The following is a 72,089-nucleotide window of genomic DNA, read 5'->3' on the forward strand; positions in this document are numbered from 1 at the left end:
AACCTAGGAACAATTTTAGTAGGTCAGCTCTGAAAGATATTACAATAAAATAATTATGAGTAAATCAATAATCAATGCAATATCTGGTTCAACATGTCGGCTTAATGAATTTACAATAACAACAAAATCATCTCCAAAGCATTTCATGCTGATTTGGAATAGATAAGCCCGTCGGTGCTTATTCTGGACCTATTTGCCGGTAACAACAAATATGCAAACATGAATAATCCAATGAACAAATATCCAAGACAAAGTGTCCAAATGACGTCTTTGACATAACCAAGTATTTTCCATGTCATTCCAAGTGCCGGTGAACAATATATCCTGTCAGTGTACCAGATACCGATGACTGTGCATAAAGTCACTTGCTTGTCAGTGAACATTGCCAATCCTCCAAAGTGCTAGAGTTGATAAGTGTTAAAGGTGTTGACATCAATGACAAAACCATATCAACATAACCAAAATACCAACAATCTCCCCCTTTGACATTGATGGCAACACAAGATGGAAAAACCATCAAAGTGCCAAAATAGAAATGTCAAATACCAAAAACCAACAATCTCCCAAAAAAATATCATAACCAGAAATCAAAATTCAGATACAGAGAGTAATCAATCTCTCCCAAAGTAACAATCTCTCCCCCTGAGAGTAAAATTCAGATACAGAGAGTAAAATGTGTTTTCCTTATGTTTTTCCATATCAATCTCTCCCCCTGAGAGTAACATGTGTTTTCCTTATGTTTTTCCATATCAAACTCTCCCCCTTTGACATCAAATTCCAAAGACAATACAAAAGCCAGGTTCAAATACAAAATACCAACCAATTCAGTATGCCAACTACTCCCCCTAAGAAGTAGCTCTCCTCATCAAAGCCGGAGTAAAAAATTTCTCTATTAATTTTGTCGGTTGATGAAAACATAAACTGTCCAAGTCTCTACCAGTGGGGGTATGACCCCAATCTGATCTCTGAGATATTCAAAAGTCTCCTTAGGCAAAGGCTTAGTGAAAATATCTACAATTTGCTCTTTAGTATTCACATAAACCAGTTTTACTTCTTTTGCTTCAACATTCTCTTTCAGAAAATTCAGTTTGATAGAAACATGTTTAGTTTTGGAATGGAGTACCAGATTCTTAGATATATCAATTGCTGTAGTGTTATCACAATAGATAGTTATAGGTTCCTTGCATTTTATCTTTATGTCCTTCAACATTTTCTTAAGCCATAATACCTATGTATAGTTAGTTGCTGCTACAACATATTCTGATTCTGATGTTGATAAAGATATACAACTTTGTTTCTTACTCAACCAAGAAATTAATCTGCTTCCAAGAAAAAATGCTCCACCGGTGGTGCTTTTTCTATCATCCACATCTCCTGCCCAATTTGCATCTATGTATGCACATAATTTAAAGTTTTCATCTCTAGGATACCATAAACCAAGATTTGTAGTGCCTTATAAGTACCGAAAAATCTTTTATACTGTTGATTCATGATTTTCTCTAGGATTACTCTGAAATCTTGAAACAATACATACTGCATTCATAATAATAGGTCTTGTTTGTGTCAAATACAGTAGGCCTCCTATCATAGATTTGTACCTAGTTGGATTAATAGGTGTAGATTCATCCCTTAGTGATAATTTGTCATTTGTAGTCATAGGTATGCTTACCAGTTTAGAGTTCTCCATCCCAAATCTCTTTAGTAACTCCTTTAAGTACTTGGATTAACTCAAGAATATACCTTTATCGGTATGTGAAATCTACAATCCTAAAAATAATTTTATCTCTCCAATCATAGACATTTCAAATTCTTGCTGTATTTCAATAGAAAAGTCTTTACATAATCCATCTTCTCCTCCAAAGATTATATCATCAACAAAAACTTCTATAACCAAGATGTCATCATTAGTCACTTTATAGTATAAGTTGCTGCCAAGATTACCTTTAGAAAATCCAATCTTCAAAAGATATTTATCCAATTTAGCATACCAAGCTCTTGGAGCTTGCTTCAACCCATACAAAGATTTCCTTAACCTGTAAACCATATCTTTGTTATCTGTCAAATAAAATCCATCAGGTTGCTCAATGTAAACTTCTTCTTCAAGATCTCCATTCAAAAATGCACATTTAATATCCATTTGATATACTTTATAGTTCTTGTGTGCTGCAAAAGCCAAGAATAATCTGATTGCCTCAATTCTAGGTACCGGTGCAAAGGTTTCATTATAATCAATTCCTTCTTTCTGAGAATATCCCTTACACACTAGTCTTGCTTTATTTCTAATTACTTTGCCATCTTCATTAAGTTTGTTTCTGAATACCCATTTTGTTCCAATTACATTTTTGTCTTTAGGCTGGGGTACTAATGTCCATGTGTTATGCTTCTCAATTTGTTCTAGTTCCTCTTCCATATCTTTAATCCAGTGCTTATCTTCACATGCCTCATTAATTGATGATGGTTCAATTTGAGAAATAAGACATACCTCTTCATTTTCCAGTCTTCCTCTTGTCATAACTCCTTGATACTTGTTCTTGATTATCTAATTTTCTGAGTGATTCAATCTTACATACCGAGGTGTCTTCATTTGCTGTTGTTCCTCAGTTACAGTGGAATTTTCAGATGATACCGGTGTAACTGGATCTTCATTCTATACTAGTAGATTCAATGTAGGCTCATTTGTTAGTATCTTTGTTGCCGATTCAGAGTCTATATACCTTGAAGTTCCTCTAAATTGTTCATCAATCTTTACATTTGTACTCTCAATAATTTTCTACAATCTCTTGTTAAAACATCTATATGCTTTGCTCTTAGATGAATAACCAAGAAATATTCCTTCATTACTTCTAGGATCAAATTTGCCAATATACTCATCTCTTCTAATATAGCATTTACTTCCAAATATTTTGATATATTTAAGAGTAGGAGTAATACCAAACCATAGTTCAAGAGGGGCCTTACCGGTTTCACCTTTGATGTGAACTTTGTTGAATGTATAGACTGTTGTGCTTACTACCTCTCTCCAATATACATGTGGTAGATTTGCTTCTGATAACATACTTCTAGCTGCATCCAAGATAGTTCTATTTTTCTTTTCTACAACTCCATTTTGTTGTGATGTCCGGGGTGCTAATAACTAACTTCTGATTCCATTCACTTCACAGAATGTATTAAATTCCTTAGATGTGAATTCACCTCCTTGATCTGATCTCAGACATTTGATTTTCTTACTGGTTTCATTTCTACCATTGTCTTGAATAGTTTGAATTTCCCAAGTGCTTCTGATTTTTCTCTGAGAAAAGTAACCCAACACATTCTAGAATAGTCATCAATGATTAGCATGAAATATCTATCACCTTGTAAGCTTTAAGTTCTAGATGGACCACATAAATCAGTGTGAATTAAGTCAAGAGCATTATTGTATTTTTCTGGAATACTTTTAAAAGATTCTCTAACTTGTTTTCCAAATTGACATTCCTTACATACCGGATTGTGAGGTTTAACAATCTTAGGTAAGTCTCTAACTGCCTTAGTAGTACTGATTTTTACCATGCAATTAAAATTTACATGACAGAGTCTCTTATGCCATAGCCAAATTTCATCAATATGTGCAATCAAACATGTCTTTTCACTGTTATTCAAATGAAAGATATTACCTCTAGTTTGATTACCGGATGCAATTTCCAAACTAGTTTTGTTCATAATTTTGCATTTTCCATTCTTGAATTGTAACTGAAATCCTTTTTCAACTAATTGACCGACACTCAAAAGATTATGCTTTAAACCTTCTACATAGTAAACATTTGTTAGTATTATGCTTACCATCTAGAGATATAGTACCTTTTCCTTTGATCAAACAAGCTTTATCATCTCCAAATCTTACCAGACCTCCATTATATTCCTAAAAGTTCAAGAATTTACCTTTATCACCAGTCATATGATGTGAACATCCTGATTCAATGATCCATTCATCCTTAACTTCAACTTTAGTTGTCAGGGCCTGCTCTGCCGGTTGAACAGTAGGTGCCAGTTGATCTTTTGTTATAGCAACAAAAACCCATCCATTGTCTGTCGGATCCTCATCAGAATCATTAGTGACTCCTTCATCAGCAAGATAACAAGATTTATTTTTATTCTTCTTAAATCTGTATCTTTGATATTTAGGGTTAGGCTTGTATGTTCTTCTAGCTTCTTCTCTTAGTCTAGCATGTCTATCAGGGCATCTTGAAGCCATGTGACCAATCTTATTATAGTTAAAACATTTAAAGGGTGTTTTACCTTCATACTTACTTCCAACTGTACCTTTAGGCATTTTCCTTTCAAATAGTGCTTCAAGTTCTTCAAGTTCTTCATTTTCTCTCCTGCTTTCCTCAAGTTCTCTTGCATAAAAGGCTTTCCAATCAGATTTGTCAAAAGATGGTGCAAATGATGTTGATGCCTTAAAAGCTAAATCTGTCTTTATAGTAGCAACAAGACCAAATTCCTCAATTTCAAAAGCTCAAATTTTTCCAATCAATGTATCCCTAGTTATTGATGTATTAGGCATTGTTCTCAACTCATTTATTGTAGTAACTTTCATTTTATATGCCGATGGCAATCCTCTTAAAACTTTTGAAACAATTTCATCTTCACTTAAGGTTCCTCCACAACATTTAATACCCAAAACAATTTCATTTACTCTTTCCATAAAACCAGAAATACTTTCATCTTCTTCCATTTTCATATTTTCATACCTAACCTGGAAGCTTTCAATTTTTTCAATTTTGACTGTGGAATCTCCTTCATTCAATGTTTCCAAATGATCCCAAATAGCTTTAGCAATAGACCTATCTGATAATCCCATGATTTGCTGATCTGATAATGTGCTCAAATGTGCTTCCCTTGCTTTGCAATCATTTTCTTCATCTTTTCCTAAGGTAGGTGGATTAGGTTGACTTTGAGTAGGAGCAATATAGCCATTCTTTGTAACATCCCAGATGTCCTTTCCAATGCAATTTATATGTGTCTCCATTCTGATCTTCCATATGCCATAGTTGGTTCTATCAAGTTTAGGATTGTCCTTCCTGAAATAGTTAGTAGACATTGGATCTCCTCAAGCTGTTAAACTTCTGTGAAAAGAGGTTTAAGCTCTGATACCAATTGTTAGGTCCCAGAGACAACTGAGAGGGGGGGGTCAATCAGTTGTCAAATAAATTCAAACCAAAAACAACTTAACCAACCTTAATGCTTAATACCGGTAAACCAAACTTTATGTCGGTAGACAGTTTATCAATTAATTATAGTACCAGTAAAGATTAATGCATGAAATAGAAAGACAATAACATCCACAACACATAACACCAATATTTGTACCTGGAAACCCTGTAAGGGGAAAAACCACGGTGGGAAACCTTACCCACAATCAGATGACACTACTGCAGATGGTATGTTTATACAAATGGGGTCTGCACATGCAGAAAGGCCAAGCGCCTAGAGCCCACTGCTCAAACACAAATAGGAGTCACACTGACTACAATTGGATGGTTAAATCCAATAATGATGTGCTGCTCAAAATAGCATCTTCATATGTTGGATTCAATACCGATGTAGTTCTGATTGTCTTCACAAAAACCTTGCTTCACCTTCAAATGATGTTTGTGTGTATAGCTCTGCTTATTCTCACATATACCTTCTTACAATTCCTTTTCCCAATCACATATCGATCTTACAAATAAGATCTTACATATATACCACAACCTAGGACCAATTTTAGTAGGCCGGCTCTAAAAGATATTACAATAAAATAATTACAAGTAAATCAATAACCGATACAATATCCGATTCAACATGTTGGCTTAATGCATTTACAATAACAACAAAAACATCTCCAAAGCGTGTCGTGCTGATTTGGAATAGATAAGCCCGTCGGTGCTTATTCTGGACCTATTTTTCAATAACAACAAATATGCAAACATGAATAATCCAATGAACAAATCTGCAAGACAAAGTGTCCAAACAATGTCTTCAACATAACCAAGTGTTTTCCATGTCATTCCAAGTGTCGGTGAATAATATATCCTACCGGTGTACCTAATACTGGTGACTGTGCATAAAGTCGCTTGCTGGTGAACATTCCCAATCCTCCAAAGTGCCAGAGTTGATAAGTGTTAAAGGTGTTGACATCAATGAAAAAACCATATCAACATAACCAAAATACCAATACTTTCCATCTGCATATTGGTAACTCCATGTGTGCAACTATAGAGCCTCATCTTCATTTGACTGGTTCTCTTCTCAACCGGTTTTCCAAGGAGGCAAACTCACCATCTTAACTCTTCCTTCTCTACCTTGGCATCACATCATGTCATCACATGCTAATCCGGTGTACATCTCTGATCTCAAACTTTGGAGGCTTCTTCATCTTCCACTTTGGTCATTCGATCTATGCATCCAATCACTTGTCTTTTCTTACTCAGATTGTCTTATCTTGGAGAGTCATGATGTATGCCAAGTAAACTATGGGATAAGAAAGGTATTACCACTTACCGGGGGGAGGAATAGACAACTACACTTAAACTGCTAAACATCGGTGGAGGAAGATCTATGTTACCTGTTGGTAATGATGTGACTTCACTAAAGGGAGGATACAACTCCAACTTGACATATGTCCCAATACCTTTTTCATATGTCATCTTTTCTCGCTAAAGCAACACACACTTTGTTAACACTTTCTCTTTCTCGGTGGGAGTCCTGCTAGTTGACCTCATACTAGGATATCGGTTGCACTGCTAACCCTTCATTAGATCATACTATAGTGATTTCTATTGGTCACTTATATATCATGCTTCCTCAGCATCAGCATGCATACTCACAAACTGGTTCCTTCTTCTCAATATTGATATGTAAACTAGTTACTCCAACATGCTTACCTAGTGGCTTCACTGTCCACACTACCGGTTGATAGCACTAACAAAATATCAACTATTCTCTCATACTGGTTGTTTTTCTTTATGCTATACTAGTTGACATCAATGACAACACAATGCCAACAATTTGTATGGTAGCCTGTGAAGCTTGGGCTCCTGTGGTAATCGATGCATCATTACCCATGGTCTTTTTCTTAGATCTAGTATTGTTGGCCACAAAGTCACTGTTTATCTGATTAATCCCACAAAAGTCAGATTCTTGCCAATTCATGAAAGAAGAATCTTCCTATGGTTTATTTCAGTCATTAAATTGTTGGTGTCCAGATGTAGTTGGTTCATTTGGTGCCACTAAAGCTTGAGAAAACTCACCATTTTGACAAGAAATTTGATTATGAGGTTGATTGCATAAATTGCACCATTCTTTCTCTTGAGCAAGATTGTTCTATGTTGGCACTAATGCTCTTGAAGTACTTGTAGCTGTAGGATTCAAACTATTCATGGGCCTAGCATTACTCCATTATTTTTTCCCTTGAAAGTTAGATCTTTGTTGATAATTTTGATTTGATTATTGGTAGGGCTTGCTGGCCTGCAACATCTGTCTTTTGATTAAAACTAGTTCATTCCCAAATCCTTGCATCATTGTCTTGATTTCTGATCTAAGCTCTTAAATCTCTAAAGATTGAGGTATTGATGTTAGTATGAGCACTTGACTTGTTGATGTTATTGGTACAGGTGCCAAAATAGGTTTTTGTGTAGGAGCCTCCCGGAACAAGGCATTGGAGGTCTAGGAGACAACTTCCCTGCCCGAATTAAGCAATTTTCTACCCTTATGGTAGTGTCATAAGCTCTTGGAAGATTATCTCCTCCCTTCAACTGAATTAGTGTAGCAATATCATTATTTAAAGCACTAAGAAAATACAAGAAAGTGTGATTTGATGAAGGCTTCACCAATGATGGGATTATGTCCCATGTCTTTTGAAATCTATAATTGAAATCATCCATGAACTCATGGGGTGCTCTCTTGATGGTAGTTATCTGCTCCACAAGTGATAGATGGTCACTTTTGTCCTCAAAGTGTTTGCACAACTTTTCTCCTAGTTCATCCTAGTTATGAATGGAGCAAGAGGGAAGACCCTTGTACCATTGTAGGGCCTTTTCCTTGAATGAAGAAGCAAGAAGCCTCAATACAATACTATCCTCTATGACATCAAACATTGTGCATATGCTTGCCACATCTTGAATGTGTTCATCCAGGGTGACAAAGGTTTCTCTAGTAAAGAAAGGTATAGCCTTTAGGGCTTCAACTAATATATCATTATTTTGGACTAGAACTAAGGGGCTACCACCATTAAAGGTGACAAACATATGTGCTCTTGGTATTGCCATAGAAAATAGGGGTCTATTGGTATGGATGGTAGGGCCTTTAGGCTATGTTAATATTGTAATAGGAGGGGTAGAATGGGATCTTAGGGGTCTAGATGCTTATGTTTGGGCTCCCCTAATAGGTGAAAAGGAATGTCTACCCTCTCTTCTCCTATAATTTTAATAAGGAAGCTGAGTGAATTGAAAGTTACCTCTAGATGATGATCTAGTGTGTTTTCTTGGCATGAAAGAAATAAACAGTCACCATCAAGAGTCTGAATTATGTCCTCAGAGTCACGAAATTCCTTGATTCATTATCTCCAAAGTTTGGATTGCTAAGAGCAACACCAAATTCTTAGCATGAGTGTTGAAATGTGTGTCCTACCGGGCATGCCAAAAAAAATTGTCACAAAAGTCTACCCACTTGATGAACCACTGTGATCATCAACCTTGTGACACATTGAAACAACCTCCAAGTGTGGGACCTTGTATTGGTGAGAGTGAGTCTCTGGAGAAGGCTAGCTTCCTTTTCAATTTAAATGTGGGTGTTGGACTAACCCAACACATATAAATCCTAATCTATTGATTTTAGGGGGAAAAGGGGAAGAAGGAATGCATGAAAGGGAAAAAAGTTTGCACCTAGATTGAAATTTGATCTTCCCTACCTATAATTGTACAAAACACCAATAGGAACTACCCAAATGATGCACAAGTTTCTACCTAAATCAGCTCCCTATTGTATGAGTGAAGGTTGGAATTCTTATAAGATAGCAAGAGGAACTAAAAATAGTTCATAGATGATATCAAAAGATGGTTCAACAAAATCACTTACACTAAGAAAACAAATGAAGATGTATTCAAAAAAGAAGGTAAAGACATTACACAAATTGTTTGAACTAAAACAAGGTAAGACAAGTAAATTCTATTAACACAAGGCAAATCAATTTTTACAAATGCATAAGAAAACAAACATGAATTTCTATAGGAGAAAAGAGGAGAAGATCCTTGTAATAGGGTTACAAAATTTCCTTTATAGTTCAAGCATAACTAAGATGAGTTACAGTCAAGAAACCCTAACACTACCTAGGGTTAGGTTACAAAATATCAAAGAAAGAAGATCAAATAAAAAGATTGATCTAATGGCATGTATAACAACTCTGAGAAGGTCCTTCATCCCTCAAAAGAAGCAAAAGATCACTACAAGTAAGATATCTCTATGTTGATGGTGTGTCTGAATATACTTGCAGGACCAGAAAGTCTTCCTAATGCATTAAAGGGCCACAGGTGGCATCCAAAATCATCTCTCAGAGTCACTTCTAGAGTAATTGCATAAAATTTCAACATTTGGGAAGAAATCAAATTAGATTTAGGGCATCGACCGAGGCAAAACTTGGATCCGACCGCTTGGTTGACAACTACCCTACACAAGTAGTTTAGATTTTCACTTGCCCTACAAAATTTCAATCTTGACCTTTCGATCATGGAGGACGTGTGAAGATGGACATGCATGATAACACCACATAGCCCTCCATAGGGCTCAATGAAATTTTAAAATGCCACCATTTGATTGGGCCCTATAAAAATCTAGCGGTTGTGATTGAGCCACGTATCAAGTGAGGGCTAATTTCTAAATCACTGCTTCACAGTGCATGAAACTTTAGCACTTCATGTTTCTGTGAAATGGAAAAGTTGGTAATCACCATTTCGTGGCTTTGAAACCTCCTTTATATCGCATTGTCGGGAAATAGTGAAATCCTTATGTAGCTAGGCCCCATGGTGTCATGCCACGTAGGTCCCAGCTTGTCTTTCTTTTCACGATCTTGTGGGGATGGATGGAATATTCCTTGATGCTCTTGTGAAATAGTAAAACACTTAGCCTTTTTACCATTTCGCGGGGGGGACAAAATAATAAGTCCTCAACTCCATGAAATGGCAAAATCCATGAAGCCTTGCTTGCTAGTAAAAGGGGGAAGGGGAAACTGGTTCCGCTATGAACTAAGGCCCCTTTGGCTAGTGGATGTTAAGTGATTTGACCACCTTGGCTAGTCAACATAAAATTAAAATTTTAGAGCTCGAATAGGATAAAATAGATATTGAACCTTAGGGTTAAGGGTTTTAGGGCTCTTTTAGGAGGTTTATGGAAATGTTTTAGCTAGTGAAGATTGATCTCAGATCAGTAATTTTTCAGAGATAAGGTTGACATTAATTTAGTCCACATAATGTTGCCATTCTACACTCTTATGAGAATGGTTTATGAGAATAGTTATGCTATCATTGATGGCAAATTGACTGACAAACTGATAGGCAACCGACTGGCATTCACCGGTATTAATATTTTTACATACATCGGCAAGCACCGGCATCGACAGACACTTACACCGGCATTCAAATTACATCGACAATAGTATACCGGCACTCAAGCCGACATGGAAATATCTTTTATTGTAATATAATTATGTTTTTGTAAGACGACTTGGTATATTGTAAAAGACATATATTTATGAAGTCTTGTAGGTCATTTTGGTAAGTGATGTGTATGATGATAGAGGAATGATATGATGTGAAATTGATAGAAGAATTTTGTATAAGGAAAGCAAGGTTTTGGTTATAGACTAAGCTTAAACCGGTACTGAACCTGGCATAGTTGATGCTGATTTGAGAAGTACATTGTATTGGATTTAATCATCCATTTTGTTAGTCAGTGAGACTTCTATTTTGTAGTTGAGCAGTGAGCTCTAGGTTGTTAGCCTTCCTACATGTGCAGGCCCCTCATGTAAATAATATTTATTCATTAGATAGTGAGTGAATATTGTGGGTCACAAATCCCACCAAGGTTTTTGCCACACCGGGTTTCCTCATTAAATATTTTGTGTAATGGTGTGTTCTCTATGTTTTCTCTGTTATTCTTATTTGTTGCATTAATTCTTATTTACCAATACACTGTTTTGAGATGCAAAGTTTTAAATAAATATAAATATTGTTAACCGGTTAGACATTGATTCACCCCCCCCCCCTCTCAGTGTCTTTGGGACTATCATTGATTCTAACAATTGGTATCAGAGAGTGGTTCTCTATTTGAAAAATCCTAATAGCTTGAGGAAGATTCTGACACCAGTACAAATGGAAAACTTAAGAAAACAATTGGAAGGAGGTCTTGAAGATTTTCATGCAGATAATTGAAGAATATCAAACTTGAAGATGATCTAAGGACTGTACAAGAATTCATTAAAGGACTTCAGGAGAACTTTGCTATAGCACAAAATAAAAGAAAATAACTTCATGAAAATATGCAGAAAGATGATGATGAAAAAGAAACTCTTAGAGAACTTGCAAACAAGTTGAGACAAGAAAACAATAATATGAAGAATGAAATGCAAGATATGACTATGAGGCTATGTAAAGATATTGAAGACAGGAAGAATAATGAAGAAGACTTGACTAGGAGACTTAATGATGCTAGAAATGAAAATCCGAGACTTAGTCATGAAAATGATATGCTGAAGACAGATCTGATTCACATGCAACATGATAAAACTGAGCTTATGAGACAAATGGGAATTCTGGAAAATGAGTTGGCTACTACAAACAAACACAAAGACAAATTCAAGAAAAGTTTAGAGGAGCTTGATGACATGCTGAAGAGTCAGAAGCCTAATGGAGATACTAATGGACTTGGATTTGAGATTGGAGAAAGTTTTGGTACTGCAAATAATCATGATCAGAGTAAACCGGTAAGACAACCTAATACTTATAAGTTTAATGGGAAATGCTTTAACTATAACAAGTATGGTCATAGAGAAAATTAGTGTAGACTTAGAAATAATTAGAATATTAATGCACCCACCGGTCAATGTTTCAAATGCAACAAAATTGGTCATAATTCAGAAAATTGTAGAATGAATGTGAAATGCTATGTTTGTGGGAGATTTGGGCACTTATATAATCAATGCAGAACACAAACCAGCATAGGATATCGAAAGGCTATTCAGAGGAATAATGTAACTTGTTATGCTTGTAACAAGACTGGACATATTGCAAAATTTTGTAGAAGCAAGACTTCATCGGCCAACAATAAAGGAACCAGTTTGAAAGGAAAAGAAAAGGTAGATGAAGTAAAGCAAGAATTTTTCAAAACAATGTTTTAAGAAGAGAGATCAGAAAGTTGATGAAACTGTCTCTCCACTGGTCAGAGATTCTTCATCCAACTAAGAAGTAACCCTTTGGGGGTATTGTAACAAGTTGAAAATCATGCAAATTACCCTTGGTTGATGATGAGAAGATAGATTTCTTCTTTATCGATAGATGTGTTAAGTTTTCACTTAATCGACGAGCATTTAATATGGTTGGTGGAAGATATGTCATTATAAATCATCGGATTTCCCTCATTTTTGACTGACCAAACATTCAGATTATCAGAGAGCGCAAAAGCTGAGAGAAGGCACTCAAGGGGAAGGTGCGAAGTGATTTCTTCAGATATTCAGAATATTTTTCAGGCAATAAAAGGTATTTTTCAATGGCCTCTTCTTCTGTTCCCGAGTTTATTGCAAACCCTACCATTTTTTAGAACATTAAGAGACCTAGGCCCTTGTTTAATATAATTCCCAAAATTGCTAAACAAGATGACTCTATCAGGGCATTTTCAAAAATTCCTAAAGGTGTAGCATTTGCTAAAGACCCTAGGATTTACATATGTTGCAATATAGATGATCTAGGATCTAAGGATGTGAAGAAAATGTACGATGAGGTTATAACTGATGAGCAAGGAGTTATTAAACTAGATCACAAGATTGTGGAAACCTTAGGTTTTGTTGATATTTTGAACTTCCCTGTATTCCCTAAGGAGGTCATTAGACTTGTGTTAAAAAGAGTTCATGGAGAGTTCATATGGTTGGAATCAATTTGCAAAATTACCAAAGAAGCAATTAGGGCAGTTACAGATTTACCCTCATCTGGTAGTAGACCTGATAAGACAAAGAAGATTCCCAACAAAATGGTGACAAGCCTAACCGGAGCAACATCTGACAATAGATCACTTAGAGTAAATGATATTAAGGATGCAAATGTGAGATTTGTAAGTATGGTGCTAGGATACAAGACCACTCATGCAAATAGGCTAAATTATGTTTCTAGTCTCTGTATACACAGTGCTTATGAGATGGTAAACAACAATGCAATGATTGATGTTTGTGAATGGTTGAAATATGAGCTTATTGATAACTTGAAAAATATTAAAGGAGACAAAAAGACACATTTCATTTTGGAAATTTGTTGGTATGTTTGATGTTGTACTTTGTTAAGGAAATACCTGGTATTGGTCACAAGGACTTTGCATATGACATCCTGGTAGGTAAGCAAATTCTAGAAGCTTTCGCCGGTATGGGATTAGACTATGAGAATAACATTTCTAAGTATTTTAAGACTTTCAAAGCTAAGATGAGAGCTAGAGAAAGGTTACCACATAGTATAGTAGATAAATATGACAAAGAAATTTGTTTTGTTATCAAAAGAGATGAGAAATGGATGGAGGCAGTACTCCCTAAGACTATTTGGGTCATCAAGATGGGATATGAAGTAGATCTTACTATTCTAGAGACATGTGCTAAAGCTTTACTAGATGCACTAAGAGAACCATTAGAAAAATTCTTTGGTAGTGATGAGACCATTAAGAGTGGCGTAAATTTGTTGAAGAAAAGAAAGAAGAAAGAAAAATACATAAGAGATGTTTCTAAGAAGGCAAGTGAGTTAAAATAAAATGTCATGAACTTAAGCGGTATAACAACCAGTGAGCTTGAAGGATTACAACTGGAAGCACATGTGTCACCGGTTAGGACATCTTCTGGAACTGATAGTGATAAGGCAGCAGAATTTAAAAGAGTTGAAAGGACGAAGAGAAAACCTTCACCGGTACCCTCTGCTTTACCTAAGAGAACAAGGACCTTGAGAAAGAAACAGTATGCAGTAAGGGGACCACCTAAGAAACTAACACCTAAGAAGAAACAACAACCAATTACCACTTCTTTGAATGATTTGTTGAATGAAATAACTGAAGACGACAATTTGACTAATGTGCATAAATTATATAATACATTTAATGATTCTGACAGGCAGAGTATTGAGAATAGCATAGTTTTACACTTGGACATATATAAGAATGTTCTGATTGAAGTTGTGGATGATTTACTGAATGAACTTTATAGAAGATTGGAAGGAAGGATAGCATTAATGGAGCTGGATAAGAAACTAAAAATTGAAAAACTTCTAGTTGTACATCTTGTTAATTCAAGAGAAGAAATTGATGAATTGACATCTGAAGCAAACCGGTCCATTTTTGCTAGTAGGCACCAGCAAGTGAGATTGATGGCAGGAAGAGTAAAAGAGATTGCAGATGAGACTGCAGATAATTGGGATATATTTTTTGTGGAGAAAGAAAAACAAGAGGAAATGAACAGACCTAAAAAAGACATTCAAAGTGTATCAAAAAGACAAGGACAAGGGCAAACGAAAAATTGGTGGAGTTACAAACATTAAGATTACTGACAATCTACCACCACCACCTTTGGATACTGCACTGGTATACTCAAAAGATCCATCGGTTATTAACACTAAGGTGTTACACATGATGATACTAATCCTAAATCAGAGATACTCTTTACCATGAATGTGGATACTCAAGAGGTAAACATTGTTGTGGATAAAGATAATTCAGAGGTTAAAGTAGACATTGTTGATAATGAAAAGATTTCAGAGGAACCAGCACAAACAGTTGACTCTCAGGAAGCTGAGATCCCAACCCAAACAAAGCAACCATCAGAGACTGAAAAACCCACTGAAGATAAAGGTACTTGCACAGGGCCACCGGAGACAGAGATACTGACAGTTGAACTTTCAGAGAAAAAAATTGAGGCAGAGGTACATACAGAAATAGCGAAACCGGCAATCAAAGAGACATTAAAATGGCCTGAGAAACCTTTGCAGGTTGAGATGCAAACCCAGACTGATCCACCAGAGGATAATGCAAGAAAAATGGATACACTTGATGGAAGCAAAGAGGTAATAAAGATAATTGGTCAGACATCCGGCACATCTATAGGTGAATTAAGACCTACCAATGTTACAGAGGTACTTTTGGATTCAATCAAGAAGATAACGGATTGCAATGCATTAGCCTACAAGGCAATTGGCAACACTTTACCTATTCTTAAGTTGATTGCACCAAATTGTAACATAGATCATATTAAGGATTCTTTAGGTAAATTGGACACATTGTCCAAATTTATTGCCGATAATGTAATAACTATTGACAAGGTGAATGAGGACACAATTAAGGAGAGAGTTGAAAAGGAGAAAAACAAATTCTTCGAAGACACTATAAAGAAGTGTACAGAACACTTGAATACATTATTACCGGTACTTAACTCTACAATTTTAGAGTACGAGGAGCTTTATAGGGAAACATGCAAACCTCACCTTTTGATAGAGGACATAGATAAGGAGATCAGTAAAACACAGATAGAAATTGATGACATAGTTGATAATATAATTGGTTCATCCAAACATATATCAGTTATTGAGTAGGAAATGGCAGGTTTTAAGGAGAAATTAGAGAAACTTGAGAAAGAGAAGGCAAGGATAAGGTCAAATGCTTGGGAACTTAAAGATAAACTTGCTCCTAAGTTGGACAATCTTATCTCTCAGAGAATTGAAATCTCTAAGGCATTAGTTCAAGGACAGTGATCGCTAGAAGAACACATGCACTATCTCACCGACACGATCCAATAGACTGAGGCAACCTTGAATGATAGCAAAAGGTTTATGCCAAGTCTGAATTTAATTTTGGTAGATATTTTTTAGATTGTAACCAACTGGTTACAGACCTTGAGGTGAAATTCCTACACTCGTTTGACTATTTTTGACAATCTTTTTCATTGATGTCAAAGGGGGAGTAGTGGAAGGAGAAAAATGCTTATTCAGAGGAGATCACTTTCTCAGGGGGAGCACATTTTTTTTTGGATATCAAATTTTGGATTTTGGATAATATTTTTTGTTTTTCCAATGAGTGTTGCCATGAATGCCAAAGGGGGAGATTGTTGGCATTCTACACTCTTATGAGAATGGTTTATGAGAATGATTGTGTTGTCATTAATGGCAAACTGATTGACAAACTGATAGGTAACCGACTAGCATTCACCGACATTAAGATTTCTACATACACCGACAAGCATCGGCACCGATAGACACTTACACTGGCATTCAGATTACATCAGCAACAGTATATTGGCACTCAAGCCGACATGGAAATATCTTTTATTGTAATATAATTATCTTTTTGTAAGCCGACTTGGTATATTGTAAAAGACTCATATATGTATGAAGTTTTGTAGGTCATTTTGGTAAGTGATATGTGTGATGAAAGAGAAATGATATGATGTGACATTGATAGAAGAATTTTGTATAAGGACAACAAGGTTTTGGTTATAGACTGAGCTTAAACTGGTACTAAACTTGGCATAGTTGATGCTGATTTGAGCAGTACATTGTATTGGATTTAATCATCCATTTTGTAAGTCAGTGAGACTTCTATTTTGTAGTTGAGTAGTGAGCTCTAGGTTGTTAGCCTTCCTGCATGTGCAGGCCCCTTATGTAAGTACTATTTATTCATTGGCCAGTGAGTGAATATTGTGGGTCACAAATCCCATCAAGGTTTTTCCCACACTGGGTTTCCTCGTTAAATATCTTGTGTTATTGTGTGTTCTCTATGTTGTCTCTGTTATTCTTATTTGTTGCATTAATTCTTATTTACCGGTACACTGTTTTGAGATGCAAAGTTTTAAATAAGTATAAATATTCCGTTAACCGGTTAGACACTGATTCACCCCCCCTCTCAGTGTCTTTGGGACTGTCATTGATTCTAACACATAATCCAAAATAAATCTAGGCTCATATTTGCTAGAATTTGTTTTAATGGAGTTGTAAGCACTAAATCATCCCCACCCAGGTCACCTTTCATTATAGATTTGGTTCTTGGGTTCAACTTATTGAATATGAGAATGCTAGGGATTATTGTCAAGTCTATTAAAAATATGGAAATTTTTAAAATGAATGTAAGAAACAGTCAGTTAGGAAGCAATTGTCCTACAACAATTCTAGTCTTGTTTCTATTACTTTGAACAATGGTTTTTCAAGGGCTAGTTGCCACCTTTGGATAGTATGAAAGGCCAAGGTATTCCCTTAGTGGATGAAGTGGAGAAGAGTCACAAAGAAAATAAAAAGTAGTTGGATGATCTAATAGCATCTACATCCAAGATGGACCACCTTGCTCACCAAACCCTTGAGATTCAGTTGTATATTGGGGTTAACAAGCTACATCATACTGTCCAGTGTGAGGAGCTTGTCATTGGGTTGGAGGTTGATTCATATACAAAATAAAGTAGGATGAGAGGTCAATCTAAAGAAAGTTTTGGTAATAGGTAGTGGTGGATCTAGTATCCTGTGAAAATGGGCCACTTCTTTATGATCAAATGCATTCAGATCCTAATGGCTTCTCTCTGGATCTTAAAACTGATACTCAAAATGATAATGGTTTAATTGTCTCCTACCCTTTACAAACAATGAAAGGTATTGTTTTCTAGGCGATGAACTTTCTAGCCCGAACAATAAGGAGAATGTTAATCTTGATAAAGTTTTAAGTAAGAAAAATGAAAAACTTGAGATGGGTTTTAAGAATCTAAAAGACAAGTTAAATCTCATAGGGTTCTCGTATACTCCTCCTCCAAGTAAACCCAAAAAGATTTTGGATGAGGAAGATTCAGAAATGGAATGGACATAGGTTGGTGCAAAACATAAGAAGAAAAATAAGGCGGATGTGGGAGGGGATTCCAAGCTTGGTAGAACTTCTAAGAAAAATACAAGAAGTAGGGATGCAGGTAGAGAGGTGGCTAGTGAGAATTAGAGGACACTTGATGCTCTATCATAATCAAAAAAGAAAAAAGAAGCGATCGGGTGGACTCCTTAGGTGAGGAGACCTTGAGGCATCTCAAGATTGAGCAATCTATTCCCTTAGTTGTTTAGATGAATATTTTGTCATGGAATATGAGAGGCTTAAATATCCTAGTTGAGAAACATATTCTCAAATGGTTGCTAATGGAGTAGAGGGTTGATATTATTCTCTTACAAGAAACCAAAATGAAAAAAAGGTGTTCCAAAATAATGTCAAACATTTTTCACCTTTTTCTTATTTTTTTGCTAGTGATGTTGAGGGTGATTTTAGTGGTATTGCTACTTTGTGGAACTCGACCTCCTTTTTGTGAACCTTGTATCATACTTCCAAGAACATCTTAATTGTTAAGATGCAAAATTTAAAGATGGGCCATCCTTTGGAACTCCCTGGCTTTCCTTATTCTGAGTGGTCTAGTTGATCTTTGGATGTTGGGTGGAGATTTCAATTCACCCCTATACCCTTAAGAGAAACTTGGAGGCTCTAATGACTTCTCTAGAAGTATGAGTAACTTGGCTGACTTTATCATTATTGTAGGTCCTATGGATATTGGTTTACAAGGTTTACAATTTACCTAGTCTAATAAGAGGTAGGGACATCATTTAATCTAAGTTAGATTAGATAGGTTTCTTGTTTCTTTCAATTGTGATAATGTGAATGCTCTTTCACTGTAAGCTCTGCCCAAAATGGGGCTTGATCTCAACGTTATTATTCTCTTTTGGGAGGATGGTTTAAAGAGAGGCCCCTTTCCTTTCAGATATGAGATTATGTGGACTCACCACCCAGACTTTAGAAACTTGGTGGTTCAATGGTGGAACACTCCTGTGGATGTGACTCCTATGTTCCATGTAGTGCAAAAGTTAAAAATAATTAAGGATAATGTGAAATAAATGTTCATTTGGTAACATATTTGATCACAAGAAATCTATTACCTCAAAACTGAAATCCTTTCAAGATAGATTAGAGTCAAGCCAAATTGATTTGGAAGATAGTATGGAGGATAAATCCCTTGGAGATCAATAGGTTATACTGAACAAACAAGAAGTCTTTTTGAAACAAAAGTCTCATGTGCAATTGCTTATTGAGGGGGATAGAAATATCACATTTTTTCATCAGTTAGTTATGAAGCATAGGAGTAAAAATAAGATAAAATTTCTCTAGATGGAGGATGGTTCTCATACAGAGGATGATACTAAGATAGCTAGGATGGTTATTTCCTTCTTTATTGATTCACACAATAACAACCATAATTGCCCTAGGGATTCTTGGGGAATGTTGGAGGTTATCCCTGAGGTGACTACTGATCTAGACCTAGAACAACTAACTTTAAAAGTTTCCCTTTAGGAAGTTAAGGAGGCAATTTTTTTATTTGAGCTTATAAAGTACTTGGCCCGGATGTTTTCCCATCGGACTTTTTCCAAGAATTCAAGGATGTGTCTAGGATGGATGTCTACAATGCATCAAGACACTTCTTTAGAACTGGTAAACTCCTTAAATGGGTTAATTCTAATTTTATTGCTTTAATTCCAAAGTATGAGAATGATGTTTCCTTGAAATATTTCAGGCCTATTAGCTTTTTTAATACCCTTTACAAGATCATGATTAATATCTTGGTTAATAGGCTCAAAATTGTATTGGATAAGATGATTTCTGATAATCAGAAAGACTGTTAAAGAAAGACATATCTTGGATGTTGTTACAACTACCCATGAATTGGACCATTCTATGGAATACAACAAGAAGGTTGGCATGACCCTTAAACTTGATATTTCCAAATCCTATGATAGAGTCTCCTAAAATTTCCTCTTTGAGGTGATAAAAAGATTCAAGTTTAAAAGTAGATTTATGAAGATGATTAATGAGTGTGTTACCTCTCCTATTTGATCGGTGTTGGTCAATGGTTATCCAAAAGGCTATGTCTCCTTTGGTAAAGGGCTTCGACAAGGTGACCCCCTTTCACCTTACTTGTTTATTCTTGTTGTTGAAGGTTTCGAAAGAAACATTCAGCAATTTAGAGATCAAAATTGGATCAAGGGTATTAAAGTTGCCTCCCATCTTCCTCCTATTACCCATAAACAGTTTGTGGATGACATCATTATCTTTGGCAAGGCTTATATTTCTAAAGATAAAGGATGGTGGGAGATCTTGGATAATTATGCTCAATTATCTAGAAAACATATCAACTATAACAAAAGAAAAATATATGTGAGCTATCAAGCGAGTATGGAGAAAAGCAACATTTAAATTTCAAATTCCTTGCAAGGTGGGAATTCTGGTTCCAATGGTGGGAGTGGCCAGAATGATGGAGCTGGTCCTATGGGGGAGAAGGACAAGCCTCCGAATATTTCAAAGGTGGATGAGATTTAGCGGGCTGTTGGTACTCTGCCAGAGAAGAAAGTGGTATATCCCTATCCCTGATTTGGTTCTGGATCATAATATTAGCAATATGTTGAACTCCCTGGTAGGAAAGTTTATGGGTCCACGCCCAAACATCGAAGTGGTAAGGGCCTATGTTAAAAGGAAATGGGCTTTGAAAGGTAATGTAAAAATCTCGGCCTTGCCCAAAGGCCTCCTTACCTTTTCTTTCTCATGTGAAGAAGATAAAACAAGGATTCTTTGTGGTAGTCCCTAGATGGTTGGAAAGACAACATTGGTCCTTCAAAAATGGCATCTGAATCTAAACATGAATGATTCTCTTCTGGCATAGGTCCCAGTTTGGGTAAAATTACCAGGTTTGCATCTTGAGTCTTGGGCAGAAAGCATTTTCTCTGGAATAGCAAGCTCCTTTGGCGAGCTCCTCTCAATAGACCCAGTCAGCCTCAAAAAGGAGGCTTACTCATGCTAGATTTTATGTAGGGATAGCTCATGATGCAGATATGCTAGAAGAGAAAGATATTGTGTCAAAGTTGGGAACGTGGAAGCAACTGATAGAATACGAATCTATCTCCTTTTCTTGTTTTTATTGCAAAAAAGTAGGTCACTGGGCTAAATCCTATCCTCTCAAGCCTAAAGGGGAGCTCAAGCAAGCCAAACCCTTGGCTGAAAGTAAAAAGGCTCTAGAAAAAAAGGTATGGCAAGTCAAAAACTCAGAAAGTAAGGAAGCTGACTTTGTTGATAATAACTACTTTGGACCCTTGGGGGAAAATAAGGAAGTGGTATCCTCAACCCCTATCTCTAACCTCCCCACTCAGGAAGTCCTGGGGAAGGAGTTAATGAAAGTGAACAACCCCCTGGAAGGGTAGATCCGAATAAAGGAATCTCAAGGACAACCTGAATCCTCAAAAGAAATAGCTGAGATGGTAATTGCTGATACTTTGGCCAGCAAGGAAGCACCCAACAAAGATGAACAACCTAAGGAAGGGGAGATCACTAGCTCTCAAGAAGAAAAGACTGACTCATCCCCACTTTTGATCAGCTCTGAAATGCAAGAAGCCTAGAAATGTGCTATATTGGGAATGAATCTCTCAGATTTAGATCAAGTTTCTAAAACAGTCAATAGTACTTCACAGGACTCCAGATTTCCTAATTGGGGTAATGAAGAAGAAATTTCCAGAATTCTCAATAACCCTAAAGCTATTCTTGAGAAAGAAGCTGACTGGAAAATACCAAAATACAGGAATAAGAAAGGATCCACCCCCTCGGCTTCCCAATTAAGGAAGTCTAGCAGAATTACCCAAGTTGATGTCGGGTATGTTTCTTCTTCTCTGGCATGACCTTCAAACCACAAAGTCAGAGACAAGGAGGCCAACAAGAATATAGCAGATGGGACTCAGAAGACTTTGAAGGAGATAGGAATTGGTAAGTAACTATGAAGATCATCTCTTGGAATATTAGGGGACTAAATAATCCCCACAAGCATGATATTATAAGGAATATGATAAGGAATAGCAAACCTAATATTTTTCTTACTCAAGAAACTAAGATGAGTAGAGAAAAGGTTGAATCTTTGAAGTTCTTTAAATTTGGAAGCATTAGTGGTGGTAGCTCGGAAGGTGCCTCCGGAGGCATTGCAACCATTTGGAATCTCAATAGTGTTAAAGGTAATGTTCTTATTCAAGAAAACAATTTCTCTTGCATAAAATTTGAGCAATTAAAAGATGGAACATCTTGGATCCTCACTAATATTTATGCTCCTAATACCTTGAAAGCCAGAAGCAATTTTTGGAAAAAATTAATGGAAATAAGGGACAGGTTCAAGAATTTAAGCTGGTTGGTCATAGGAGACTTCAACACTCCCTTGAGAGAGGAGGAAAAATTTGGAGGAAGCCCTTCTTAGCTGGAAAGTAGACTGGCCCTCATGGACTTTATAAACTCTTAGGCTCTCAATGATGTGGATATACAGGGATGCAATTACACTTGGACTAATAGGAGGACTGGAAATGACCTTATTCAAGTTCACCCTGATAGAGCTCTTATTTCTAATGATTGGTACAGACATTATTATTGTTCCCTATCTACCCATATCCGGGTTGGGTCTGACCATTATCCTATAACTTTCTATGCTGACCCTATAAATAGAAGAAGGAACTTTCCTTTTAGATTAGAAAAAATGTGGACCCATCATCTTAACCTCATTCTTAAAATTCAGGAATGGTGGAACATCAAAGTTGAGGGCACTGCTATGTATAGAGTTGTGAAGAAACTCAAAAGTATCAAAGACAATATAAGGTTATGGAACAAAACCAACTTTGGGAATATTTTTGCGGCCAAAGGTAAAATTCAGGAAGACCTCAATAAAATACAGGCTCAAATTCAGAAGGATGGTTTCTCTATTGTGTCAATTGCTGAAGAAAATGAAATCCTCAAAAAATACCATGAAATCATTGCTAAAGAAGAAACTTTTTGGAAATAGAGATCAAGATGTACTTGGCTAAAGGAAGGTGATAAGAACACAAGATTCTTTCACATGTCGACTATTAAACATAAAGCGGCAAACAAGATCACTAAACTGGTTGTGGACAACAGGGAGCTGGTTATGGAGGATGAGATTAGAAATGAGGCCAAAAGATTCTTGTTGATCTCCTTTGTAGGGATCATAGACTGGGTGTTGATGCTCAAAGCTCTTTTCTAAATAATATTCCTTGCCTCATTGATGAGAAGATTAATTCCTCCCTTTCTTCTATACCTTCGAACCAGGAGATCAGGAATATTGTCTTTTCTTTTGATGGTAACAAAGCACCCAGACCCGATGGCTTCCCCATGTTCTTCTTCCAAGAATTCTGGGATATTGTTGGGAAAGATGTTTCCAATGGAGTCAAAGAATTTTTCAGTGCTAGAAGACTTTTGAAAGAGATCAATGGTACCTTCATTGCATTAATCCCCAAAATTCAAGGTGCTAACTCCATGGATAAGTTCAGGCCAATTAGCTTATGCAATTATGTTTATAAAATTATTTCTAAGGTCCTTACCTCTAGAATCCTGACTGTTCTTCCTCCTTTGATTAAGCACTAGCAAAATGGTTTTGTGCCAGGAAGACAAATCCTTGATTCCATAATAACTTTTCATGAGAATATTCATTCACTAGTTATGACTAAGAAATAGGGTTTTATCCTTAAGCTTGATCTCTTAAAGGCCTATGACCAGGTTGATTGGTCTTTCCTTGTGAAGGTTCTTTTGGCTTATGGCTTCTCTACCAAATGTGTGGATCTCTTCAAACATCGTATTACCACTACCTCCTTTGTTGTTCTTATCAATGGATCTCCCTCCACCTTCTTTCAAGCCTCTAGAGGACTAAGGCAAGGGGATCCCATTTCTCCTATCCTCTTCATAATTATGGTTGAATGTTTTGGCAGATCTATGGAAAGTATGGTGATGAGAGGAATGTTCAAGGGACTCCAACCTTCATCAGTTGATCATACATGCTCCCACCAATAGTTTGTGGATGATACTATTATCATGGGGGATTCAAGCATCTCAGAAGCCAGAACTCTCAAGGACACCCTGTGTAAGTTTGCATCTGCTTTTGGCCAACTTATCAGTTGGGTTAAAAGCGAAGTGTTTTTCATCAACACTCCTGAGAGGAGACAACATAGAATCAGCAGAATTCTGGAATGTCGGATTGCTGATCTTCCGGCCACTTATCTTGGTCTCCCTCTGGGAATTGCACCACCTGATTCCTTTTGGAGTTCTCTAGTGGACAAATTTCAAACAAACCTTGCTGGATGGAAAGGTTCCCTTTTGAGTCAGGCTAGAAAGCTCCAACTTCTAAAAGCCTCCCTTCAAAGAATTCCTATTTATGCCCTTAGCCTCTTCAGAATTCCTATTAAGTATGCTGAAGCAATTGAGAAAATTTAGAAAAAATTTCTTTGGTCAAGGGTCGAGGAAAAGAAAAGAATGTCTCTTATGGCTTGGGAAAAGGTGTGTAGACTGAAAAGTAATGGAGGCCTGGGCCTGAGAAGAAACTGGACCCTCAATGAAGCTCTCTTGTCTAAATAGGTTTGGAGACTGTTCCACTCTGACAGTGAATGGTGTAAAATCTGGAGAAGTAAGTACTCTCTTTTGTCTTCTTCTCTTCCAGCTTTCATCAAATCTGATTTCAGTATGAATGGGTCCCATATCTAGAATCATGCCTCTAAGTGTAAAGACAACATTGCCAAAGGGGTTAAATGGAATGTTGGCAATGGTAGGAAAGTTAGATCTTGGGAAGATCCCTAGCTCCTTGATCAACCTTTGGTAGATATCCCTGAATGGGCCCCTTTTGCGCCCTCCTGTATTAGAATCTTTGGCCCTCTGGTTGAAGGGTATTGGATAGGTGATAAATGGAAAAACATTGAAAGTATTCACCCAGGCCTTATTAATCTTAAGAACCATCTTTCTTTTGTTTGGATGAATAAAGATGAAGACTCCCTCATTTGGAAATTTTATTCTAAAGGCAACATCACAATCTCTTCAATGTATGGTGTTCTTTCCCTAGCCCCCTCTGAGAATCCTTTTTGGTCTAAAGCTTGGATAAAGGGTCTAATCACTAAAATCAATTTTTTCTATTGGACTATCCTTCAAAACAAAATCTTGACCTTAGATAATCTTAAGGGTAGAGGCTTTTCTTTCCCTAATAGATGTGATCTCTGTCTCAAGGAGGAAGAGTCTGTGGACCATTTGGCTATCCACTGCTCCTTTACTGCTTCAATTTGGGAAAGACTTCTTAAGAATTTTTACATTGATTGGGTTTTTCCTAACACTATCAGTGATTTGTTCCATTCTTGGAATTATCACTGGGCTAGCCCCTTTTTGAGATCTTTGTGGCAGCTATCTCTCCCTCACATTCTATGGGGAATATGGAAAGAAAGGAACAACTGTATCTTCAAGGACACTTCTCTCACCCAGGATGTTGTTTTCCAGAAAATTCAATGGGCTATTGTGGAGAACATTGGACTCATTGGGAATCCTTTCATTTGTGCCAACCCCATGGAAATTCACATTTTAAGTTCCTGGAATCTGAAGAATATTGGTAGTCCTCATCCTACTCTAAACAAAAGACTCAAAGCTAGATGGCATACTCCCCCACGTGGTTGGCTCAAAGTCAACTTCGACGGTGCTGCAAAAGGCAATCTTGGTCCTACGGGATGTGGTGCAATCCTCAGAGATGAAAATGGTAACTGTAAGGAAATGATTGATGTTCCTATAGGGAGTCAAACTAACCACAAGGCAGAAGCAATGGCTGCACTCCAAGGTATTCTCCTGGCCAAAAGATGGAATTGTCCCTATCTATGGATAGAAGGGGATTCTAATAACATCATCAAATGCCTAAAGGGAACCTCTAAGCCTTCATGGACTATTAATAACATAATAAAGGTTGCTAGAGATCTCATCAACACTTTTGAGAAATGCTTCATATCTCATATCTATCGTGAAGCTAATGGTTCTACTGATTGGACAACCAATGTGGCAGTCATTCAAGATAAAATGATCACATGGAAGGGTGAAGAGCACATCCCCGATGACGTCAAATCAATCATTTTTAAGGATCAATACAATAGTACCCCAAAGATCATAAATGGACAAAGTAATGATGAAACAGATTAAAAGGAGTGCTATGAGTAATAATAATAAGGTTAGTACCATTTATTGCAAGACTCACGCTACCGCTTCCCATGCTTTCTGGGTATATTTGGTAGTTCCAAGAAATTTGCCTAAAGCTCTCTACAATTCTCGACCTGTTGCTCTGAATAGTGAAAAAATGGGAGGAAATCGACGCCGCTACGAACCCAGCAACTGCAAGGAGTGGAAGCAAAAGGAGGTTGTCTGGAACATTTTACAGAAGGGTAGGTTTTAAAAGTTTATGGAGAGGCTCCATGGGCGCGACACCATAGTTACTAAGTTCTTCTGTAAAAAATGGAGAAAGGGCACTCTGAAGATGGGAGATCAATCAATCTCCATAGATGAAGACCTCATTGCTTAGGTTATGGGTCTCCACAGGGAAGGAAGTAATTACTATAGAGATAGGAAATTGAGCAAGGAGGCCATTGAAAGATATCCTGAAATGACAAAGGAGAAAAAGTGCCTCGTTAAGCTAAGTAAAACTTACTATCCTCCTAGGGATTTTGTTAAACCATGGAGGGCGTTCTTATTTGCTATAATGTGCTATGTAACTTTGGATGGTAGATTCACAAAAGTGTATGGCTACCATTTTGTTTTGCTGAACCATTTTAGGTATGATGAAAAAGTCAATATCCCATAGTTTTTGTTGTGCTCTATGAATGCTATCGTTAAGGCCCATAAAGAGAACCCTAAGGGTGATACAACCATGCATCAAGGTCTCATGGTTTTAATTTATGACCACCTCAAAGCCAACCAAATTGCCCGCCCTCAGCCTTCTATCTCTGAGTCTGAGGAGGAAGGGTCGGATTCTATTTTTTCTTTAGGTGAGGAGTCAGATAGTGATTTGATGAGTGAGTCGGAAGAGAGTGGATGACTCTAAAGTGGAAACAGGTAAGAAAAGAAAACATGTGAGAACCAAGCCTTCCTCCTCGAAGAGTAAGAATAAATCTAAAGATAAAGTTCTCCAAATTAGCTCCTCCTCCTCGGAAGAGGTCTCTGAGGATTCTGAGAAGGAACCCTAGTCTCTTCAGAAAAAGAAAAACAAAATTTCTATTCAGACAAGGAACAAACAGAAGAAACAGGATGCCAACATTATGGAGCTTAAGGAACAGGTGTAGAGAAAGAACCCAGACTTCGACCAAAATTTGGAGGAGTAGACCACTGGGGAAGGTTTTGAACAGAGAATCATAAAAGTTGGTAAAATCATTGCTGGAGACACCTCCAATAAGGAAAAAGACAACGCTAGTGAGAAATCACCCTCCTCATGTCTTGCTCCTAAGGGTTTGAAAGGCTTTGTGGACACCATTGATTGGCTGATTTCTAGTTACAAGAAAGTTGTGGAGGATATTAAGAAGCTCAATCACACAGTCCAAATTATAGAGACTATTATTTTTGGCAGAGGCAAGTCAATGGCAGAATAGGTTGAGGATCTGACTAAAATAGTTGCCAAAGCTGAAGAGATCAAAGACTCCTTTAACCCCAGGTTTGAGCAAATCAAGAAAGACCTGACTAAGAGGAAAAATAATGAGACTGGTATGGATCAAAGAATGGAGTAAACTGATAAAAAAGTCAATAAAATTGAAGAAAGCCTTAAAAGCATTGCAGAACAAAGCTTAAATATTCTAAAGGCTTCAGTTGGCAACACAAAAATCCTCATCAGCAAAATAGAAGAGGAGAAGGTTTCCCTGGAGATTGAACCTGACATGGATGGCACGGGAGAAGTGCAAGGACCTAGAACAAGGACCAGAGGTAAAACGAAGGAGAAAAAGTCAAACAAGGACATGGAAGAATTCAATGCTATCGCGGCAAACTATGATCAGTTGGTGAATAAGGCGGAGGAGCTCCTTAAGTCTTTTTAGTTGTGTTGTGTTTTCTCTAGTTTTTTCTACTCTGTTGTTCCTTTCTTTTGTTGTCCTTTCAGTTGACTGGCTTTTTCCAGATGTTCCTAGCAGATATGGATGCTTTTTGATGAACTATTTTATGCTCTTATGTTAAATGTTTCGGGTCCTTAAAACATGTTTTTCTTATTAATCAGAACAAAAGAAAAATATACTTATCCAATGTCCTGCCCTCCTTACAAGCCAAGATCACCAAGATTCTTGGATGTAGCATTGCTTCTTTACCAGATTCTTACCCATGTCTCCCTCTTATTGAAAAATGTCCTCCTAACAACTTCTAGAATAGTATAATTGAGAGATTTCAAAAAAGCTATGGGGTGGAAAGGAGAATTATTAATCCTTGCAGGTAAAGTTCAACTTGTTAAATCTTGTTTGCAAAATATCTTGGATTATTATCTCTCTATTCAAAATTCCTAGAGTTATTGATAAAATTGAAAAAAATCAGAGAAGGTTTCTCTGGATTGGGACTAAAGTAAATTCCTGCATAGCCTTAATTGCTTGGGATAGAGTCTTCAAATCTAAAATGTTTGTTGGACTAGGGATCAAAAAAAATTATACCTTTTAAGCAAGCTCTTCTATCCAAAATTGGGTGGCAAATTATAGAAGGAGATAAGGATTGGGTGAAAATTATTTGAGCCAAATACCTAAGTAATGTCCCTTGTGATAATGTGTTTTATGAGATTGACATACCCTCAAGATCTTATATCTGGAATAATATCTTGAATGTAAAAAATGTATGGAAAAAAAAAGGGTAAAAAGATTGTTGGAGATGGGAGAAATACTAGATTCTGGGATGATTTATGATTTAAGGAAATGAACCTATCCAATACTAACTATTTTAATCTGATTAAAGATTTTCTAATTCAAAAAAATGGGACCTTGTTGCATAATTACCTTTGCTAGCAAGACAACCATGGGAGGTGGAAGAATTTCAAGAATTAGCTATGAGATATCAAAGGTATTCTTGACTCTAATCTTAAGAAATTGGAAGATGAAGCTACCCTGTTGAACTCTTATCTTGGGGTTAGCACCTTTTTTTATATAAATAGGAAGGATATTTGGATTTGGAGATATTAGTTCTCATGGGTGTTCTTGGTCAAATCTGCCTATAGGGCCATGGAAAACTTGGCATTAGATCATTTTAATTGAAATAATATTTGGGTGACTAGATATATCTCCAAAATTAACTGCTTCTGGTGGGTCACTATTCACAGCAACATTTTGACCATAGATAATATGAATAAAAGGGGATTTTTGTTTGTTAATAGGAGCTTCATTTGCTACAAGGAATCAAAGAACATTGGCCATATTTTCTTGCACTGTCAATATGCCAAAGAGGTTTGGTCTATGGCTTTTCTTGTATTATTGATATCTTGGCCCCTTCCTGAGCATATAAGAAGTCTAATGGAGCATTGGGGTCATTTCCCTTTCAATCACCCAATTATCTATAATCTTTGGTCTCAAATTCCTCCCTTCATGGTTTGGAATATATTGAAGAAATGAAACAACATAATCTTTAGGGAAACAAAAAGGAACAACTATATGCTATTCCAGGTAATCAAACAATAAATTAAGGAAAATGTGAATTTTGATTCCTTTGGGTTGCGGAAAACTATGCCTAGCCTTCAAGATCTTAGAGTTAAACAAATTTGGGGGATCAATCATAATCTGATGAAGTTTAGCTAGAATAAGTTGATCCTAAGAAAGGAGTGAAAATGGTCTCGTTGGAAGGAAGGGTGGGTAAAATGTAACTTTGATGGATGTTCTAAAGGAAATTCGAGGACCTTTGGTGCTGGGGGGGTTCATAGAGACAACAAGGAAGCCCTTATTGAAGGATATTATGTGAACCTAGGCAGGGGTTATGACATTCAAGTGAAATATTTTGATGCTTGGCAAGACCTTAAAAGACTCAAGGAGAAGAATTATCAAAAAAATATCCTTGAAGGGCATTCCAAATTGATTGTGGGTTTCTTAAATGGAAAATTTGGTTGCCCATGGGAAATTAAAAGTATTATGGAAGATAGTAAAGAATTGATTCAAAGCTTCCCTCAATCTAAAGTTCATCATGTCTTTTAGTCAAGAAATAGGGTGGCCAATGATTTGGCCAATCATGGCCTTAGGTATTGTGATTGGACCTTCCTTACGTTTTCTCAATGTCCTACCAATATTTAAGAGATTCTCTCTTTGGAGAGGGGTCAAAATTATCTAAAGGACTCTATTTCCTTTGTTAATAAAACACACCATGGTGTTAAAAATGAATTTTAAACAAAAGGGGTGAAAAGGGTTTACCATTTTTCAAATTCAAATTTGGATGAAGTGTGTGATGTTGATGTGGCTTCTTGATAATGGGCTTGGCTAGATGATATTAATGACTCTCCTTGGCATGGGGAGTTTAATGTTTTTAAAGAGTTGAATGTCACAAACAATTTTTTCTCTTATTCGGCTTTCATTGCCACAAGTGGTGATATGATTTGTGGTAATGGTGGTGCCTTGCATTTGTTTCCCCATAAGTTTGGTTATTTACAGAAGGGTCACTTCACATGTGTGAGTTGAATCGATTTTCTAGATACTCTAAACCTTAATTACTTTCACTTTTTTCTTATGGTGTCTATAATAATCTTTGTGGGCCTAATTTTCTTTGTGTATTTTCCAATTCCAATGGTTGCTAAGTTAAAGACTGTTATGGGGGGTGCTTTGAAATGTTCAAAACCTAAAGATTGCAATGAGCTACCACTGAATGATGAAGTGTGGGATCTTTTTGACAAGGCAGTGATGTCCCCTTAGTTTTTTTCCATGATGGGCTATAATAAGGCTTTGTTGATAAAATTTTGTAACTCCTAGCAAAAGGAGGTGGTCACCATTGGTAGCATCAATTTCATTGTCACCCCGAAGCTCATTGTGGAGGCTATTGGTCTGAATGTGAAGGAAAGAAAGTGGAGAAGAAAAATTCAAGAGATTAAGAAAGAATTTGAGAAAGATGAAAGGTTGAAGCTTTTGTAGAATGGTTACAACTATTCCATCCTACCTCCACTGTATGCAATGGTGAGTTACCATGTGATGAAATATTTTACATTGGAAGGTTGTTATTCAACTATTCACGGGTATCATTTCTCAATTTTAAACCATATTCATCATGGGGATAAATTGACCCACCTTTTAATATATTTACTTCTTTTCTTGCTAGTATCTCTAAAGTGGCCTCTTCATCGCTTCATCAAGGGTTAATTTACTCCCTATATTAGTTTTCCTTTGATTGTTGTCCTCACTATAGTTGTCTATTATCCTTTTTGGAAATCCTAGTGACTTTGAGGAATCCCCCCATAGCTCGGTTTGTATAAAAATGATTGAGTCAATTCCGTTGCCCTCTTAAGGCACTAAACTTGCTCCCAATGTTAAAGGAAAAAGGAAAAAAATGAAGTGGTTACAAAAGCCCTAGAGGTAGCACTTTTGAAAAATACTCTAGAAAAAAGAAAAGTTGTTACTCCCAAGAATAGCCCTTCTAAGGCCAGGAAAATTGAAAAAACCCCTGAAAAAATGAATTACCACTGATTTAGACAAGTTGGGGTTGAGAGATGAGGTAGAATGTAAGCAAGATAATGACAAATAGGAATGCAGCTTAGGCGAGAGAGCTTTACCCATCTCATTGCTAATGATAAAATGAGAAAAATGGAAGTTAAGGAGGCTATCCTTGAGCTTGCTAAGGTTTATGTGCCAAAAGAAGATGTGGACTTCTCCTCTAAAGATTCAAAGGATGAGTACTTTCAGGAGATTGAAGAGGAACAAGAGGATGAGAGTGATAATAACTCAAAGGATATTAATGAGCGTAAGGAAGACAGTGAAAGGTCAGCTCAAAGATCCCCATCCTCTATTGAATATGGAGAAGACAATGCGAAGCCCTTTTCTTAGGATTCTCCCTTGGAGAAGCAAGAAGACAACTTTGCCAAATTAAAGGGTCACATTGTTAACCTTCAGGTCAAGGTTATGAATCTTGAAACTAGATTTCAGGAATGTCACAAAAAATAAAAGAAAGATGAGTGAGGCTTTGAGTTCTATCTATGCCATCACTAATGGCATCATTTGTAAAGTTGCAATGGTTTTTGTTTGTGGAAAAAGTAAACATAGGAGGAAGGCCACTAAACAGCTAGAAAAGGGCAATTCTTAGGAGTAGAATGATGAAGTTTCAGATTAGGAGGCCTAATAGGATGAGATGAGGAAACTTGCTAGGAACTAGGACATCCTCAACATTAAATAATGCTATTGTTCATGATGGAGTGTTGGAATTGGTGCCTTTTTTATGTCCTTTTAAAGATTACTATTATTAATAGCTTTGATAGTATTAGGAGACTATTAGGGGCATGGTTAATTAGTTATAATATTTCTAATCTTATTTCTCTAAACTATTTGGTTAATGAGGCTTGTGTGCCTTTCAAGACTAAGTTTAATTTTGTTTATGTGACTACTAGTAGTGTTTATCTTAACTTTAATCAGTTTGGTAGTATGTATGTCTATGTTCATATGACGTTAATTTGATCAGATAGCCCTTGTGGTATGGTAGGGGTTAGGGATCTTTTGTTTTTTGGTTACTAGTGAGTTGGCTTCATGAGTTTTGTCTAGCTTATAATTATGTGATGTTAGTTGTTGTTCTACTGCGGCTCAATTTTGTTGTTGTTGTATGGTATTGTGAGGGATCAAGGTCCTTTCCCTACTTGAGTAGTAAAAAACATTATGGATGTTGCTCATTTTAACTCTTTTTTCTTTTAAAATATTTAATATTTATTTTTTTAAATATAAAACTCTAATTTATTTATAAGATAATGTTATTTTGGATTAAGGCAAAAACAGGTTTTGAAGGGGCTCTGAAACCCTTTACAAAATGATTCTAAGAGGTATAGAATAAAAAAGAAACATCCAAAACAAAATGGGCTACAAGGATAAGCATAAGAAACAGCAGCCAAAGAGACAACAAAAGCCTAGTTGAGAACAAAAAGAGAGCAGAAAGACCAAACCCAGACACAGACAGATCCAACAACAGAAAACTACCTAATTGCATTAGGCTTCTGAGGGTCTCACCGACCTCAGCCTCTAGGGCATTCATGGTATCAACAACAACCTTCTTTAAGATAATGTTATTCATATTTAGTTATTTTTTAAATATATCAAAAAATTTAATTTTTTAATATATAAATAAAATTAAACTTTATTTGTTATTTGTTTTTTACTAAGAAAAAATAAGTTTTGAGGGGACCCGAAACCCCTTACATTACAGATTTAAAGATAAAGTATTAAAGAAACATAAGAGAACCAAGGACTTAGAAACAAAGTTGGTTGCAAACCAAGAGTGAAAAACCCAGTAGCCACCGAAAGACCAGCAAAAGACCAGCGAGATGCTGGTAAAAATAGCAACACAAACCACCTACTTAAAAATGTCTAAAGCCTGGGAGGCCTCCTTCTCAAGAAGAAACATAGCCTTGGTAGCTTCCTTAAGGTCCAAAAGATCCTGTGGAAGGGACTCTTCCACCAGTTTAGTGCTTTGCCTGGTTCTCCTAGTAGTGCGGGGAGTCAACTTCGAGCTCAAGGCCCCAACATCATTTTCTAGATCCACAACATTCTTCTCATTATGAATACTCTCCAGCCTGGAAACCAAAGCATTCATGTTGACCACAAAAACTTTCATTATAGCAGCATTGTTCTCCATAATTTTCTTCATCTCTTCCTCAACTTGCATCATCTTCTGGTTGATCTCGTTGTTCTTTGGATCATTTATGTTCTTTAACAGTTCCACTGCCTCACCATTCTTTTTTAAAATCTCCAACATCATATTTTTCTCCCCCACAATCCAAGTAGCATACTCTTCGGTATCTTGAACTGCCCTCTTATTGTTCGCCATCTGCCTATCTTTGTACTTAAGCTCCCCCTCTTCAATTTTGGCATTCGTGGCTCTAAGTTTTAAGTTCATAGTTAATTTCATGAAACGCCCACCTGTTGAAATGATAAAGATCAACCACAGAGCTCCTAGCAGTCCCCAATATGTCAATCAGAGTATTCGGCTTGTCTTGTAGGTCCTCTGAGTCTAAATACATCAGCTCAGAATCCTATTCATCATACTCATTGGGAGATAACTTACCCTCCTCCTCGGGATCAAACATATTATCCATGGAATTATCCCTCGATCTAGGAAGTGAACTGGCATTCTCCTCCTCCTCATAGTTGGACTCCCCATTGTCATCGCTTGGTTCATACTCCTTATCATCCCCTGAATTATTTTGAATTTGCTTAGCCCTAACCTTACAGAACTCATCAATCATGAGGATAAGGCCTTGATGGGCCAGAGGGCTAGCTTTAGGATTTTTAATAAAATCCGCCACATTATCATTTAGAGAGAAGGATAGATAATAAGGGACAAAAATCCTAATGCCATGGCGAAAAATGGTTTAAAAGGACAAAATGATGGCTGTAAATTTTAGTAAACCTACTATCAACAGTGACATACTCCATATTTTCCCTAAGCATTTTCCTCCAAAAAAGTTTAATTTGAAGAGGGGTAAAGTAAGATTTGTTTGACTTTACCAGGTTATTCCTCTCCACATCAGATATTAGGAAGGTCTTCATGGCACTGTCAGACAGATTTCGATCCCTGAAGAACTTCACGCCTTCCATAAACATACCCGTCACCTCTACAATTAGCGCCTCATCCAATTTGAAATTTTGGCTGAACAAGGTGACTTTCTTCTTAGACCAACCCTTAACAAAGGCTTTGGAGGCATGATCCTTCTTTCCGTGCAGCTTCTCCATGAAACTAGCCACTCCTCTCTTCTTCAACCTCCTCCAAATTTTCTTTTCCTTCTTCTAAGCTTGGAAACTCGAAGGTTCAATCCTATTGATATTGTCACCCATGGTGATGACCAGCCCGCAGATATCAGTCACAATCACACACTGAAAACCTTGACAATATAAAAAGGGTAAATGGATGCTAATAGACTCGGTGGATAAAACCACCCAGAAAGCATGTGAAAAGAGCTAGATCATCCCACCTAGAAGTTTCCCCTTATCGGAATAATAATTTTCATTCCTTCTCTCGTTAAGTGTAATCATTATTAGATAGGGGGAATGGTACCATTAATTCAATCAAATAATAAGTGCCCCTTCACCTCAAAAGGTAATGATCCTTCATTTTGCCATGAAAAAGAGGCAATAGAACTAACTCCAACATTAGCAAAGAAGTCTGCACACCTCTTGGCTTCTCTAAAAACATGAGTTATAAAACAATCCTCAAAGCCATCAATAATCTTAAGAGAATTATGAATAATATTCTTAATATTCCAAGAAGTCTTATCCAATATTTTGAGATGTCTAATAATATTTAATGAGTCCCCTTTAATCTAGACTTTATTAATATTTAATTGTCTAACAATTTTGAGGATTTCCAAAACTCCCATGGCCTCTGCAATGTGATTAGACTGAATCCCCAATAGAGAAGCAGTAGCAACCACACAAATCCCATTAGTCTCTTATAACACCCCCACATCCTTCCCTACCAAAGTTCCCCTCAATTGCACCATCAAAGTTAATTTTCATCCATCCATTTGGAGGTTAGCACCAGACAATGGCATCCCTATTCTTTTTAACTCTGAAGTTACTGACATCAACTTGAAGAACCCATTTCCTAGCAACAATCTTATCCTCCTCCTTCACATAGGATGAGTAAGTAGGTCTAGCACCACCAATAGACAGGTTCAAGTTCTCTCTAGCAGCTCTGTAAAATTTCTCAAAAACAATCTCAGAACAACAAGAGACATTTCTAAAAATTCGATTGTTTCTTTCTTTCCACACATGCCAAGACACAAAAGGAAATAACAAAGACCAAAAATTTTTCAAGAAGGGGTTAGAAGAGGGGCACTTCCATTGAGTAAAAAAATCTTCCACCTTCTTAGGAAAGACCCACTCAATACTCCAGAGATTAAGAATTTTGCTCCAGATATGAGAGGTAAAGGACAATGAAGAGCAAGATGAGAGATAGATTCACTAGCATTAAGGCACAAAAAACACCTATTCAGAAGTTGGAACCCTCTCCTCATGAGGTTATCAAGAGTAAGGATTGTATTTTGAAGAAGGAGCCACAAAAAAATGTTGATTTTAGGAATAAGAATCTTAGACCGGGATTTGGCCCACACGGGAGGATGTAGAATTAGATGGCTCGGGACCTTGATGGTAGAGGCAACTGAGAAAGAACCATCTGAAGTCTTCTTCCATATAAAAAGATCATCATGATCCTGATCCACACAAAAGGACAACAAAGCCTGCTAGAGAGGAGAAAAGACAGCATCAATATCCTCCATCCTAACCCAAGAAGATTGCTACCAATAATGACTAACCAGAAAGCCAAATATTTGTTTACAAATCTCCATAAAAGGCACCAAATTATCATCACAGCATAGGGGTCTCTCAACAACCAAACATCTTCCCAAAATTTGATCTTATTACCTTTTCCAAGAACCCACCCAACACCGATAGCAACATGTTTGGCATTAAGGATGCTATTCCAAATAGTCGAACCCTTAGGGATGTGGTTGGATTGAAGGAAGGAAGCAATATTTAGAGCATCCTGAAAATACTTACTAATCCAAACCAAGTTCCAGTCCTTTCTGTCACCAAAAGACCTCCAAATTTATTTAGTTAACAAAGCATTATTAAAGTATTTTATGGTCCTTAATCCAAGGCCCCCATAACACTTCGGACTGCAGATGCTTTCCCAAGCAACCAAGGGAAGTCTTTTTTTCTCTTCTACCCCAATCCATGAAAATCTTTTTTGAATTTTGTCTATAGCATCAGCAAACTTAGAGGGGATCTTAAAAAGACTAAGAGTATAGACAGGAAGATTTTGAAGAGAAGCCTTCAAAAGCTGCAACTTCCCTACTTGACTCAGAAGAGCCCCTTTCCACCCAACCAATTTCTTGAAAAACCTGTCCACAATAAAACTCCAAAAGGAATTAGGAGGAGAGACCCCTAAAGGAAGCCCCAAATAGATTGAGGGAAAGGAATCAATAGAACATTTGATAATCTCTACAATCTTTCTCTTCCTACAAAGGGGAGTGTTAATGAAAAAAATAGAAGTCTTGTTCCAATTGATCAGCTGGCCAGAGGCTCTAGAATAAGTTTGAAGGGCACTTTTAAAGGATCTAGCTTCATGAATATAGGCAGCACCAAGGAGGATAGTATCATCCACAAATTATTGATGGCAACAGACCATGTTGGAAGATGAAGGCCTAAGACACTTAATATCTCCCGATATCACCATCTTCTGCAATAATCGACTCATGCTTTTAGCTAGAATGGTAAACAAAATTGGGGAGATACGATATCCCTGCCTAAGACCCCTAGTAGGCTTGAAAAAAGATGAGGGGTTTCCATTAGTAATAACGGACATAGAAGGAGTAGAGATAAGTTGCCAAATGATATTTGAAAATTTACCATCAAAACCGAAAGCCTTAAGGATTCTTTTCAAAAGGAACCAATCTACTCTGTCATAAGCCTTAGCAAGGTCAATCTTAACAAGGAAACCATCTCTTTTAGAGGCAATGAGAGAGTGAATGTTCTCGTGAACTAGAATTATAGAATCAAAAATTTACCTTACTGGCACAAAACCATTACAGAGACTTATAGGTCTGAACTTATCCATGGAGTCCACACCGGGTTGCTTAGGAATAAGAACCATAAAAATAGAATTCACCTCCTTAAGCAACGATTTAGTTCCAAAAAATTCTTTCACAACTTGAACAATGTCCCTCCCAATAATATGCCAGAAGTGATGAAAAAAAAACATGGGGTACCATCAGGCCCAAAAGATTTATCTCCTTGAAAAGAAAAAACAACCCTTTTAATCTCGTCGTAAGAGGGAATGGCACATAAAATCTTATTCTACTCCAATCCAATAACCTTCGAAATATTTCCCATTAAGGAATCTTGATCTTCACTACAGAGGTTAGAATCAGTAGAAAGGAGTTCAGAAAAAAAGCAAGCCGCCTCCTTAGCAATATTATCATTTCCTTTAATGATATTGCCGCTCACCACTAGCTGGGAAATCCAGTTGGCAACTTTGTGTTTAACAGTGGACAGATGGAAATATTTAGTATTCTTATCTCCAATCGACAGCCAAAGAGACCTTGATCTTTGTCTCCAAAAGTCTTCTTCATTGGCTATGATTTTCTGATATTTAAAAAGGATCTCATTCTCTTTATCCCTAGAGACAGAGTTATAGCCATCTTTTTGGATAGAGTCTTGGATTGATTTTAACTTTGATTTTAAAGCATTTTTCATAACAAATATTGTACACCTAAAAGTTGCATGACAAATTAAGTGAATTTTATTTATTTAATTATCCCTATTTCTTCCAATTAATTAAATTAAGATTTAATTAATATCCCTATTTCTCTAAATTAGCCTATTAATCAAGTTAAAGATTTGATTAATATTTCCCTTCTTCTATCCTAGCCATTTAATTAAATTTACATTTGATTAAAATCCCCCTCCTAGCCATTTAATTAAATTTACATTTAATTAAAATCCCCCCTCTAGCCATTTTAATTAAATCTACATTTTTAAAAAAAACCCTTTTAGATTTAAATAAATCTAAATTTATTTAAAACTCCCCCCACTTGCAAAATCCTACAAATGCAAGTTGCAACCAACAATTGAAATAAATTTATTTTATTTTAATTAAATTATATTTTTCCCCACACACTTGCATTTTCCTATATCTCCCACTTGCCTCCTAAACCCCTTCTAGATTCTTCTAATCACTTCCAATTTAGCCTAATTCATCTCCTAATTATTGTCACATTCCTAAGCAAAGGGAAGTCACTTCTCAAAGCCTCCAAAGTCTTTGAAATGCATTAAAGGCTTTATGCCTTCAACAAGTTAACCCTCAAAGTCTTCCTAACCATTAATGGTTAATCCAACCTCAACTCATCTTTGATTTTTGGTTAGAGACTTTTCTCTAACTTAACCATCCTTTTGACTCAAGGATCTCATCAAGCATTCATGGCTTTAACCTTGGCTATCCTATTAACCCTTACACAAGAGTTTACCCCTTGGGTAAAAGCTTTATCCATTGGATGACCCTAACCTAACCTTAACCCTTACCTCCTAAGGTAACCTTCATGTCTTCTCAGGTATTTAATGCCTCTTACATCTCCTCTCAATCCCTCTCAAAGCGACATTTGTCAACTTGAGATTGGACTGAATCCCTCACATGGATTGATAACTTTCAATCCTAGCCCTTGTTGAGATTATTCAATCTCAACCTTTCATTGCCCTATTTCCCCTATAAATAGAGCCCATTCCTTCTTCAAAATATCAAGTCTTTTGTGCATCAAACTTATAGTCATTTTGCAGGTTAAGGAGCTCTATTTGTTATCTTCAAACATCAAGCATTCATCTCATAGCATTTTAGTTTCATTTAGCTTAAATGCATATCCTTTTCTAGCTTAATTAACTCATCTAATAGCATTTAATCTTCAATTTGGAATTAACCTAGTTTCATATCTTCATCACCTTGAGCATTTAGTCTTGCATCTTGCATTTCATCTTAATCCATCATCTTAGCTTTCACTAGGATCTTAGTTTCATCCATTTTGATCCTAGAATCATTTAAATCTCGTTCTCTAGGTTGTCATCTTGAGGATCAAGTGCTCTTCCAAGTGAGGGCCACCTGAATCTTAGAGATCTTTAGAGATAGAGGAGCATCGAACGATTTTAGAGAGTTTAGATTCATTTAACTTATTTTCATTGATTTCTAACTCTAATACAATGTTTCATGTGTATGTTTGAAGTGTTCTTCTCTATTACAAGTTGATACCACATTTCCAACATACAAATATATCTCTAAAGACTTCCTTGTTCCAGACCCTAACTCTGTCCTTAACATGCCTAAGTTTCTTAACAACTCTAAACATAGTAGATCCTTCCACCTGAATATTCCACCATAGTCTGATATTGTTTTCCAGGGTAGGGTGAGATAACCATATTTTCTCAAATTTGAAAGGGAAGCAACATTTTTTAACAAGAGGTTCAGCGACAAAAGAAATAGGGAAACAAACAGATCTTATTTTATTGATGACAGATAAAGTACTGTTGTACTTAGTAAACCAATCACTGGAGATTAACACTCTATCCAGCCTAACCTAAATCAGCTATTCACCATCCTGCCTATTAAACCAAGTAAAGGCCGCCTCACGCATCTCCACATTAGTGAGAGCCATGTTAGTAATGAAATTCATAAGATCAGTTTTGCTATCCAGAAGAATTTGATTGTTATTTGTTATTTTATTTTATTTTTCTTATTTCAAGTTACATGCATATATATGCTTTATTAAAAAAATAAAATAATTCATATTTAGTCTCTTAAAAATTTTGAAAATAAATTAGTTTTTTAATTAATATATTTTAATCTATATTTTTAAATATTAAAACAAACTATATATTATTATTTTTTCGATCAAAATAACTTTTAAAATATATATCATTTAAAAAAAGAAATTATAACATTTATTCAAAATTTAAAATAGTATTTATTACTTATTTTGAATTTTTTTATGATGTAATAATTAATTTTAAATTATATATAGATTTAATTTGTAGGATGCCTCATCCAAGGTCAAATTTTGAAGCAAAGATCAACAAAAGAATATCGAAAATAATATGCTCAAAATTATATGAGATGGCAACGTGAATAAAAGGTTAATGCATAAAGAAAGGAAGTAAAAATTATTGAAAATAAAAAGAATATGCACAAAATTACATGAGACAACATCATGAAAAAATTACTAGTCTACAAAGAAAAGAAGTAAGAAATCATCAAAACCAAATTGGTAGAGAAAGATGTGTTAAACATAGGGCAAAATGATTGGGAAGAGATTAAAGTAGAAATGAGACAACATGCAAATGAGATGGTAACACATCTCAATTGGAGCAATATATAATGTAAAAAACAATACAAATAGATATGGATTTAGATCAATTGAATGAGAAAGAAATACAACAAATTCAAATATGCAACCATGAATTAATTCAAATGCCTCATCAATATCATGAGAATGCTAGGGTTAATTCAGAAGGGATGAATTCTATTACAGTGGATCGTGTGTTACAAACATCAAATTATAGAGTTCAAGAAGTAATGAATGTTGATACTCAAAATCTTGTAGAAAATAATAGTTTGCAAGAGGAGTTAACATCTTAACTAAGAAGAAAAAAATTATTGCAAAAACACAAAATGGAATGGTTCAAGGAACAACTAGTAATAATAGAAATCTTAAAATTGATTTAAAAAATTTACAAATGATATTTTGATGTGGACTAGATAAACTTGCTACACCAAAAATGTGTTATATTTGTCAAGAAAATTACCTTGCAATGAAGGTTATATGAGTACCTAAAGGCCCTATTTGTAATAAATGTCTCAGCAAGAGAAGCACAAACACTAATTCTTAACATTAAACAAAATGGATCTTGGTCTATAACCATTGCATCTTGAAAATTCAATGCAAATAGAGGAAATGTAGATAGCATGTGTCAACCCATTTTTTCAAGTAACACATGCAACTAGAGGTCAGCATTTTTATAAAGGACTTACCATAAGTATTCCACAAGAAGTAGGAGAAATAGCTAAAAATTTATCACATCAAATAAAAGATTTACCAATTATTATTGTTTGAAAAAAGGATCAACGTGGAATAGATTATAATTTTGCAGTCAATAGGGAGACAATATATAAAACACTCTATAAAGATCTTCAAATCGATGAAAAATGCTCTTAGTGAACTTACATGCAATTTATGTAAAAATATTTTTATCCGATTGAACTCTATTCATATGAAGTTTGATTTGAATGCAAATGTATTTAATGCATTTGTGGGTACAATGATGGAGACAAATGAAGGAAACATTATTGATCACACTACATTATTGGTGTCTAAACCACTAAATGTTTGAAGAGGGATGAACCTAATCCATGCATGAATAAATAACCCTAGTGTAGATCTTGGATCACTAATTGATTGACCAAGAATTAGAGTATCTATAGGGAATGGGTATTGTCATTGAAAGATTACTTGATATGGCTTTTCCAACATTAGTTCCAAATGGACAATGTGATTAGATAGAACCAAAAATAAGGATATTCCATCTACATTAATTTGTTGAGCATTTATTTCAATATAAAGACCATTGTTTTGGATGACACCCACAATTTAGATATTATATGATGAATATGATTATGCGATATCGTGCACAAAATTTATCTGTTGCATTTGTCAAAAAGATTTTTCAATATGTGTCAATCACAATCAATGAGTTATGAGGGCATATGGAAAATGTCCAACACCTATTGGATCTAGTTGATTGTTTGATATAGTTTGGTATGACACTAAGGTGTATAAGGTCTTATTGAGAAAAAAAATTGAGCTAAATTAATTAACCTCTTGCATCAAATTGGAATGCCAACAATTTTCTTTACTTTGAGTGCAACAAAATATGTATTGGCCATGTTTGCATGCATCAATGTTGGGAACACAACTAGCTAATCCACAAGAAGCACAAAAGTTGTGATAAAAAATATTATTGACTACATGTATATTGTGAAATATTACATGCACAATATTGTAACATATTACATGCTCCTACAATATGCAATGTTTTGAAAGGAAATATTGCAAAAGGAAATGAAAGTAAAAGATTATTGTTCAATATATGAATGACAAGTAGACGATCATCACATATAGGGAACACCCTACAAAGACAACCTAATTGAAAAAATTATCATGAAAAAAAAAATGCGTCAAAATATTGTTTCTATTCTTCATGCATGGAATCCATAAGAAGATATACATTAACATATAGGTATCAATTCTAACTAAATATGACAAAAACATTTGGAAAAGAATATCCATGCAAGGGTCTCCAATTGTTCTAACACAGATCCTATTTGCAGATAATATCTTACTTTGGTCTAAAGCATCAATGAACCAAATGAAGGTTGTAAAATTGGTAATTGGATAAATATTATCTAACAGCATGTCAAAAAGTTAATCCATCTAAATCCAAGATTTTCTTCTGCAATATACATCCATTTGCTTCAAATAGATTGGCAATTTTTTTGGGTTTTAAACAAGCCATGTTACCATGCAAATATCTTGGTTTTATGCAAATTTCTTGGTATCCCATTCTTTCTGGGATCCAATAAAGTTCATATTGGGCTCAAATTTAAACTTCAATTCACATCAAAATATCGTCTTGGGAAAGCATGTGGCTCTCATTTGAAAGATTGCTCATGATAAGATTAGTATTATCTACAATCCCAAATTACATCATGCTTATACTTCCCATCCCCAAGGACATTCTATATATGAAAGGGCAACATGGACAATAAGCAGAAGATTCCTTTACTTTCTTGGGACAACATTTGCACCACAAAATCTCTAGGAGGGGCAGGTATCGACAACTTGGAGGCTAGAAATTTGGGACAAACCTTGTTTGGAATATGTATGCTAAACCATATGGGCTAAAATTCTACAATCAAAAAATCTTGACAGATCTTCCAGAGAGAATTTTCATAGTTGCTAATCCTCTATCAGATTCAAAGTTGTTGGATTTTCTGATTGCATGCAGGGAAATTATCACCCCTTGTCTCACTTGGATCATCAATAATAGAGAATCTCCATTCTTATGGAAGGATTGATGGAACGATTTTCCTCCTCTTGCAAATATTCCTTCATTATCAGAGGCAAAGTCAGTTCTTAATTTATGTCAAACTTAAAAATAACAAATTAAAATTCCATATTAAATATAAAAAATAAAAAATAATTACAGATGTTAAGTACCATTAGATATCTCTTAAAAAGAATCAAAATCCTTATGCGAATTATAGCTTCGCATATACAATCAAGCAATTAGAATTTAATTTCATCTAGAAGATGTACATGATTTGCTGTTCTGCTTATGGCGGTCATCTTATAATGTGGCACCTATCACTTGGATTAGATTCTATATATAGTAATATATCTCTAAAAATATAGGTATTTGTTGTGAAGGGTCCCACGAAGACGAGAATGCGACGGTAGATATCTCAAATGAAGAGTTCTGTTGGAAATACCATGATCGCACATATTATGAACACGTTTTACTGACTTTACTGTGGTCAGACAGCTCTCTGATATTATAAAACAGTAATTTTAACAATATATGTAGCCCAGTGATGCACGCTGCATGCTATGAAGCCAGGGACATGATCTACTTAGGAAGTTCAAAGAATTTTTTCTAGTCACTAAATTAGACTGATTCCTTCCTATCACTGCAAGTCTGACACAATACATCTTGTTAAAGTGCAAGCCTCTGGTTACAACTTGCTTCACTTAGCATCGCTGTTGATCTCCACGAGACCATTGTACTTGCTTGAAATGCTGGAAACCTTATGAGATTCTCAGAGCAACTTGTTTTGTTAGTGTCTTGAATATAAGCTTGGTTGCAGTGTGGCAATGAACACATGCTTGAAGGTTCTTGACAGCTCTAATAGTTGATCTGGGAGACATGTTAAACAATCCAAATGCAATCACTAACTTTTCTGAATTAGGTGACAGAGGGATAATTCATTTTCTTCATCCTTCACATCATCCAGTACTTGTCTTGAATCTGGAAATACCCAGCTGCCATTATCTAGCAAAACAATTTTCTCCAACTTTGGGTACATCTGCTGCGTTTGTGAATGTGATCAGTCTCCTGTAGAAAACATATGAACCATTTTATTGACATCAACCCAACTCCATCCGGGCATTTTAGTAATTCCTCTATCTTTCATTGTACCCCTTATTTGTTGAACGTCAACCCACCTGCCCACTTCTGCATATATGTTTGACAGAAGAACATAAGGTGCAGCGTTTTTAGGATCTAGGTCAAAAAGGAGAGTTGCTGAAAATATCCCTAGCCCTATATTCTTATGTGATCTACAAGCACCGAGCAAACACATCCACATGACCACTGGAGGTTTAATTGGCATTTTGATTATAAAGTTTAGAGCCTCCTCAAGATAGCCAGCGCGGCCGAAAAGATCAACCATGCATACATAATGACCTATTGTAGGCATAATGCAATAAGAGTCCCTCATGCTACTGAAGTATTTAGAGCCCTCATCCACTAGACCTGCATGGCTGCATGCAAATAAAACACAAACGAAGCTTATATGGTTAGGGTACGTTCCAGAGGACATCATTAGTTCAAAGAGTTTGAGAGCCTCTGTACAGAAACCATTTTGTGCATACGCAGAGATCATTGCAGTCCACGAGATCACATTTCGTTGAGATATGTCATCGAACAGCCTACGTGCTTTGCGTATACTTCCACATTTTGCATACACGTCTATCAGCGCATTCGAAACTACAACCTCTGACAAATATCCACTTTTGATTGTGCTTTGATGGATGTACATACCCTGTTCCAAATCTCCCACTTTGGCACAGGCTGGGAGGATGCTAACAAAGGTTGCGGAGTTTGGCTTTACACGTGCCATTTGCATTTGTTTAAAAATCTCCAAGGACTTTCCAATTAACCCATTTTGTGCATACCCTGCAATAATTGAAGTCCATGAGACCACATTTCGACTAGACATTTTGTCAAACAGTTCACGTGCCTTCAGTATGCTTCCGCATTTTGAATACATGTCTATCAGGGCATTCATAACTACAGTATCTGACAAATATCCTCTTTCAATTATCCTTACATGAATGTCCATACCCTGTTCCAAAGCTCCCATTTTGGTACACGCTGGGAGGATGCTGGCAAAGGTTGTGGAATTTGGCTTTACATCTGCAATTTGCATTTGCTTAAAAATTTCCAATGCCTTTTTAACTCCATCATTTTGTGCATATCCTGCAATCATTGTAGTCCATGAGACCACATTTCTTTGAGGCATTTTGTCAAACAGTTGAGATGCCTTGTGCATACTTCCACATTTTGCATATGCGTCTATCAGGGCACTTACAACGACGACATGGGATAAGAACCCGCTCTTTATTATAATTTGATGGATATTCATACCTTGTTTCAAAGCTCCCAATTTGGCAAAGGCAGGGAGGATGCTAGCAAAGGTTGCAGAGTACGGCTTTAAACCTGCCAATCGCATTTGAGCAAACGTCTCCAAGGCTTCTTCAACAAGCTCATTTTGTGCATACCCTGCAATCATGGTATTCCACGAGATGACACTTCTTTGGGAGATTTCGTCGAACAGTTCCCGTGAATGGTGAATGCTTCCACATTTTGCGTACATGTCTATCAGGGCGTTTGCAACTACATCATCTGATAAAAAACCCCTTTCCACTATGCTTTGATGGATTTCTATGCCCTGCTCCAAAGCTCTTATTTTGGCACAGGCTGGGAGTATGCTGGAGAAGGTGAATGGATCAGGTTGGACACTTGTTGATTGCATATCCTGAAACAGGATCAATGCCTCGTGAGGATACACATGTCTTTGGTAAGCCGCAATTACCACATTCCAGGAGAAGCTATCTCGTTCTTTCATGTCATCAAATACTTTGCGAGCATCAACCAAACTCCCACACTTGGCATACATATCGACAAGCGTATTTTGAAAAAATGTATGGGTTGCAAATGAAAATATCCTGTGAGTGATGAGAGAATGAAACTGTTTACCTTCTAAAAGCGCAATCTTGGCAATGCAGGTAAGCATTTCACTGTCCAATGCAGAATTTCCACATTTCACTGTCACAAACTTTAAGTGATATTCCCCTCCCAATAAAACAGTAAACGCTCCAGTGCCAAAACAATCCCGACTGGAGGGATCATTTCCAAATCAAATTCGTCCTGGAATCGGGTGGTTCATTATGGGAGAGTGATATTGCAACAGTTAGTTATTTATAAGAGTTGCATGAAATTTTGATGTTTCGACTTCTTTTTAGATTTGTTGATATCCCTGGCAATGGGACCTGATCCAAAGAATCGTAATGGTGAGATGACATATTTATTTAAGTTTTGGGTTTGTTTTGATTGAAGTATTTTAATGTAATGATTAGTTTATTAGTATATTTATGAGTGATTATTATTATTATATACAGATTTTTGTATCATTCATTTTTAAAGATTGATTTTAGTTTTCAAATCTAATTTTCATAGGTTTGATTCAATTTTTTTTTATGTATTCATAAATTTGGAGTTTGAACTTTTAAAATTCATATTTAAAATATATCTTTTTAATTTCTTTATATTAACTATTATAAGTTAATTTAGTGCATGTTTTTTGATAATGTGTTTTATTGTTGTACTTAAAGATATTGTTTATTCATTTTGAAATCATCAAAGAATGTTGGAATGTGAAAGAACATCTAGATCAAAGATCAATAAAGTCAACTATACATTGTTTGCTTTTAACATCATCTTATTTATCATTGCATGCTTGCTTCTTGTCTTTGATTATGCACTTAGAGCTATAAAGTTACTCCAATAGTGGAGAGGGGCCAAAATGTGCACACCCTAACTTCCAAGGTCCACGTGGACCTCAGATAAATCCAAAAAATGTCACCACGCAGGAAATCTAGTTTGGGAACTAAATAATTCTTCTTCTTTTTTTTTTAATTCTAAGCCTATTTATCATGTGTAAATAGTTGACCAATATGTGCATGGGTCCACCCCCACAAGCTAAGTGGCACAACATATAAACTAGTTGTTGTTGTTGTGTGGCATGCCAACACTCTAACAGCCTCAACTTCCACTAGGTTGAATTTATTATCCATCGTCACCCTATAATTTTCCTTGCAAGGACATTAACTACACATCCCTTCCCATTACATCCCTTGAATGGTGCACAAATCTTAAGCATTCCTTCATTAAATGCTTATGATTCCTCGTAAAACATGCTAACTTTAGGTCCTTTCATTCCCATGTCTTCTTGAGTCTTCATTAGGTTAGGGGCTAGAAGGTGTCTGTTTGTAGTCTCTACATACGGTGAAAATGGAATGATAAACTATTGTAAAACCAACAAAGATTCAACCACATAAAACCCTAGTTTTACAATTAAGAATCCACCATAGACCAATGAAGAACCTAAAACATGCAAATCACAACAAAATGGAAAGATTATACCATTCATATGCTTAATAAGGTTTGATCTCCATAGATCTTGTTTGATATAATTGCTTTCAGATTTTGTATTGTGCACAAGAGCTCAACAAAGAATAGATTGTAGTTGTGTAGATGCTTGATTGCTTGATCGCATGAAGGTTTGATTTCGCTTGTTGATTTCGCTTGTTGATTTCACTTGTTGGTGAGGGTTGTGAAATAATGAAGGAATCCCCTTATATAGAAGACACCTTAGAAATGGAGGAATATGATTAAAAGATGAAAGGATAAATGGTTGGCTAGGATTAAAAAGTAGGTAGGGAAAATGGTAAAATAATAAGAGGGTGGTTGGTGGAAAATTAAGAAATGAATGACAAGTGTCATGGAGGGAAAAGCTGATTAAATAAATAAAGATCTATTTAATTAATAGAAGAGGCGGGGCTAATTAAATAAATAAAATATTTAATTAATTTAGTGAAAGGATAAAATAAATAAATTAAAATATATATTTAAATGAGAAGAGGCTAGAAGAGGATTAAATGAATTAATTAAATAAATAATGATCTATTTAATCAATAGAAGACTTAAGATAAAATAATTAAATAAATGAAATATTATTTAATTAGGCTAGGACAATTTTAGGTGTCTACATTTTGCCCCTCTTTGAGACAATGCAGCTTGTCACATTGGCTCAAAGAAGATAAGATTAACTGATACAACATTTGCCCCAAGGAAGACGACATGCCCCCTCGAGAGATCGGGTGAATTTTTTTTGAAAAAATCACAGACAATCTCTCAAAAAGAAAGAACGACTCGAAGAGATAAGGGAAAGGCAATGGGATCAAGCAAGTGAAAACTGAACTCCAAAGGGATCAACATGCAAGAAAAGGGTAGCGAGAGGCGAGCACATCCAATTAGGGTTCTACAGCCTATATATAATAACCACGAAGAGAAACGTCCCCATTTGCATCCACTACCCTTGAGATATTATAGCAGAGAGTACTTCGAGAGCTTAGGAGAGCAGTCAATAGTCAAGAGATCATGGCAGTCAGATTACATCGCTTCGATCAAGTTTGATGGTTCGAGCGGCTTGCAAACATGGGTGAGTCAGTATGAACCTCAAACTTGCTCAGTCATTTTGCATTTATTAGGCTAGGAAGTAGGTTTAGACAAAAATGTGAAATCGATCTTTAGGGTTTTGACACACGTCTAAGTCTAGTTATGACATATCTATGATGCAATAGTGCGTATATGTCGAGTAAAACCATGTTTATGTTTGCAATCACATTTATGTCATTTATTTCCATGTTTATGTTGCATTATCTTGTCTAGGGTATGTTGGAATCCAAGAACACTAAGAGGGGGGGGTGAATCATGATAACTCAATGATGAACAAATAGTACCAAACCGGTACTGAGAGGGGGGCGTGAATCAGTATAGACAAAATACAGACCTAAACCGGTTCAGCAGCAATCACTCCAAATGACTGGCAAACAGTGACACCGGTTTGAAACAGAGTGCAACCGGTAAAACTCAGAACAACTAAAACAATCATGAACTGGTTACTCACTAAGCTTTCCACTCAACTCAGAACTACACTACCATTTCACCCTTATGTATGAACAGGCAATCTATCATCATATCTTCACAACAGCTAGTTCAACATGTTTTATTGATAGGCATAAAACACAAAACCATCATATGCTTAAAAGGTAATAACAAAGCATCACAAGATAAAAGCATCACACATGACACACATATTTTTCACGTGGAAACCCAACTGGGAAAAACCACGGTGGGGATGAATACCCACAAGCTTGTTGTTGAACTCTTTGGAAGTCCGCTCTGTTAGAAGCCTTGTCCAGTTAAAGACACTACAAAAGGTTCTACTAGGAACCGATGCTGTTAGAGATCACCCGGTTAAGGGATGGCTGCAATACCCAGTTAAGGGTTAAACCCTGTTAAGGGTACCTTGTTAGAGGATTTCAAGAACTCAATAGCTAAAGAATTTCCAGAGCTCTCTAGCTTTCCAGATCTCAATAACTTTGAGTTACCCTATTAAGGGATTTACAGCAAGCCGGTTAAGGCTACCCTGTTAGGGGATTTTCCAACTATTGAGGTGGTTAGAGATCAACAAGTATTATAATGATCTGGTAACAACACTCAATGCCAATGCAGATCTGCTTAAGCTCCTCTTCACCTTCTGCACTTACACTCTGTAGGTATCACTTCTCTCTTCTGGTCTGGCAAGGATCTCGTATCTCTTCTCTTGGATACTCACACATAGCTTTTGCCAATGACCTTTGAAAGAATCACAACATCAACCTTATAGGACAACAGACAGGTCGGTAGCATAAACCCTAAACCCTAGACCTGTTAGGTTAAGGAATTCAAACAGTTCAATCCTAATCATTGATCATACTATATTAAATGTAGAAGATCTTGAATAAATCTCAAGACATTCTCCATCGATCATTATCCACCGATTTCATGGCGACTGATAATCCATCATGCGTTTTCACCGTTTACAAACTTCACACATTCCCGAGGTAGATAGGGATAGTCTTCTTCATGCAAGATCCTTCACGCACACAAGGCTGACGTGGCAACATGATTTGTTCTTTGTTATACTGCTTACTCATTACACAAAGATCATTGGTTGAGCCATACAGGCTTGAAGCACTTCAACCGGAAACCCTGAAGTTGAGACTACCAACCGGTAGTCATACAATGCTTCCATGTGCCGGTTCCCATAACCATATGCCAGTTCATCTTGAACAAGCACATCACTTCACTTTAGCACAAATGTTGGTTCACAGTGTTATACCAGTTCTCACATATACCAGTTCATACCTCTTCAACATATTGACATCAATGACAACATACAATGTCATTATGTCCACATACCGGTTCACATAATGCCAACAATCTCCCCCTTTGGCATTGATGGCAATATACAAAGATATCTCTCCGCTTCACATTTTCTCCCCCAATTTCTACAGATATCTTCTCCGCTTGACATCTTCTCCCCCTTTGACAACAATGCCAAAGTGGAGGCACAAGCTTCTTGGTTCCATTATGCTGCTCCCCCTGAGGAGTAGCATCCTTCAACACATCAATCCTGAAGAAAGATTTGACTATGCAATACATGATTGGTGTGGAGAATATACCTTTAGTTCACCTCTTGAAGGGGCAGTACCCCTAATTTACCTCTTAAGTGTGTAAATGTAGTCTTTGGAAGAGGCTTGGTGAATATGTCTGCTAACTGCTCCTTACTGAACACATGCTCCAGTGCAATCTCTTTGTTCTAAACCTTTTCCCTTAAGAAATGATACTTAAGCTCAAAGTGCTTGGTTCTAGAATGTAAAACCAGATTCTTTGAATTATTGATAGCACTTGTGTTATCATAGAATATACTTACCGGTTCAGGTACAGGGATTTTGAAGCCTTTCAGTACATGCTTCATTCAAATTGTCTGAGTGCAGTTCATGAAAGATGCAACATTCTCCGCTTCCACTGTAGACTGAGAGATACAACTTTGCTTTTTACTCATCCATGAGACCAGTCTACCACCAAGGAAGAATGCACCACCGGTTGTGCTCTTCCGGTCATCTACATTACCAACCCAATCAGCATCTGTGAACACTTTTAAGTTGAAGTCCTTGCTATATGGATACTGCAATCCATAGTCAACAGTTCCCTTCAGATACCTAAGAATCCGCTTGACTGCAACCAAGTGGGATTCTCTTGGACTTTTGTGGAACCTTGCAGTAATGCCAACTGCATGTGCAATATCCGGTCTGCTATGTATTACATAATGCAACTTACCAATCATTGATCAGTATTCCTTCTCATCAACCAATGCAGAGTCATCCTCTTTGGATAGTTTACAACCGATCACCATCAGTGTACCAACCGGTTTGCTATCTTCCATGCCAAAGGTCTTCAACACCTCTTTGACATATTTGGACTGAGTGATAAAGATTCCCTATGAGTGACATCTCAAACTCTTCCTTCATCTCATCAACAAACTCATGACTCATCTTGTCATCACCATCAAAGATAATGTCATCAACAAATACCTCACAGATCAAGATCTGATCTCCTTCAGACTTCAAGTAGATATTGCTATCTTCACTTGTTCTCTCAAATCCAATCTTCACAAGATGGGATTGTAGGCGCTCATACCATGCCCTAGGTGCTTGCTTTAGACCATATAAGGCTTTATGTAGCCTACATATCATGTCACTGTCTTCAGATAGGGCAAACCCATCTGGTTGCTCAATATACACCTCCTCTTCAAGTACACCATTTAGGAATGCAGATTTTACATCCATTTGATATACTTTGAAGCCTTTAAAAGCTGCATATGCAAGAAGCATACGAACTCCTTCCAATCTAGCTACAGGAGCAAAGGTTTCTCCATAGTCTTCTCCTTCTTCTTGAGCATATCCTTTGCACACCAGTCTGGCTTTATTCCTAATCATTGTGCCATCCTCATTCAGCTTGTTTCTGAACACCCATTTGGTGCCAATGACATTTTTATGCTCTGGTCTGGGTACCAAGGACCATGTACCATTTTTCTCTATCTAGTCAAGTTCCTCTTCCATTGCCTTGATCTAGTCTTCATCTTTATGAGCCTCTTTGAATGATTTAGGCTCAAATTCAGAGATCATACATGAGTTTTCTTTGATCTTTCTTCTTGTAAGGATTCTTGCATCCTTATCTCCTATGATCTGCTTAGGATCATGATTCAGCTTGACATACCGAGGAATGGTCTTGACTGGTTCTTCTTGCTTTTCCTCTTCATCCTCATCTTCATCAGTATCAACATTCACCAGTTTAGGAACACTGTTACTGGTACTTGGTTGACTGACAACCGGTTCCTAGAAGGTTGCAACCAGTTCGTTTACAGCTTGCTCACTACTGGTTTCCTCAGTTTTCTTAGAGGATTCATCAACTCTTACATTGATACTTTCCATAATTCTCTGAGTCCTATTGTTGTAACACTTGAGAGCTTTACTCTTGGTGGAATATCCTAGGAATATTCCCTCATCATATTTAGCTTCAAATTTTCCCTGTTGTTCACTCCTCTTGATGTAACATTTGCTACCAAATACCCTAAAGTAGCTAACCATAGGTGTCTTACTGATCCAATACTCATAAGGATTTTTGTCCTTACCTTTCTTGATGAGTACCCGGTTCATTGTGTAGACTACAATGCTCACCGCTTCTCTCCAAAAGGTGTGAGCTACCTTTCCTTGAATCAACATGGTTCTAGCTACTTCAACCATAGTCCGGTTATTCCTCTCTACTAGGCCATTCTGCTATGGAGTCCAGGGGGTAGACAGTTGCCTCTTGATGCCAAATTCTTCATAATACTAGTTGAATTCACCGGAATTGAATTCCCCTCCTTGATCAGTTTTGAGACACTTGATCCTTTTACCGCTTTCCTTCTCCACTAATGCTCTGAAAGCTTTGAACTTCACAAAGGCTTCAGACTTGTCTTTCAAGAATATGACCCACATCATTCTTGAGCAGTCATCAGTGAGAATCATGAAGTACCTATCACCCTGCACACTTCTAGTTTTCATAGGACCACACAAATCAGTATGCACAAGATCAAGCAAGTTGTCAGCAGTGAAAGATTTACCTTTAAAGGTTGAAGAAGACATTTTTCCCAATTGACACTCTCTGCACAAGGTATTATCCGGTTTGCTTAGCACCTACAACCCTCTAACTACCTTGATCTTACTAGCCTTCACAATGTTATCAAAGTTTACATTTCAGAGTCTCCTATGCCATATCCAGCTATCACCAAACTTAGCCATAAGACATGTACTTATATTTGTATTTAGATGAAATAGGTTACCATTGGCCTGCATGCCGGTGGCCACCAATTCACCATCTTTTCCTTTGATTCTACAAACTCCATTCTTGAATTCTAGAGTGAGGCCACTGTCATTCAGCTGGGCAACACTCAGAAGGTTGTGTCTGAGACCATCAACCCAGTACACATTGTTAGCACTGCTCTTTCCATTTAGAGAGATGGACCCTCTTCCTTTGACCATGCATGTTGCATCATTGCCAAAGCGAACCACACCTCCATCATACTCCTTCAAGGATAGAAACTTGCTCCGGTCACCAGTCATATGGTGAGAACAGCCACTGTTAATGATCCACTCATTGGAATTATCAAACCCAGAGACAAGAGCCTTCTTGTCTGACACATCTTCTTTGACAACAACAAACACAATATCTTCATTTTCTTCATCCTCTAATTCTTCATCTGTGACACCTTCATCAACTGCCACAAAATAGTTTCTCCGATTTCCTCCTTTGAATTTCCTGAACCTTTCTGGTTTGTCCTTTTTATCGCCATTAGGACAGTTTATAGCAATATGTCCTATCTGGTTACAAGAAAAGCATTTCAAAGGTAGCTTACCTTTGTATTTACCAGTTCCTTTAGGAAGCTTCCTAGCAAGGAGAGCTTCAAATGCCATTAGAATCTCCTCATCATCCATTTCTCTGCTCTGTCTAGGTTCACCACTAGTGCTAGCTTCTTTTCCTTTTCTGGATGGTATAGCAAAGGCTTTAAAAGTTGATTCAGTCTTTTGAACACTGCCATCAAAACTATTTAGCTCATAGGCTATCAACTTGGCTATGATGGAGTCCAAGGATACCTTAGTCTTGTCTATTGATCTCAACTCCTGAATAGCAGCAACCCTTATTGCATAGACCAGCAATAGGGATCTTAGGACTTTGCTTACCATAGTGGAATCTTCTATTTTACCACTTGCACTCTTGATTTCTCCAACAACTATTTTGATTCTTATTCCATACTACTGAATGGTCTCACCTTCAACCATCCGCATATCTTCAAACTTCCCTCTCAGGCTTTCTTCCTTAGCCTGTTTTACATGTTCATCACCACCATAGATATTTTCAAGAGCATCCCATACCTCTTTGGGATTTACCTTGTCCTAAACATCAATAAACTCAATGTCAGATAGACTACTAATAAGGGCTTCCATGACTTGCCCATTTTCTTGTATCTCTCTCTTTTGGTCATCACTGAGAGTACCAGTAGGGACAACATAGACATTCTCAACATAACTCCAGTGTTGAGCACCCATGCTTCTGATGAATATCTTCATCCTATCTTTTCATATACCAAAATTTTCCCTGTTAAACTTTGGACCTTCCCTTTTCATCATTTGACTAGGATCTTTACCTCAAGCGGTTAAGCTTACAACACAGAGGACCTAGAGAGCTCTGATACTAATTGATAACTCAATGATGAACGAATAGTACTAAACTGGTACTGAGAGGGGGGCATGAATCAGTACAAACAAAATACAGACCTAAACTGGTTCAACAGCAATCACTCCAAATGACTGGCAAACAGTGACACCGATTTCAAATAGAGTGTAACCGGTAAAACTCAGAACAACTAAAACAATCATAAACCGGTTACTCACTGAGCTTTCCACTCAACTCAGAACTACACTACCATTTCACCCTTATGTATGAATAGGTAATCTATCATCATATCTTCACAACAACTAGTTCAACATGTTTTATTGATAGGCATAAAACACATAACCATCATATGCTTAAAAGGTAATAACAAAGCATCACAAGATAAAAGCATCACACATGACACACATATTTTTCACGTGGAAACCCAACTGGGAAAAACCACGGTGGGGATGAATACCCACAAGCTTGTTGTTGAACTCTTTGGAATTCTGCTCTGTTAGAAGCCTTGTCCAGTTAAAGACATTACAAAAGGTTCTACTAGGAACCGATGCTGTTAGAGATCACTCGGTTAAGGGATGGCTACAATACCCAGTTAAGGGTTAAACCCTGTTAAGGGTACCTTGTTAGACGATTTCAAGAACTCAATAGCTAAAGGATTTCCAGAGCTCTCTAGCTTTCCAGATCTCAATAACTTTGAGTTACCCTGTTAAGGGATTTATAGCAAGCCGGTTAAGGCTACCTTGTTAGGGGATTTTCCAACTGTTGAGGTGGTTAGAGATCAACAGGTATTACAATGATCTAGTAACAACACTCAATGCCAATGCAGATCCGCTTAAGCTCCTCTTCACCTTTTGCACTTACACTCTGCAGGTATCACTTTTCTCTTCTAGTCTGGCAAGGATCTCGTATCCCTTCTCTTGGATACTCCCACACAGCTTTTGCCAACAACCTCTGAAAGAATCACAACATGGAACTTATAGGACAACAGATAGGTCGGTAGCATAAACCCTAAACCCTAGACCTGTTAGGTTAAGGAATTCAAATAGTTCAATCCCGATCGTTGATCATACTGTATTAAATGCAGCAGATCTTGAATAAATCTCAAGACATTCTCCATTGTTCATTATCTACTGATTTCATGGCGGCTGATAATCCATCATGTGTTTTCACCATTTACAAACTTCGCACATTCCCGAGGCAGATAGGGATAGTCTTCTTCATGCAAGATCCTTCACGTGCATAAGGCTGACGTGGCAACACGATTTGTTCTTTGTTATACTACTTACTCATTACACAAAGATCACCGGTTGAGCCATATAGGCTTGAAGCACTTCAACTGGAAACCCTGAAGTTGAGACTACCAACCGGTAGTCATACAATGCTTCCATGTGCCGGTTCCCATAACCATATGTCGGTTCATCTTCAACAAGCACATCACTTTACTTTGGCACAAATACTAGTTCACAATGTTATACCGGTTCTCACATATGCCAGTTCATACCTCTTCAACATATTGACATCAATGACAACATACAATGTCATTATGTCCACATACCGGTTCACATAATGCCAACAAATCAGTGTTCTATCAGATACAATATTTTTAACTTTATTAAAAAATCCACTTAATAATCGGTATGCATAAAAGAAACTGACAACAAGTAATATTAATGCAACTACATGAATCGACACCATAACACATAGATTTATACATGGAAAACCTTAAAGAGGAAAAACTACGGTGGGATTGGAGACCCACAATATCTATCCACTGGCCAACTGAATAAATATTACAAGAGGGGCCTACACATGCACAAAGGCACACTACCAAGAGCACACTGCTCATCACAAAAGGAGCCTCACTGACTATAGATCCAAACTTCTGGATTACAAACAACACTTAACTTAGAATAAGCATCTGCTATGCTGGGTGAGTTCCGGTTAAAGCACTATCTGTACCGGTTATATTGTAACCTCCCTTATTGATAGCTTAGATCGCTTCCCAAACTTATAAACAAATAATCAAGATCGATTGCAGATCATTACATTTGCATTCTATCGATCAATATCTCTCTCATATACTATCACATAACCTATCACATCTCTTATCTGTCATATCTTCAAAATGACCTAACCCAGATTGACTTATATACCCAATTACATAAATAAACACAAATACCTTATGTCAGCTTACAACCATATTACAAATGATAAGACACATGGCTCAAACAAAATATAAACATGAAACAATATGATCATTGTCGCTTCCACGCTTTCCGGATCAATCTCCTATGTTGGCCTTAGAATACCAGTTCCAAGTTTGTCTGTTACATGTCTGTCGGTTCCCTGAATGTCGGTAAAGTGAATGTTGGTTACCTTGATTGCCAGATCTCCCATGAAGTGTGTTGCCAACAATGACAACACCTATAACCCGAATGAGTGTCAATTGCCACACATTCTCCCCCTTTGGCATTGATGGCAACACTCATGTGAAAAATGGATCGTTGAAGTGTTGTACCGGTTCCTATCTGAAATTTGATCTCTCAAAACTGATCTCCGAAAACTGCTCCCCTTGAGCTATACATTACTTCTTATGTCCCTTGACATTTTTCACATCCACGTCTCCCCCTTTGACAGCAATGCCAAAGACCCAGACAAAAAATAAGAAATGAAATTTTGTATAAAGCAAAATTGTGAATACTAGATCTAAATGTACTTGAAAATATCGAGATAAGCACCCTTCAAAAATGCCAAATAAGTATCCTAGTCAGATTTTAGAGTTCCCAAAATTGATACAAACCCGTTCAGAATGTAAGCGTGCAGTTGTTCTTCTGTTAGGGTTGCCGGTGTGGGCATATTCATTTGGTCTATACATTCCCACTTATGAAGTAACAAAGTATTAAGCCGGGGACTTACCAAACCTCTCAATTCTCTGGACCGACGGATTAATCTGTCTTTTTCCTTCTCCAGGGCTGAAATTTCAAACTCTAAAAGAAAAATTTGACTATCAACAAAGCTGGTCAAAGATTCAGTATCATCAAAAGTGAGTACAAGTTGTTCCAACTTGTCCTTATCTGCATAAACTTTATTATCCAAGTCTGTGGTAATTTTTGTTGTGTTAGTGCAAGACCAGTATATGCGACTACATTGATGAAGAGCTTCATTAATCCTTGTCATCTCTTCTGTCAGCTTAGCTTTGTCAGATTTGATCATATTATCACATGTGACCTTTCTAGTTGTATTATACCTTTCCAACAACTAATGATTTGACACTTGTTGAAGAGCTTTATACTCTTTTGCAATATGCTCAGTCAAACATTTCAACTTACCAGATGGACTAGCTACCAGATCAATCTTGCATTCCGGTGTAAGCTGTTGCAAAATTGGAATAACTAGCTCAATAACCTTCTTATCTTCTGAACCTTCCTTCTTTAATTCTGAGTTGCAACAAACATCAATTCAAAACTGCTCAGCTGCTCAATGTTCTTATTCCTAAAATGACCAGAATCTTCTTGACTGGATGAGTCAAGTGCCAACAATGAGGGACCAACAGCCGGTGAAAGTGCCGGTACCCTGACCTTAGTCTGATCATCCTCTTCTGCCTTCTGATCTATTTTATCCTTTATCTCCTCAACATTGGTGGCTTCACCACTTGGTGTAGTTATTTCTGCAACCTCTACCTCATGAATTTCAATTGTATCAACATCAATTATCGGAGGAGATTGTCTTCTATGGGTATGTTGATCTCTACATCTTGTACAAGTGTTACTGTCAGAGGAATATCCTCAGTTGTTTTCCATTCCAAAACTAGTGGATCTCCACCTAGTATACCTTTACCTTTAACATCAACCGAGATGTCTGGAATGTCAAACTTAGGCAGAATATACGATGATGTAAAGAAACATGGTTTATCCACAAAGAATTTAACCCAAGCCTCATGTGTTTCCTTCACAATTTCATTTACTCTCCCTACCATAAGACTTACATGTTGGTGTCTACTCTGGAAAATGGTTTTGTTTGCAAACTCTAGACACTGCTACATCTCTTCCTCAGTTATAGCACCACAAACAGTTAATAATTCGTGAACGTTAATATTCTTATCCTCCTCAATAGCCAATAAGCTCCTAGCATCTAACTTGTTATATAAATCTATCAGTATTTGTTTTTCAATCTCAAGTAAGGCTTTCTTATATATATCTAAGTATAACAAAATTGATTCTTCAATCTCCTTTTGTTCCTTATCATTCATATCACAATAATAGTGATGTATGTTACTCAAAATGCCATCTTTTGTGATCTGAACAATTAGTTCAATAACAGAATGAGGAGCAATAACCTTAACACTTTTACCAGATTCAAGATTTTTATCTAGGTCTGATTTCTTCTTCTTACAGAGGGTGGGAGAAGACTCCTTGGTCGGTTTTCTTTTCTCAATAGGCTTCCTCTCCTTCAAAATTTTCTTTTGTGTTGCTGGAGGAGTGACTTTGGTTTTTTGCAGCTTCCCTTCCTCGAAAGTTTTCCTTTGAAACCTCATGTAGATCTTAGGAATATTCGGGGTTTCTTCCTTAGTCTCAAAGCTAGATTCAACAAGAGCAATAAAGGTCTTTGGTTTCTTCCTCTTCGATATACCCTTGCTGGTTCTTGCTTCCAGAGAAGCTTGTAAAGCTTCCGGAGGAGATGTCTCTACCAAACCAATGATTTGTTTGATCTCAGAGGACAGCTTCTGGATAGCCTGTCCATCCCTTTTCTTCTTTCTGAAACTTATCTTTACTTCAGATTCCTTCTTCTTTGCAGTACCAATCTCTTTCTCATCAACCGGGGCATTTATAAGAATCTTGGCTTAGAGATCCAAGATCTGTGCAACAACCTCATATCCCATTTCAGTAACCCAGATAGTTCTAGGTTGCACTACCTCCATTAAAGTTTCATCCTTTTTCATCATGAAGCATATGTCGGTAGAGTATTTGTCAACTATATTCTTAGGTATCCTTTCCCTCTTCTTCATTGCTTTACGAAATACTTTGAAATAACCCCACATAATGGAGTCTCTATCCTATGCCGAATTCCTCAAGACATCCTTAATCTATTTTCCTACCGATATATCAAAGGCCCATTGCCTCTTATCGGATCTCGGTATCTCATTCAAAAATAAAAGCAGTAAACAGACAATGAGATTCCCATACCAGAATGTACCTTTCACTTTTCCCTTAATCTTTCCCAAATTTGAAATCAATTCATCACACATCCACTGAAAAAGATCATATTTCACATTTTCCTTTACCATCTTGTGTGCACAGTACATACAGGAACTAGAAATAGAGTTCAACCGGTTTGATTGAGTTACCTTGTATCCAATTACCATGATTGCAAATTGAACATGTTTATCCCTGATAGTGCTAATCTGCATCGATCGGTTGTCAAAGGTGGCACTTGTTAGCTTGTTCACTTCATTGTTAGGAATCTTCCTCTTGCCTAGTGTCTGTTCGACCTGGGGTAAACCGATGATATCATGAATCGCCTCCTTGGTGATTTTGTAGGGTCAGTCAAGCCATATGAACTTTCCATGGACTCGGCTCAACACATACCAAATCATTTCATCCTTGAACTTGGGCATCTCTAGAATATCAGTGAAACCCTGATCCTTCAGAATTTGAAATTCCAATTTGATCAATCCATCCTTGTTCAATAAAGTGGAAAAGTACATTTATTTAATCTTGATGATCCCAGATCCTCTAGAGTGTAGTGAATATATGCTCTCACATCTTCAACATAAAGAACTCCGTCAGGAACCCTAGAAAATGCATCGATTGAGTCATCGACCTTTGCAATTTGAGGGCATTGCTTAAATTCTGGATGTGGATGATCCTTAATATCCACCACAATAGGGGTAGCCACATCTGCTAGAGCGGGAGTAGATCCAGAAGCCACCACGATTCAAAAAAGTAGCGTGAAAAACAAAGAAAATACCTCTCAACCTAAGCCGATGAAACCTTTGGAAATCCGCTGAGAAAATAATGGAAATCGCTCGAAAATACTCTTAATTGCCTTGAACACCTTAAACTCACTCTGCTTTTCTTTGAGTGTCATGTGATCAGAAATGAAGCAACTTATCCTTTTTATCCTGTGAAACCCTAATTCCTTATTGACATTAATGCATGTCGTCATATGATACTAGATACAAAATCTATTATCTCAACGTCGGTTGTCCTCCAAACTGACTTCACCAAGATCTGAAACAAGATTTCAAACTACTATTGGGGGTAATGCAGAATCTGTCATTCATTTGCCTCCCCCTAAGGCTAATGCTTAGTTACCGGATGTGTTTCCCATCGATCCAGGAACATTCTGATCTACCAATTAAGTAACCAGTAAATTTGCCTCTATCAGTTGATCATCAAATTTCCTAACCCACTGTTTATCATGAGCTTGTTGGATTTCATCAACTTTTTGCTTTCCCTTCTCATTAGATTTGTCATTTCCTTGCGGTGTATTCTTGCTTCTGCAATATTTAGCAATGTGTCCTATTTTGTTACATGCATAGCAAGTAACATTGTTCTTCTGAATTGCCTTATTGATTCCTTGACCATTCTTTGACCTACATTTATTAGCCATATGTCCAAACTTTCCACATGCATGACATCTCACATTCATTCTACAATCTTCTGTCCTATGACCATACTTTTTACAATTTGTACACTAACCAGGAACTGCATTATGATTCTGATTTTCTCTATTCCTGCATTGACTTGCTTTATGACCAAACTTATTACAAACAAAACATCTACCATTAAATTAATGTGCATTGGGTTGCCTTACCAGTGATTTCAAATTCTGGTTATCTGGTAGATTTCCTTGATTTGTAGTACCGGAGCTTTCTCCATGCTCAAATCCAAGACCTCTAGTGTCTCCAGTGTCTCTTTGATCCTTCAATAATTTATCAAGCCTTGTAGAACTAACCCTAAACTTTTCTTTGTATTCATTTGCAGCATCCAGATCACTTCTTAGGATTGTCACCATTCTTTCCAACTCTTGCTCATTGTTCTGTGATTGTACCAACTCAGTTCTCAACACATCATTCTCATGCGGTAGCCTAATGCATTCCTCAGATCTATCTTTCAGAGATATAGCAAGATTTTATTCATTCTTCTTTCGGTCTTCAATTTCCTTTGACATCCTCATGGTCATGTCTTGCATCTCATTCTTCAGGACATTATTCACCTGACTCAGCTTCTGACATAATTCCTTAAGGGCAGTCTTCTCTTCATCATCTAGATTTTGTAAAATTTCCTTCCTTGTAGCTTGAGAAGATGATAACCTCTCCTGCAGGGTAAGGATGAATTCCTTTGCAGAATTTAACTCATCTTGCAACTTCAATTTCTTCAACCTTTCAGCATCATAGTCTTGAAGTGCTACTTCAAGTTCCTTCTATAGACTCATCTCCATGGATTCTGGATACACGATCTTCCTCAAGCTGTTAGACTTATTCTGAGGCACTAAGCTCTGATACCAATTGTTGGAATCCAAGAACACTGAGAGGGGGGTGAATTAGTGTTCTGCCAAATACAATATTTTTCACTTTATTTAAAACTCCACTTAATAACCGATATGCATAAAAGAAAGTAACAACAAGTAATATTAATGCAACCACATGAATCAACACCATAACACAAAGATTTATACATTGAAAACCTCAAAGAGAAAAAACAACGGTGGGATTGGAGACCCACAATATCTATCCACTGGCCAATTGAATAAATATTACAAGAGGGGCCTGCACATGCAGGAAGACACACTGCCTAGAGCACATTGCTCATCACAAAAGGAGCCTCATTGACTATAGATCCAAAGTATTGGATTACAAACAACACTAAACTCAAAATGAGCATCTGCTATGCTCGGTGAGTTTCAGTTAAAGCACTATCTGTACCGGTTATACTGTAACCTCCCTTACCGGTATCTTAGGTCACTTCCCAAACCTCTAGACAAATAATCAAGACTGATTGCAGATCATTACATTCACATTATATCGATCAAGATCTTTCTCATATACCATCACATAACCTATCGCATCTCTTATCTATCATATCTTCAAAATGACCTAACCCAAACTAACTTATATACCCAATTACATGAATAAACACAAATGCCTTATGTCGGGCTTACAACCATATTACAAATGATAAGACACATGTTGGCTCAAACAAAATATAAACATGAAATAATATGACTGTTGCCGCTTTCACGCTTTCTAGATCAATCTCCTATGTCGGTCTTAGAATACCGGTTCCAAGTTTGCTGGTTACATGCCTACCGGTTCTCTGAATGCCAGTGATGTGAATGTCGGTTACCTTGATTGTCGAATCGTCCATGAAGTGTGTTTCCAACAATGACAACACTTATAACCCGAATGAGTGTCAATTGCCAACAGGGTATTCAGCCACATGTGTGTAGAATAGCATCGCACCTACATGTAAAAACATGTTTATGCTAGATAAAACTATGTATATGTAGTATTGATGTGTATAGGTATGTCCTTGATGCATATGTGTCTAGGTAGGCTGAAATCAACAATTTTGTGATAGACATACGTTGTTGATTGGACAAACTATCGAGTAGATACACTCAGACAAGTGCCCTAAGTAGTATAGAATAAGATTAGGGCTGGAATCAACCATATTGTGATAAATATGCATAGCTAATTGGATAAAATATCAAGAGGATACACTCAGACAAGTTCCCCTAGGTGGATAGGATGCTAAGAAAATCTAGGATAAGACGTCGAATTGATAAAATCTGACGAGTGCTCGGGCAGGATAGGATGAAGACTAAGTGAAATGTGATAAACATATATACTAATAGGATGTAGCGTCATGTGATAGACATAAGCACTATAAGGATAAAGCTTAATGAGCAGTACCATGTTATAAATATAAGCACCACTAGGATAGAATAGAATAAGATAAGCAACACTACGTGATAGACATTCAGGTACTACTAAGGTTGATGTGATTGGTTTGGTATGACTGTAGGAGTATCTAGCTCAATTGGAGTCATGGGAGAGGTTCCCTATGACACAACGGTTATGGCCGAACCTGACTGCTGAGGAGCACGTGGTGATAAAGGCCATGGGTTTATGTCACATCATGTTCATGCCTGAAATCCAAGTGTAAACAGGATTGTTGACTGCTCTTGTGGAGAGATGGCACTTCGAAACATGCATGTTTCATTTTCCAACCGGCGAGATGTCGGTCACTTTGGAGGATGTATATAATATACTGAGGATAACAATCATAGGTGAGCTCATGGTCTATGATCGAGAGAGAGATGCAGATGCTCTACAACAGATGTTTGGAGATCCCAAGCTTGAGATCACAGGAGGTCATGTACACTAGTGGGCATACACTAGCTACAATGGTAAGGAGGGATCATCAGTGAGTTCTTATGTCTGGATAGGGTGACTCATGGGTTAGCTACTAGGTGGGGGAGAGCATCAAAGATGCTTCTGAATTAGAGGATGAGGTTTGCATGAGGACCATGTGTACTGACACATCTATATCATAAGCTGCATTAGTTTGTGTACCTCAATGATTGTGGGATTAGTTGTGGGGTGACTCTATTACATGTTTGGGCCTATGAGAATATAGTTGTGATGAGGCCAGTGCACTTCTGATTCAGAGGACAAGGGAAGGCTTATGTACAATATATGGTATGATCACTTCTTAGCCACATCTAGGGAAGCTAGAGTATTGGCACAGAGTTATTGATGACATCAATCATGTTATATGGAGACCATACTTAGATTGTGAGGTGTGGTTGGAGGATGATGCTAAGCTACCATTTTTCTTTAGGACTTGATATCTAATTGGGTGGACGACATACATTTTAGATAGACAACTTGTAGACAGGGTATATTGAGAGTTTAGTAGGATCCAACAAATGCCACAAGAATCTAGAGAGTTTGTTTAGACAGTTCAGGAACAAGTACACTGGGGCTCAATTTTTTCATATGATACTATAGTGGATGAGTTCTAGGTGCTTGTACCTATTCCATGGGATTTCATGAGAGATGTGGTAGATGTAAGCGTGACACTTGAGTATGATAGTTATTTTAGAGCACATCTATTTCCACAACTTACAACACCAGGAGAGCCAGTACCAGGGATTGATGAGGATGATGACGACAAGGATGGAGGTTGAGGAGAGGAGGAGCTAGGAGGATAGTCCAAGGGAGAGGGAGAGGAGGGGATGATGGAGGTTGGGGAGGAGATGGAGGTTGAGGAGGGGATGGAGGTCGAGGAGAGGGTGGACTGGATAGGGCAGGTAGACCACTAAGGCCATTGAGGGGTAGAGGAGGACAACTAGTGCATATTTTTGCACAAGGAAAAGGATAGATATAAGATGCCCCGGGGTAGGAGAGAAGAAATTTGGATATGGAAGAGGGTGTAGGTGGAGGAGATGACGATGATGATGAGCCGATCTCCCTTAGGGAACTCACACAAGGACAAGATGATGAGATCAAGGACCTAGAGAGGGAGGTGGCTAGGCTATAAAGGAAGCCACAAGAGATTAGGGATGAGAGGGAAAAAGCCATTGAGTGGTATATAGCCATCTAGGAGACTATCCAAGTGGCTAGAGCTACCCAACAAGGATATTTTGGATTGGTATACACTTATTGTATCAAGGTTGGGGAGGAGAATAGCTATTGGAGGAGTCTATATGAGGTGACAATTCCACCTCACCTTAGAGTAGGTAGCTATAGATGGGTGTCTCAGACCACTACTCATATGGATAGATAGAGAGCCTCTAGTGGTGGAGTGATGGGTCCACCACCAACAGGATCAATGAGAGTGGGGCGAATGTTGGTATTTTGGTATGGTTTTGTCATTGATGTTAATGCCTACTAAAACACTAGCACTTTGGAGATCTAGCAACATTCACCGACAAGCAAGTAACTATTGCATAGTTACTAGTATATGGTTCACAGGTAGGATATAATGTTCACTGACACTTGGAATGATATGGAAGACACTTGGTAATGTTGAAGAAATCATGTGGACACTTTGTTTTGAAGAATTAATCATTGGTATATTCATATTTGCATATTTTCTTTTACCGACAAATAGGTCTAGGGTTATCTAGGGTTACACTAGCAGGCTTATCTTTTTCAGATCAACATGGCATGCTATAGAGATGATTTATTATTGTTGTAAATGCATTAAGCCGACATGTTCAATTGGTTATTGCATCGGATATTATATTGTTTGTAAAATGTTCTTATTGTAATATCTTATAGAGCTGACCTACTAAAATTGGTCTTAGGGTATGATATAAATGTAAGATCTTATTTGTAAGATCAAATGTGGAATGCGAAGAAGAATTGTGTGAAGGTATATGTGAGATTAAGTAGAGGTATACTCAAAGACATCATTTGAAGGTGAAGCTAGGTTTTTGAAGAAGCATATCAGCATTACACCAGTACTGAATCCAGCATATGAAGATGCTATTTTGTACAGTACACTCTTATTGGATTTAACCATCCAACTATAGTCAGTGTGACTCCCATTTTGTGATTGAGCAGTGAGCTCTAGGATGTTGGATTTTCTACATGTGCAGACCCCATTGAAGAGGGGAAAACAGACTTGAAGGTCAAATGATCAAAACATAACAAAACAAACATGCAAAATGCTAAAATATCATTAAAAGACCATTTCACCTTGCTATTTTACCTTCTCCTTCGGATTGAGCTTTATTAAGTGAAGGCTCCCCTTGATAATGCTCCACTTGATGTGCTCCTTTGATTGCTGGATGTGGATGGCTCTCCAATGTTGTGCATAAATGGAATGGATTTGAAAAATGATAAGGATGAGATGATCAAGTTGCCAAGATGATTTCCTGGGCTCAAAAGGGCAGCATAAACTTACTGGATTTCAAGATGTTTTGAATGAAGGGATGGAGCCCTATTTTATAGGAAGAGGAGAGGAAAATGGATGGCTAGGATGAATTCGAGATGAAGGGCTAAGATTTACTTGTGAGCTCACAAAAGGTCCAAGAGAGGGTGTGGAGACCAAGAAATATGCCTTAAAGGCATTTCGTATCTCCACACTCCACAAGATGCATTGGAGGAATTAAAAATTCTCCAAAAACGGATATCATGGGGATTGGAGGAATAAAAAGGAATTAAAAATTCCTTGGGAGAGGGGATGCCTAGAGTAATGTGTGATTTCGAAAATCTTACATTCACCTAGGAAAAGAGCATTTAAAGCTAGTGGCTAGATGAAAAGAACAAAGAGTTGACTTTGTGGCTAATCATGATGATTAACCATTAACGACTCATTAGGAGGGGGATTAGAAGAAATGTTAGGTGAGATTAATATTTGTAGGAGAATTTGACTAGGAGAGAGAATGAGTGGAGGGAATAAAAAATTAGAAGAATAATGTTAAGTGAGTTTAGGGAGTTTCTAGAAGAATGAATTAAGAAGATGATTTGTAGGAATCGTGTGGGTTAAGTAATTAATTGAAATTAATTAGCTAAGAGGAAGATTTGTGAGGATTTGATTTTTTTAGAAGAATAAAGAAAGGGATTGATTTATTAAATAAATGAATCATATGCTATAGTGACAATATTAATTATATTTAATTAATATTGAGAGGAATTTGAAGTAACATAATTAATTAATTAATTATGCGAGGAATTAAAAAAAATTAAAATAATTATTTTTAAGTGTCTACATTTTGCCCCTCTTTGAAGCGAGGTGTGATGACACATTGATTCAAAGAATAATCTTGTTTTGATGCTGATATTGGTTTGATAGGATGCCCCGACTCTTGATTGATAGATTATGGTATGGTGATGCCCCCTCAAGAGATCAATTGAGGTATTTGATCTTTGGAGTTTTTGTGAAATTGATGTCCCAATAGATTTGATTTGATTTGATTGATAAGATCTAGATTCAGTTTGGTTTCAAGAAGAATTCATCCTGTATAAGACAAAGATGATCAAAGTGTCTAGTTTCAGGAAGGATTCATCCTGTATAAGACATGATTGATCACAATATTTGGTTTCAGGAAGGATTCATCCTGTATAAGACATGATCGGAGTGTCTGGTTTTAGGAAGGATACATCCTATATAAGACATGACTGATCACAACATCTGGTTTCAAGAAGGATTCATCCTGTATAAGACATGATCAGAGTGTCTGGTTTTAGGAAGGATACATCCTGTATAAGACATGACTGATCACAACGTCTGGTTTCAGGAAGGATTCATCCTGTATAAGACATGATCAGATCACAACGTATGGTTTCAGGAAGGATTCATCCTGTATACGACATGATTGATCACAACGTCTGGTTTCAGGAAGGATTCATCCTGTATAAGACATGATCGAAGTGTCTGGTTTTAGGAAGGATACATCCTGTATAAGACATGACTAATCACAACGTCTGGTTTCAAGAAGGATTCATCCTATATAAGACATGATCAGATCACAACGTCTGGTTTCAAGAAGGATTCATCCTGTATAAAACATGATCAGAGCGTCTGGTTTTAGGAAGGATACATCCTGTATAAGACATGAATCAGGATCAGAATTGATTATGTGAGGAAAAAAAAAATAGAGGAAGAAAAATTAAGGTGGAAGGGATAGATGAGGAACAAATATGAAGCAGTCGTGAGGTATTTGGAAAGAAGAATACGAGATGCGAGACCATGGAGGAAAATGGGGGCAATTGAGAACTCCATGGGATTATTGAGTTTAGAATTTGATGGAATGATGGTAAGATTTTGTGCACAACAAATGTGGAGAGCCAACCTCATTTGATGTTGCCCTGAGTGACTTGCACCATTGATTATAGAAATCAGGATGCCATGAGAAACGTAGGGCGTGGACTAACTCTATAGACAAATGGGAATTTCTTGCACACAACAATGCAAGTATTAAGAAACACTAATACAGAGTTGTGGGTTCGTGCAAGGAAACCCTCAAACACACTGATACCTCTTGTACACAAGAAGGTAAGTGTTGATAAACACTAGTACCAGGTCACCGATTTATACAAGAAGGATCCAAAACATGCCATACTATGAAATATGCCCCAGTATGCACCTATCATAACGTACATGGATATGGAAGAACCCAAGTAGTCGTAAATAGTGGCAGTTGTAGGGAAAAAGATGCAAGCCTATATGAAAAGATCTAAAAAAATCTAACAAGTCTCTTCCTTGCAACCACATGATACCTCTTGCCAAGAGTAGAACTAGGATGGACTTGGGATTGTTTCTCAAGACTTCTTGAAGCTTACACACAGAGGCATAAAATCTCAGTTTCAATGGGACATTTCTTTTTCATGACTCAGGCGAAGACTTCATCATCATATGCATGTTTTATTGGGAGGCAGAAAAGAAGGAATGTTGCACATGGGTGGGCTGGATGGCAGATGATTTGTAGTATCGACATGATAGACAGTGGATCTGGTTATTTACCTTGGCGTCTGCACAGAGGTTTTTACCAAGGTACTTGTCCATAGCGCCACCAAGTGGTTTTTACTAATGGATGAATTGTTTTTTCTTTCTTTTTCTAATTTTTTAATTTTTTTGTGTCATAAGGTGCCTGTTTGTCAGGTTTTCACCAAAGTGATGATTTTTTCAAGATTTTTTTCTCAATTTTTTTTTAAAAAAATTTTTCTTGATTTTTTTTTTTGACAATTTAAAACTTTCTGAGGACTAAGCATAAAATCTTTTGAGGTGCATGATATTCATTGGATCATCCAAAGGATCGCCTTCAGGAGTAGCCAACTAATAAGCTCCTGATCCATATTTCATTGTGATTACATATGGTCCAAGCCAATTAGGCTCGAACTTGCCTTTCTTTTCTATTTCTTGTAGATTTTTCTGATTTTCCATGAGGACAAGATCACCAACTTGTTATTCTCAGGTTCTGACTTTTTTATGATAACTCATGCACAGACGGTTTTGATATACCCGAAGATGATTCAAGGCCTTGAGGTGCCTTTCATCTAACAATTCTAGCTCTTGTAAGTGGGCAATTCTGTATTCTTCCTCTGGTAGGATGTTTTGCAGTGATACCCTTAGAGAGGGGATCTTGATCTCAAGGGGAAGGATGGCTTCAGAACTAAATACTAGGGAATAAGGAGTGGCACCTGTGGGGGTGCGGATGGAGGTGCGGTAGGCCCACAATGCAGGATGGATTTGGAGGTGCCAATCATAGCCTGCTTCATCGACTGTCTTTTTGAGGATTTTTATTAGGGTTTTATTAGAAGCCTCAACTTGGCCATTTCCTTAGGGGTAATATGGAGTGGAGAAGCGGTGTTGTATGTTGAATTTTTGGCAGAGTTCTTTGACATCCTAGTTTTTAAATTGTTTACCATTATCTGTGATGATAACTTTTGGGATGCCATACCGATAGATTAGGTAGTTCAGGATGAATTTGGATATTTGCTTGCCGGTGGTGAGAGTAAGAGGGATAGCCTCTACCCACTTGGTGAAGTATTTGGTGGTGATGATAATGAATTTATGTCCGTTGGAAGATGAAGGGTGGATTTTCCCAATGAGATTGAGCCCCCACTATGAGAAGGGCCATGGTGTAATGAATGGCTGCAATTCTTGTGACAGTGCATGAATCTTGTCACCATGCTACTAGCAAGGGATGCATTTCTTCACATAGTTGTATGCATCTTCTTCCATTTTAGGCCAATAGTATCCTTTTCTCAAAATTTTTTTAGCCAATGTGAGTCCACTTGAGTGTGCCCCATAGATACCCTCGTGTACTTCACGTAATGCCCATTCTGCTTCTTGTTTATCTAAACACCTTAGGAGGGAACCATCAAAATGCCTTCTAAACAAGGTGTTTGCAAGGATGGTGTAACGGGCACATCGACGGATGAAGGTTTGTTGTTGGATTTTGGTGAGGTGTGGGGGAATGGTGTTGTCTTTGAGGAAAATGAAGGTTTCTTGGTACCAAGGGGACTCGGGACCAATGAGAACACACACCATTTCAAACTCTAGTAGGTCGTATGCCGGTATAAACAATTGCTCGACCAAGAACTCGCACTTCTGACTGTGTGCTGGCATTTGAAGGAGGGAGCCAATGGTGGCCATTGCATCTGCACCCCTATTGTTTGTTCATGGGATTTGGTCATACTTGATTGCCGTGAAATTTTTCTTAAGATCTTCAACCATGGTACGGTAGGGAAAGATTTTATCATCTTTTGTCTGGTATTCATTATTGCCTTTTTTTATGATGAGTTGGGAATCGCCATAGACTTGTAATTCCTTTATTTTCCAGTGGATAGCCAAGCATAAACCTGTGATGAGGGCCTCCTATTCTGCTATGTTATTGGTACATGCAAAGGCTATCTTGTATGATTTGGGGATGCCATCTCCTTGAGGTGTGACCAATAATATTCCTACCCCTGATCCATTTTGAGTGTAGGAGCCATCAAAATACAATTTCCATGTGGAGGATGTGGTAACAGTCATAATGAACTCATCTGGT

General features: G+C 37.1%; 1 protein-coding gene across 1 annotated transcript; it reads left to right on the forward strand.

The window, feature by feature from the left end:
- The first annotated feature begins 13,823 nt into the window (after window positions 1–13,823).
- Window positions 13,824–32,099, forward strand: LOC131857667 (uncharacterized). Its single transcript, XM_059210367.1, has 3 exons — window positions 13,824–14,001; window positions 14,962–15,173; window positions 31,809–32,099. Exons 1-3 carry the CDS (start codon window positions 13,824–13,826, stop codon window positions 32,097–32,099), a joined length of 681 nt encoding a protein of 226 aa, XP_059066350.1.
- The last annotated feature ends 39,990 nt before the right edge of the window (window positions 32,100–72,089 follow it).

Source organism: Cryptomeria japonica, chromosome 8 (assembly GCF_030272615.1).
Source record: "Cryptomeria japonica chromosome 8, Sugi_1.0, whole genome shotgun sequence".
Taxonomy (NCBI): domain Eukaryota; kingdom Viridiplantae; phylum Streptophyta; class Pinopsida; order Cupressales; family Cupressaceae; genus Cryptomeria; species Cryptomeria japonica.

Bases quoted from the DNA above. Each gene is read 5' to 3' on its own strand.
- LOC131857667 (XM_059210367.1), top strand. From the start codon at position 13,824: ATGGGATATGAAGTAGATCTTACTATTCTAGAGACATGTGCTAAAGCT. The intron at 14,002-14,961 runs GTGAGTTAAAAT...TTGTGGATAAAG, and splicing joins AGATGTTTCTAAGAAGGCAA to ATAATTCAGAGGTTAAAGTA. The intron at 15,174-31,808 runs GTACATACAGAA...ATAGGAATGCAG, and splicing joins AGAAAAAAATTGAGGCAGAG to CTTAGGCGAGAGAGCTTTAC.